The sequence below is a fragment of the Oratosquilla oratoria genome, chromosome 22 (genome assembly GCF_046742065.1).
Source record: "Oratosquilla oratoria isolate Oo_2021 chromosome 22, ASM4674206v1, whole genome shotgun sequence".
Taxonomy (NCBI): Eukaryota; Metazoa; Arthropoda; class Malacostraca; order Stomatopoda; family Squillidae; genus Oratosquilla; species Oratosquilla oratoria.
Genome location: NC_134798.1, coordinates 40,980,061 through 41,047,894, shown reverse-complemented (window position 1 = coordinate 41,047,894; position 67,834 = coordinate 40,980,061). Strand labels below are relative to the sequence as shown.

The 67,834-nt window shown below is 41.8% G+C and overlaps 2 protein-coding genes across 4 annotated transcripts in view; both read left to right on the top strand.

Moving 5' to 3' along the window:
• Positions 1 to 2,358, top strand: part of LOC143037479 (endochitinase-like) — a 32,413-nt gene extending 30,055 nt beyond the window's left edge. For all 3 annotated transcript variants that reach the window (XM_076205759.1, XM_076205760.1, XM_076205761.1), the window contains exon 13: positions 1,614 to 2,358. In XM_076205759.1, the coding sequence (XP_076061874.1) occupies positions 1,614 to 1,916 (303 nt within the window). In that variant the 3' untranslated portion in view covers positions 1,917 to 2,358. The remainder of the gene's footprint in view (positions 1 to 1,613) is intronic.
• Positions 2,359 to 7,323: 4,965 nt separating this feature from the next.
• Positions 7,324 to 33,902, top strand: Arp1 (Actin-related protein 1). The gene is made up of 9 exons (XM_076205757.1): positions 7,324 to 7,461; positions 12,113 to 12,177; positions 12,281 to 12,382; positions 17,360 to 17,459; positions 17,632 to 17,756; positions 18,031 to 18,165; positions 19,116 to 19,290; positions 22,331 to 22,567; positions 30,019 to 33,902. The coding sequence occupies exons 1-9, from the start codon at positions 7,414 to 7,416 to the stop codon at positions 30,163 to 30,165; spliced, it is 1,134 nt and encodes a 377-aa protein (XP_076061872.1). The 5' UTR covers positions 7,324 to 7,413; the 3' UTR covers positions 30,166 to 33,902.
• Positions 33,903 to 67,834: the final 33,932 nt, after the last annotated feature.

Below are 67,834 nucleotides of genomic sequence, written 5' to 3'. Positions count from 1 at the left end.
ATACTATCACCATATGTTCCATTAATTCCAATCACGTTTCACTAAACCACTGGAACTTAACTGCCGATATGGGTCTTCGGATCAGAACGCTTAACCCCACCCGTTATACCCATCGGTGCCCGCGATCGTGTTCACATCCATTGGCGAAGATCCCGACTACCACTACATAATTCAAGTCAAGACTAAGTTATCTCGTTTCGTGATGGAACATTTACGTGTTAAAAAACCCTAAGAATATTCCTGTAATGGAATCCTGAAGTGGAGGGTGGGAATTTTTCTCCTCCTAAATCTAAGGTTTCTAATAGGTTCTTACATACGAATACGTCCTCATAACGTGATGGAGGGGTGGAGTGAGAGCTGTAATGTCCACCATGCTCACTCGCGATTTTGTCACGTAACTTCGAAAAAAAGGGAAAAACGATACTCAATTAAATCCCTAATTTTACAGGTGTTTCTCCCCAGCTTCTTTTATACATGTTTAGCATATAAGAATAAAGAACTGGGAAGTAGCCTCTTGATGACAGTAGGGCACGTCGTCAAAAAAGAGGTGGATGCCACCTTTTGAGCCACCTTGTCGATTCATTTGTTGCCAGGTATGTTAACATGAGATGGTATTCTGAAGAAAAATATAAATTTCAAACAAGTGGAGAATTGGACGATTCCTGAATGGATTTTGTGGATCAGTGGGCGGCAAAAGTTGAGGGTTGGAAGTGCTTGTAGTGTGTTTCAGCACTCTTATATGAGTAAAATTGATTACCCATGCGTAAAAGAATGGTGTATTAATTTGATCTGAAGGGCTGCTATCAAAGTTTCTGAATTACTGATTGCATATAGCATATGCAACCATTGTCACATAATTGAAAAAATATAGATATATGTATTACAGAGTATATATCAATCACCTGTTCACGGTTGACTCAGAATATATATTTTTTCTTATTGCAGCCCACACACCACTTTTTTTCATTTCATCACTTATAACCAACACTTTTATCCTTTGGAACAATATCATACTGAAGAGGTGGTAAAAGAAACATTTAAAATGACTAGCAAAAAGCGAGAGAGAGTAGACATTAAAATGATCACTGTTTTTCCTCAAGGGGAGGGGGTGTCTCCATTCATAAAAGAATGTTGTGTGCCTCTGGTCCAAAAGGGTGTCATGAAAGTCCCTAAAATAGTGTCTACATGAAACTTAGGCAGCTAATACCTCACACGGGGTTTTAACATATAATCCCTGTAATATCTAATACTACACATAGTTGATGGCTAAATTATTAACCATTTGCTGAGTCAATTTCCTTGAGATAACCTTCTTGATTTGTTTTCCTTATGTCTACAAGTGAAGTGGCTTTGCTGTGGATGTACTGTCTTGCTGCACTGCTTCTGACCCAGGGCAGTGGGTGGGATACAGGGATGACCCGTCATCCACAAGGAGCTAAAATGAGAGGAAGGAAAGGGCGTGGATGGGAGTGGATGGGTGGGAGTGGGTACATGTCTTTTGACTTGGCTACCCCCCTTGTATGGGGGAAAAAGCCCTTGGTGTGTAGATAGATTGATAGTCTACATAGTTTTCATTGCATTCTTTTGGGACATTAATCTATCTTTATTTCCAGTACTATTGGTGTCTTAATGGTAATCCTCATGAAGAACAATGCCCTCCCGGTCTTGTTTGGAACCAAGGCATTTTCTCTTGTGACTGGTCTTACAACGTTGACACCTCTGGTTGCACAATGCCCTCCCGTGCAAAACATCCACATCCAAAACCTGCCGTAATGAATGTGCCACACAAAATCAGAAAGGTAGGAAAGGCCCCGCATAAGTCTCTTGTGGAAAGCATGAGGCATCCCTCTGAGAAAACCAAAGCTGCAGTGAAGAGAGCTATTCCCCACAGAATGAAAGTCCATCACACGAATTAAATAAAGAGTAAAGTTGAGGCTGTGGCCAAAAACAGCCACTGATGAGAAAAATAATGTTAAGGACCTAAAGAAAATAGAAACATTGTAGTTAACTGAAACAATATGAAAACAAAATCTGAATTCAAAGATCAATTTTAATTTGATTAATTAATATGTGTAAAATTGTATTGCATTGCCTGAGAAAAAATATTAACTATTCTTAATTAAAGTATCTATGAAAGTTCCATGCACAAAGCTAGGTGTTAATACAAGTGCCAAAAATAGCTATTAATGCATTTCATTTCCATTTTAAAATTGATCTTGATCTTCTTTCTTTTATTAGCTCAGACTTATGATTGTGAGAATTTGAGCAACCATTTTAATCCAAGACTTACTGTTATGATTCAAGAACAAAATGTCAAATGTTAAAGGTAAATAAAATTGCATTGTTCACATTACACAATGTTTCATTGACCAATTAAAAGCAAAGGACATCTAGAGTTGAAAAAAAGAGCTGAAGAATAAAGAAATAAAATTATTTACATTATCCTACAATGGGTTTGATTAAGATATTTTCTAACAATTTGACTTTTTTCCTGTCACAGCTTAAATACTATATGATGATTATCATTCGGTTTAATGTCGCGAACTCCCCCTATTGAGCAGGGTTCAAACTGTCGTCATTCTCGACCTCCACCTCAAGTATCGGTGTTATAAACAAGTCATATGAAATAAAGCAATATAATTTCTTGATCAACCAACACCGAAGCATTTAACACACAATACCTATATTTTTACAGATTCCATCTCTCCATATCCTCAGATTTTGTAACACCAAGATTATCAATTTCAATTATCCCATTCTTAGGTACAATTTATTTCATCAACGTCCACGCCGTTTTAAGTCGGGAAACTTGCATCCTTGGGAAACTGGACAGATAAATAATTAGCTCAATCACAGAAAATTGATGCCACGACACTTAGAACACTATATCAAAATACCATCACATCATACAAAATATTATTTTGATTTGCTATACATTAATTTATTGCTTCGTGGCACAATTTCTCGCAATATAATTGATTGACAATATAATATGCTGGTAAAAGCTTGATAAATAGGTTTTACAGATGTTCATACTTTACAAGAGAACTGATTTTATGAACTTAGATTTGAATTTGAATTTAGAAATTTTAATTCAAAAATAGATTTCAGATCAAACAAGGATACCTTACCTTGCGAAGACTTCAGTGAATATAACTCAGGTGCAGGAACTGCTGCTGCCTCCACCCTGGCCATGTTGCCACCAGTGAAGTGGTATACGATATACCAGCGTGTAATCAGTAACCTTAGTGGGGCTCATGTGATAGTATGGTTATAGTTTTGGACTACCTAGAAAAAACACCCACTCGCGCGTGATCGGTAGTTGTAGGAGAGGAAGAGATGGCTGTATGAACATGAAAAGATAGTCGTGTATGAAAGAGGGTTCTTGCCACCAGGCGATTCTTGAAGGAAGTTTATTGCGTGATTTCGTGGCTCAGGATGGATGGGCAGGAGACTTGGATTTGGAGTCTGAAATCATTATCTGTAACTGTGGGATTGCTTTTGGGATATTTATTCAACAACAATCTCAACCAACAAAGTTAGAAAAGGAGTGGGTGGTTTGGTCGTAGGGACAGGCAGAAGAATTGGAAAGACTTTTAGTGGTTGGTAAACTGAAATGAGGAGATGCAGTAGGAGAGAAAGTGAGAAATTAAATAAATTTTAGTAGGAGAAAAAGCTTACGTAGATGTTTGTGCGTGTAGTCGTGTTTTGTTTGCGACATGCTCGTGTGTGTATGCTACGCATAGAGGGTTGTTTCCTCTACGTGGGTATACATTCAACTGGATATGTAAAGGCGAGTCGTATCCTGGTTCCGACAGACTAAACAGACTCTCTGAAATAGTGGAGCCATTTTGCCAGAGAACAGGTAAGAGTACTTGTATATATATATATATATATATATATATATATATATATATATATATATATATATATATATATATATATATATTCGGTTGAGATGTGAATATATATTAGAAATGCATACGAACATGTATACTATACAAATAAATAAAAGTAAAGATATAACCAGCGAGGACTGAACCGACCAGCCATAGCACGTCTACTGAGAATCTGCTACCTTTCCTCACGCTTGCCGCTGAATACAGATGGACGCATGCCCATGGTACTCAGACAGAACCCAGCACATCGCAGCATGTCTGGTCACGATCAAAGCTGATAAAAGGATACATTGTAAATACGCACGGGTATACACGATTTTTCGTGTACACCACCCGAGGGAGAGACGCAGCTGACAAGTAGTCTGTACGGTGTGGTCTTGGTGTGCTGTGTCGTATCGGGTGTTTGTGTTTGGCGTGCAGTCTTTCTAGGTGTCTCATGTGTTAGTATAAGATGATGTGGAAGGTGTGTCTTTAATTTTACGTAGGAAAGCATCCATTCGTCTTTTTTTCTACAACTAGTCAAATAAAATACGCTGAAAATGTAGAAATATTTAAGAAACATCTCAAAACCCATCTTTTTGGAAAATGCTAAGACCTTCACTAAGGGCCCATTACTGCTGATTATATCATCTAAGTCTTCAAACTGTACAAATAGATCTTTACAAACGAAATGTTACTCGCCTGAGGAACCTTATCGGCTCGATTGGAGGGTCTAAACACCTGAAGTAAGAAGTAAGTATACTTCGACTGTAAAGGACGTGGTGTTCTTTAGGTAGTTGGGGGAGAGTTTTAGGAAACAGTAGGATTTAATAATATGCATGCAACCGTTTATAATAGAGCTGGATAGTAACAACATTAGTAGTGACGGTTTTCGTCAGTTTGCAAAGGTCCATCCGTTTCTGTCTTTGGTGTTCATCTTTTGGAAACAGATTTGAAAATACACCAGGTTTCCTAGCAGCACAATTTCTAACTGCGTACCGAAAAGATCACTGTCCATTAAGAGACGAAAACAAACAAACAAACAACTAATGCCAATAACCAATCACAGTACGAAAGCAACCGAAAAAATCGAATTATATTGCAATACATGATGCGCAGTAGGGTTTTATTTAATTTGTTATTTGTTGTCTTCGCAATACTTTTAGTTTATTTACCAAGAGATCCAAACATATAATAATAGAGGGCAGGATAGATAAGATGGGGGAGAGGGAGGGAGGGGGGATTGGGAGTTTAGTGGAAGGAAAGAATGAAATGGAAGAAAGTAAGAGTTGTGATAGATGTGGGGCAGACCCACTTTCTCGGTTAGTTTATAGTCTTTGAGACTGATCCAAACACGGCAACAGTCCTACATATTTATACGTTCTTTATCATTTCATAAAGTATTACTATATTGGCTGCGCAAAAGCAAACGACAGCTATAATTAATATCCAAGTAAAAATGCAATATTAGAAAAAAGTGATTTAAGTAAATTCTGATTTTGTAATATATAACAGGAGTACGTTCTGCGAAAGTTTGATATGTGCCACGACAATGTACACAGATTCTTTCAAGATTTCGACAAGCTATTTCACAAATTTAGTTTAGGAGATTGTATGAAGGGGTGATTGTGCCAACAACAGTGTATGGGGTAGAGATATGGAGCATAAGAGAGGAAGAGTTTAAATGTGTGTGATATAAAATGTCTGAGAAGTATGGTAGGGGTTAGAAGCAGTAACGTGCACAGACATTGTAAGAGGCAGGTGCTTTGGGCGGGAAATTGGGCACTTCACTCTTTTGTATTATTCGTATTTGGCAACTATTCGGTAGGGTGCAACACCATTTTCCACATCATTTCTAGAAGAATGGTAAGAAAATGGAAAAAGCCTGTGAGGAATAATTTTTCATTCATTTTTATATATTTTTGTGAAGGGCATTTTTGGGGCATAGGGCAAAGGGTCGGGCACCCCCAGCACCCCCCCCCCCTCTGCACGGACCTGGTTAGAAGGTTGGATTGAGTGAGAAAAGAGGAGGTGAGGAGGAGAGAAGGGGGCGGAAAAGGAGATGACAAATAGGGTTGATAATAGAGTAATGGGATGGTTTGGACACATGGAAAGAATGAGTGAAGAAATATTAGCAAAAGAGGTATGGAAGGCAGATGTGGAGTGAACATGAAGGGGCGACCGAGGATGAGATGGATGGATGAAGTGAAAGGGGGCGTTGGGCAAAAGGATGTCTGTCGAGGAAGGAAGGGAGAAGACAGAAGATAGGGGTGAGTGGAGAATGGTTGTGTATAGATGATACTGTGATGCATGGGAGTGGTTGGGGGATAGGGGTGGTTAGGGAGTGGTTATGTGTCATCACTAAGAAAGAAAACACGGCACTAAATTCACGAGAAGGCAAGAATAAATAAATAAATAAACACATTAATAAATAAATAAATAAATAAATAAAGAAACAAAAAAAAAATATTAATTCTCCTCAAGATTCAAACTGATCTTTAAGGTTTTAATTCTGTTGCTGATGTAAATATTTTAACCAATATACTAGAACACTTCCATCTCCCCCTCCCTCCCGTCCTCATGCTGGAGACTTCATCGTTCTTTTGTAACAGAACTCGTGACTCAGAGAACTGAAGAACATCTTTTACCTACTGTAGGTGTTGTCATACACGAGGTGCTTAGATATGTAGGGTGATGGATTTTGCATAGATGTAGCCTGAAAGATGAGTGTATGTTTTGACTTGGCCACCACCCCCCTTCTACGGGGGAAAATGCCTTTTAGTATGTATGTATGTATGTATGTATGTATGTATGTATGTATGCATGCATCGTTATCACCACGGCGAGGACAAAGCTGGCAGTTCTGTCGACTCGGATTAACGTCAACGCTCGAGTAACATGCCTAAGTTCTTCAATCATGACAATGAAAAAAATATATATGCATAATTATCATAATAGAATAGAAGAGAGACAGTAAATTGTTGATCAAATTAATGAATATTTGCAAATATCAAATCAAGTAGAATTAATAGAAAATATTGTGGCTCATCGTGACCAAGTGTAAAAGTAATTGTCATGTAATTTGAACATTTATGCAGCGAATGATATATTTTTGAGTCACCAATGAAGAGCCTAAGATTTTACACATCTGTAATATAATTCATTTGACGGTGAAGAAGGACATCTGACGGCAATTAATCGAAACTACCAGAAAACAGTGTGATATTAAAGGCAGTCGAAATATTTGTCATGATTGGTATAATTAAAACATTGTTATGGAGGGAAATGCAGTATGTTTTAGAGCACATTGATATGAAAGGTTATATACTATTTAAACTATAACAAAATGTTATTATGAATATTCTAAGTAATGTCAAACTGATAACAGTTCCTCTGACCATTATACAAAAATGCGAGGACGTCACAGTTGTGACGTGTACTCAACCAATCAGCGTTTAGCTTTGTTCTGGACAGTTTGCAAGCTCGTAGGTGTTGGAGCAGACGGTGTAGGTTTCTTTCATGTGAAATCCTTAATATGGAGCCATACGAAGTCTTAGTTAATCAGCCAGTTGTGATTGACAACGTGAGTAGACATGAAGCTGTTCTGAAACATGAGTTTCTTGTAGAATAATCACTCACTGAGCCCCTAAATATGTAATATGTGGGTGGGCCGGGCGCGCCTGTCAACTGGAGTGTAAGGTATGAGTCATCCTGTGGGAAGTGTTTAGCTATACTGTGGCTGTTTACTCCTCGTATGAGCCCAAAAGCCCTTATAAATTGATGACACAAGTATTTTGCAACATAGTAATAATATACATCCAGGGTAGAGGGAATATGGGGAAAGGACATGCAACAGTAAGGGTGTGGTATGTCTAGACCTAAACAGCCGTTCACACCTGTCATTCTTCGTACCGTTTCATTCGTCATTAATCTTCCTGCTTGATTTTTTAAAGCCTTAGAATGGAGTTACCAGGAATAAACAGGAAAAGATCAGTATTTAACTTACAGTCAAGCTGAATGTATGTGGTTGTATTTGAGAGAGAGAGAGTAGTACTTTCAGAATCGTGGTGACTAGTCCATTTTGGAGAGGGTCAACAGATGCTGATAATTGTTTACAAATTGTATCATAAATTTTCATCTAATTTAGAGTTGTAGTGAAGGTTTTTATTCTTCCTAGTACGAAGTTAGAAGGGGCAAGGTCTTGATGATTAATGTTGTAGACAAGGAAGTTGCAATATGATATAAATGTATGGGCAAATAATAAGAGGCAAAACAGAGGGAGGAAGCAAGAAATCGTAGCGAATTACTTGAACATAACCATTGAATTAGGTATTCATTTGTAATAGAATGCAATGTTTAGTTTTCACTTGTAATTATTTTGTGAAAAGAGGCGACAGTAATGCAAAATAAATAGAAGTATTAATAGTGACAACTTCGTGAAAATGGTGGTCCCGTGAAAGAGATATCAGAGAGAATTATCTCCTTACCACTCATCTTCAAAACCTGTGACCTTTTTTGCTTCCATTTGGAGGTGTGACCTTGAGGGTTGTACACTGCCGCTATAGGCTCGAGAACAAGTTTGACTGTACTTAGTGTACTATTTCACACAAGGAGAGTTGGTAGCCAATAATTGCTCACCTCTTCTTACAGTTCCATGGTAATAAAGCATAAACAACAATTCAAAGTTTCTTCATAGAGAGATTTGCGAGATGGTCCAAGGAATGTTGCCATCCAGTCCAGGGCTGTGGGTTTCTTGTTAGTGAAACTTGAACTTTTTTTTTATTATACCTTCCTATTGGATCTTCCTACACAATTGACCTAAGCTATTTCATATTTTTGGTATTTTTTAGAAATGCACATGTATGTGATATAGCTTTAGAAAATTAATATTGATTTTGTAAATTATAATACATCAACATAATGTATGTTTTTTTTTGGCGGAAATCAACAACAGAAAATGTTGCTAAAAGCAATACACAAACAGAGTTGTGGTGACTCCTGAGACGACATCTTTATTTTAATAGATTCAGAAGTCAAAGACTATGACAATGACCCTCATGTCTTCTAGAATTACAGGTACCACATTACTAAATGCAGGTTAGGTAGGTTAGGTCAGAATAGACGAATTTATCATACTTTCATTTTTTTGACCTTGCATCTATCAAAACAAAGATGGTGTCTCAAGCAGTTGCAGTGGCTATGTTCATTTGAGTATTGCATTTAAAAAAAAATTCTGTTTTGATTTCTGTGAAGAAAAACATATGTTACATTGATGTATTATAACTTACTAGATAATTAATTTTCTATTGCTATATCGTTTTTCTGTTAGATTAAGTTTCTTGGCATCACTTTACCCTTTGAGGTATCAATAAACAAGACATTACCAGAATAAAGTGGTGCTTATAATACTGAGTAGTGCAGGATTCTCAGCAAGATAGGATCAATATATTAACCCATTGCACCTAGTCCCTCTTACAGAAGAGCCCAGAGGTTGCTAGTTAGCTGTTAAAAGGGTCATTCTAAAGATATATTCTACAGAGTTAACTATAGGTAGATAAGTCTTTAAGATGCAGGATTTTATCCCATTTGTTTGGTTTTAGGATGGGAATTGTATGTGCTCCTCTTCCAAATTGTTCGGATGCCGTTGTGTTGCCAGGAATGATTGAAGACATTTAAAGAGTTTTATTGCTTGAGGCCCAGATGGTATAGGTGATAGTTTGATGCATTGTCTAGACATTCTTTGTTTGGATTCTTCTGCCTTTTTTCTATGTCAGATGGAGAATAGTGGGCTAGCTTGTGTCTTTATCTTGTATACTTGTTTATGAGGAGGCAGTGAGGGGAAGATGGGGAGAGTATTTTAGAGAGCTATTGAATGCAGAGGAGAATAGGGAGGAATGGTGGTAGCAGTGGGAGGTGCTAAGAAAATGATGGTGATGGGAGAGAAGAATGGAGGAGAAATAAGAAGAGATGAGTTGCAAGTATCTTTAAAAATGGTGAAAGCAAGTAAGGCATGGGTTGGATGGATATCATGCAGAATGTCTAAAGAAGGGAGGTACAGTAATAATGGACTGGCTAGTGAGGTTGCTTAATGTGTATCTAAGAGAGGATAGAGTGCTGGAGGAGTGCCTTTATAGTTCTGCTTTACAAGGGAAAATGGGACAAATGTGAGTGTAGTTGGGAAGTTTTATGGGAGGGTCTGAATTGAGAGGATTAGGAGAGGAAAAGAGGAAGTAATTGGTGAGGAACAAAGGTTTAGGAAGGGTATGGGTTGTGTGGATCAGATTTTTGTGGTAAGGTAAATATGTAAGAAAGCTTTAGGAAAAGCTGAGGATGTTTTTTGGGCCTTTATGGATTTAGAAAAGGCTTATGACGGTAGACAGGAATGAGGTTTTGTAGATTATGGGTTTGGGGGAAAGCTGTTGAGGGCAGTCAATTTTTTACAAGAGAAGCAGAGCCTGTGTTAGCATTGGAAATGGAAAGAGCAAATGGTTTGAAGTAAAGCTGGGGCTGCATCAAGGATGTATCATGTTGCCATGACTGTTCAATGTGTACATGGATGGAGTGGTACGGGAGGTGAATGTGAGGGTAATGGGGAGGTGACTGGAGATGGTTAAAGAAAATGGAGAAAAGTGGGAGGTGAGCCAGTTGTTTGCTGATGACCCTGTGCTTGTGGCAGGATCAGAGGGGGTAAGTGATGGAGTTTGGGAAGGTATACAAAAGGAGAAAGTTAAATGTAAATGTGGGTAGAATTAAGGTGAGATGTATAAGGGGAGAGAATAGCAGTGAATTGAAAGTAAGTCTTAAAGGAGAGAGAGGCTGGAGGAAGTGGATAGCTTTAGGTATTTGGGGTCACATGTGGCAGGGAAGGGAGGAGTGGAGGTAGAGATAAATTGTGGACTGAGAGAATTAAGTAAATGGCTTGGGGGATTAAAAACTGTCATGAGAAATTGGCACATGGGAATGGATGCATATAGGAGATTATATGAAGGGGCGATTTTGCCGGTGGTACTGTATGGAGCAAAAAATTTGAACTCAAGAGAGGAAAAGTTTAAATGTGTTTTAGATGAAATGTTTGAGAAGTATGATATGGGTTACAAGGTTGGATGGAATGAGAAACGAGGTGAGGAGGAGTATTGGTATGGATAGGACAGATGGAAACAATGAGTGAAGAAAGATTAGTAAAAGATGTGGAAGGTAAAGGTGGGGGGGGGATGAACTTGCGGGGGTGAATGAGGATGAGATGGATGGATGGGGTGAAAGGGGCATTGAGCAGGAGGGGAATGTCTGTTGAGCAAGAAAGGGAGAAAGCAGGAGATAGGGGTGAGTGGAGAATGGCTGTATGTAGATGATACTGTGATGTAAGGAAGGGTTGGGGAATGGGAGGGTAGGGAGTGATTGTGTGTGAATGATATTTTGATGCAGCTCGAAGGGATTTTTCCCTGTCTTCTCTTTTTCTGCAAGTTAAATGAAGTGGCCTTGTTGTGGATGTACAGTTTTCCTACATTGGTTCTGACCCAAGGCAATGGGTGGGATACAAGGATGACTCTCATCCATGAGGAGCTAAGATGAGGAGGAAGTGGTGGTGAAGGGGAGGGGAATGGGTGGGAGTTGGTATGTTTTGACTTGGCCACCTTCCTTGTAATGGGAGAAAAACCCTTGGTATATAGATAGATATTACATTGTATTTTTATGTTGTTCCAACTGCTTCATGAGTGGGTGGAGGATGTTATAATACATGATGATACATGTTTACTATAAGATGATTTTTTATTAAGTAATACATTTTATGTATTTAAGGCATCCCTTAACCAAGTGCAGAAACAATTACTGTAGATTTGTTCTGGACATGGCAACAATCTGCTATCATGTGGAGTCCTGTAACTGCATCTTTTAGTGATTTTATAAGATTGTATGCAAGATTGTATGCAAGTTTACCTATCAAGTTACTGTTTAAGGACAGGGTTTTAGAAGCTGCATGGTAGAATTTGGTAGAATGTTTGCAGTCTTGTGTAGCAAAGGATGAATATATATTTTTTATAATCCAAGTGAACTAAATGTAATACATTCATGAAATGAACTGTAAAACCTACTGTAAGAGAAAAGAAACCCTGTTAAATGGTGATCTGTATATTATGACCCAGTCTGTGACTAGACTTGTTGTAACAGTAAGTTTTACAGTTTGCACTATATAATGTTCTTTACTGTGAATGATGTCCTTTTGTATTGATTTTCAGGGTTCTGGTGTAATTAAGGCTGGGTTTGCAGGTGACCAAGTCCCAAAATGCCATTTCCCAAATTAGTAAGTATTTAAGAAAAAGATTTATAATTTTGTCATTGTTTTGTTGTTGAAACTATTGTTATATAAAAAAAAAAAACGTACTGTAAATGGTCATTTATTGCAGCATCGGAAGACCAAAACATGTTCGTGTCATGGCGGGTGCATTGGAAGGGGATCTCTTTGTTGGACCCAAGGCAGAAGAGCACAGAGGCCTTCTTTCTCTCAGGTTTGCATTAAGATTTTTTAGACACATACACACACACATTGGGATGAAGGGAACAAAGTGTGACCCCCCCCCCCCACGAGGGAAATCAAAATAACACAAAAATAATGGATCAGTTAACAAACCTTAATGTCAGGAAATCAAATGGCCCATATGGAATAGCAAATTGGATACTAAAAGAATGTAAAGAAGAATTAATAGACAAAATATATAACATGACAAGTTGCTCACTCAAAGAAGGAAAAATACCAAATGACTGGAAAAATGCCAATATTGTTCCAATATATAAAGGAGGAAACAAAGAAGATACAATAAATTACAGACACGTTTCCCTTACAAGCACTGTAGCCAAAATTTGTGAAAAGGTTATTAAGAATAGATGGATAAAACATCTGGAAGAAAACAATGTAATAAATCCAAGACAATTTGGATTAAGACCGGGAAAATCATGTGCCACAAATTTAAAGTGTTTCTACTCAAGCCTAATAGATATAATACAAGAAAGGGATGGATGGGCTGATTGTGCTTTCCTAGATTTACAAAAAGCTTTCTACAAAGTGCTACATAATTTTTTTTAACTGGAAAACATAGGAGGGATGCAAGGATAAACTAAACTGGATGGAAGGTTTTTTTGCATGGAAGAAAAATGAGGGTAGTGCTCAGAGAAAAGAGTTCAGCTTGGGAGGAGGTGATTAGTAGAGTTCCACAGGGATCACTATTGGCTCCAATAATGTTTGCTATTTACAAAGGATTACAAAGGCGGAGCATGCCGACAGGAGACCTTTTGGTCCATGGATGAAGATGTGGAATCTTACAGGAATTTCTTTGCAGATGATGCTAAATTGTTGAGGAAAGTGAATACTGAAACAGATTGTGAATCAATGCAGAGAGACCTGAACATGGTTTGGAAATGGAGTCAGAAGTGGGAAGTAGACTTTAACATCAAGAAGTGTTGCATAATGGAATTCAGAAAAAGTAAAAAAATATATATATATATATCAGGACGATATAAAATTGGAACGAAGGAAGTAAAGAAAGTGGGACCTGGGAGTAATCATCACAAATGACATGTCCCCTGATAAACAGTTAAACAAAGTTGTTGGAGAATCCTACAACTTGCCAAGATCAATAAAGTTGGCCTTTACCTATTTAGATGAAGAAATGGTAAAAGAAAAAATACAAGTCACATTAATAAGGCCTAGATTGGAATATGCTGCAACACTATGGTCACCCAGTACCAAAAAGAATATACAGAAAATTGAAAGAATCCAAAGAGCAACAACGAAGATGACCCCAACACTTTCAGACCTGTCACATGAGGAGAGATTGTCAAAACAGAATTTACCGACTCTGGAACAAAAATGAGAAAGAGGTGATCTGCTGACCATCTACAGAATCATGAAAGGCATGGAAGTTCTTGATAGAGAGGACTTATGAAATTGGCTAAGAGAAATACAAGGGAACATGAAAAGAAACTCGAAAATTAAAAAAACAGCTATAGAAGAGACCTGAAAAAACAGTTTTCCACACAGTGGTGAATGTCTGCAACAAACTGGTGGAAACAATAGTGTGTGCAAAAACTACACACTAATTTAAGAGCAAACTAGACACTGCAAGATTCAGACACCACGAGCATAGCTCCCCTTCCCGTAAAATACAACTAGATAAATACATACACAAAGGCTATTAGATGTTATACAGGAAAGGGACAGATAGGCTGATTGTACTTTCCTAGATCTTCAAAAAGCTTTTGATAAAGTGTCACATAGAAAACTATAAGGAAAACTGAGAACCATGGGTGTACAAGGTAAACTACTGGAATGGATGATGGGTTTCCTGCATGGAAGAAAAATGAGAGTAGTGCTCAGAGGTAAGGGTTCTACTTGGGAAGAGATGATTAGTGGAGTTCCACAGGGATTGGTACTGGCCCCAATAATATTTGCTCTTTATGTGACTGGCATGGATGAGGGTGTGGACAGTTACATGAACTTCTTTGCTGATGATGCAAAATTGTTGAGAAAAGTGAGCACCGACTGAGTCACTGCAGAGAGATCTGAAAAAAATTTGGGAATTGAGTTAGAAGTGAGAAGTGGACTTCAGCATCAAGAAATGTAGTATATTGGAATTTGGAAAAAGTAAAAACAGGTTATCAGGACAGTATAAAATCAGTGAAAGGGATGCAAAGAAAGTGGAATTCGAAAAAGACCTGGGAGTAATTATCATTAAGGACATGTCCCATGATAAACAAAATTGTCAGAGAAACCTACAACTTGCTGAGGTCAATAAAAGTGGCACTTACTTGGATGAAGAAATGGTGAAGAAATTACTAGTCATACTGGTAAGACCAAGACTGGAGTACACAGTGACACTATGGTCACCCAGTACCAAAAAGAATATAAGGAAAATTGAAAGAATCCAAAGAGCAACAATGAAGATGGCCACCACACTATCAGAACTGTCATAAGAAGAGAGACTGTCAAAACTAGAGTTACTGACCCTGAAACAAAGAAGAGAAAGAGGAGTCTTTTTGACCATCTATAGAATCATGAGAGGTACAGAAGTTCTTGATAGAGAAGACTTACTAAAATGGGATACAAGAAATACAAGAGGACATGGAAAGAAACCCAAAAAAGGACAATTATAGAAGAGACCTGAAAAAGAACAGCTTTCCCCACAGAGTATGGAAAAAATTGGACAAAATGATAGTGTGTGCAAAAACCATACACGAATTTAAGAACAATTTAGATACTGTGAGATACAGAGGTGGGACACCATGAACATAGCTTCCTTTCCTGTAAGATACAACTAGGTAAATACACACACACATGCTTAAATATATATATATATATGTGTATATGTATATATATATATATGTGTATATGTATATATATATATATATATATATATATATATATATTAGGAATGTCCCCTTTTGGGGCTACAGGTACAGGTATGGGGTGGTACTGCAGATATATGGGATAGGAGGAAAGCTGTTAAGAGCAGTCAAGAGTTTTTATGAGAGTAGTAGAGCTTGCGTTAGGATTAGAAATGGAGAGAGTGAATGGGTTGAGGTAAAGGTGGGACTTCGTCAGGGGTGTTTTATGTCGTCCTGGCTGTTCAATCTTTTCATGGATGGGGTGGTGCGAGAGGTGAATGCAAGGGTGGTGGGTCAGAGGTTGGAGATGATTGGAGAAAATGGAGAAAAGTGGGAGGTGAGCCAGCTGTTGTTTGCTGACGACACTGCGCATGTAGCAGGATCAGAGGAGGGATTGAGGAAATTAGTGACAGAGTTTGAGAAGGTGTGTGAAAGAAGGAAGCTGAAGATAAATGTGGGCAAAAGTAAGGTGATGAGATGTACAAGGGGAAAGAGTGACAGTAGGCTGGAAGTGAGCATTAAGGGTGAGAAACTGGAGGAAGTGGATAGTTTCAGATACTTGGGTGCGAATGTGACAGGAAAGGGAGGAGTGAGGGTGGAGGTAGAATGTAGATTGAGAGAAGTGAGTAAATGCCTTGGTGTATTAAAAAGTGTAATGAGAAAGACATCTGAGAATGGATGCTAAGAGGAGGTTATATGAAGGAGTGATTGTGCCAACAGCAATGTACGGGGCAGAAACATGGAACATGAGAGAGGAAGAGAGGAGGAGTTTGAATGTGTTTGAGATGAAATGTCTGAGAAGTATGATAGGGGTTACTAGGCTAGATAGTGAGAAATGAGGAGGTGATGAGGAGAACAGGGGTGGAAAGGGAGCTGGGAGATAGGGTTGATGAAAGAGTATTAGGATGGTTTGGACACATGGAAAGAATGAGTGAAGAAAGATTAGTAAAAGAAGTGTGGAAGGAGTGAATATAAGGGGGTGTCCTAGGATGAGATCGATGGATGGGGTGAAAAGGGCTTTACAAAAGAGAGGAATGTCTGTAGAGGAAGGATGGGAGATGACAGAAGATAGGGGTGAATGGAGAAGGATTGTGTATAGATGAGGCTGTGATGCATGAGGGGGAGTGGGTGGGGGATGGGGGGTGAGGAAGTATATATGAGAAAAAATTTGACTCAGCCCGAAGGGATTTCTCTCCATCTTCTCCTTTTCTGCATGAGGGGATGGAGAGGAGGGGTTGCCGAATTTATGAAGCGGCCTTGCTGTGGATGTGCTGTGTCTTACGACACTGCTTCTGACCCAGGGCAGTGGACAGGATGCAGGGATGACCCGTCATCCAGGAGATGCCAAGATAGGAAGGAGGGAGGGGAGTGGAATATATGGGAAATGAAATAGGTGGGAGTGATTTCTATGCCTTTTTCTTTTTGGCTACCCCCGTGTAAGGGGAAAAAAGCCTTTGGTATATGTATGTATATATATATAAACACACACACACACTTTTTTTATTGCATTATTTTTTTCTAAGCTCTACAGACTTTCCTTTCATAAACACTGCTCTTCCCCAGTTACGCTCTGTTCCTCTCCCAATCCTCACTCTTTTGCATCTTATACAGCTTACCAAAGCTACTACATTTATATTTATCCTCTTTTTCCATTGTATAATGGAACTGCACATGCACTTCTCAAATCCAATGGAACACTTCCCTCCCTTAGGCACTTTCAATCTCACCAACTATTCCACTGTACACCTTCCTTTGTCAGACACTCCATGTGGCAATCATCCAACCCAAGTGTATTACTAGCTTTCATTTGTTTTCAGTGCTCTTTGTATTTCATTTCAACTAAGAAATGTAAAATTGAATTTTCAATCTACAGTTGGAATAACTATTGTAAGGTCACTATGATTTAAGAATTTGGAGGTATATTTTACAAGAGTCTAGAGGTGTCTACATTGGAATTTGCTGTGTGGCACAAGTATTTTCATAACATGTTGATGTCTATCTGACATCAAGGTGAATATTGAATATATTTTGTTCCTCTTTCATGTTGTGAATCTATATTCTTTGTTTTCTGTTGAAGTCATTTTAATGTATTTCTTATACTGCAGATATCCAATGGAGCATGGAATTGTCACTGATTGGAATGACATGGAGAGAATTTGGCAGTATATTTATAGCAAAGATCAACTTCAAACCTTCGCTGAAGAGGTAAATAGATATTTCAACTAGGCAAAGATTCATTAATGATAAGAAATTTGTATTTAATGTTGCAGTAACAATCTTGTTGAAAGATGTGCATTACCATGAAGAGAGGTTAAAAGATTGAGTATAGCATTCATTGACATCTTCATGTATTTCATTTTGCTCGTTTAATTTCCAGCATCCGGTCCTATTGACGGAAGCTCCATTAAATCCACGAAAGAATAGAGAAAAAGCAGCTGAAATATTTTTTGAAACTTTCAATGTACCAGCTCTCTTTGTATCTATGCAAGCAGTTCTTAGCTTGTAAGTAAAATTCATTGTACAAGGGGGGATGTGAACGAGGTTGGCAAGGCAGACTTTGCATTCAAGTTATATTTAATGGTGTTTGAAAATTACATACTGAAGCTAATTTTTCATAGGTTCCATTAACATCATTATGGCTTGCTTGAATAATGTAATAATATTTAGCCAAAGACAGAACAAAATCAGAATGTCACATTAATTGAAAATGCTAAAAATTTACATGGTTATGATGGAGGAGAGGAAAGCTAAGGAGACTTGGACATTTGTTTGGCAGGTACGCAACTGGGCGCACAACAGGTGTAGTATTGGATTCAGGTGATGGAGTAACACATGCAGTGCCCATCTATGAGGGATTTGCCACGCCGCACTCAATCATGAGAGTCGACATTGCTGGCAGGGATGTTACCAGGTAAGGGATTGAATATTATTATTGTAGACGTTGTTACGTAGTCAATATTTGAAGTATCTGGGTCTTTTTTATGCAGTAGTAAGTTCTTCAAGATGCAGGGATGACCCATCATCCAGGAGGAGCCAAGATAAGAGGGAGGGAGGGGGTGAATGGGAGTGGAGTATGTTGGGGATAGAATGGGTGGGAGTGATATTTATGGCTTTGTTTTTTGGCTACCTCCCTTGGAAGGGGGAAAGAGCCTTTGGTATATGTATGTACCAAGATCTTCAAGATGCAGGGATGACCTGTCATCCAGGAGGAGCCAAGATAAGAGGGAGGGAGGGGGTGAATGGGAGTGGATTATGTGGGGATTGAATGTGTGGGAGTGGATTTTATGCCTTTGATTTTTGGCTACCTCCCTTGTAAGGGGGAAAAGCCTTTGGTACATTGTATGTATGTACCAAGATCTTTGCTACATACATAATGTAGATATTCTTCATGTAACTGCCTGTTTAGTGTGGCTTTTAGAATATAGAGGATGGTGGAGATTTTTTAATGCAAAAGTAAACATACATATTGAACAGGATTCATTTGAATGTTCTTATTGGTATAGTAAATATTCTTAGAAGATATTGGTATAAATTTAATATTAACCAGAATCAAATTTATTAGGTGGAAATGTTTTAAGAAAAATCTTTAAAACCTTTTCACTTAATAAATTCGGACACTCTCAGGCCGAGTGGGCTAGAGCGTCGCTACTTGTGACAAAAGTTGAGGTGATGGCGGTTCAAACCCTGCTACAAGCGAATTGGACCAAAGGGTTCATTGAATTACACGCTACAGAGTTCTCTGTAATGGGCACTGGCCTAGCCTCCTGATAGGGGGAGTTGATGTTAGATCAAATAAAAATGTTTTAAATGGTGATGTTCACGAAAACAAAGCAAAATTTAGAAGTAATGTTACTGTTGCAGATATTTAAAATTGTTGCTTCGCAAGGAGGGTCTAAGTCTGCACACCACAGCAGAATTTGAAATTGTCAAGACTATGAAGGAAAGAGCTTGCTATCTTGCAACGAATCCACAACGAGAAGAAGTAATCGATAATGAAAAGCTGGCATACACCCTACCAGATGGCTCATCAATAGAGGTAGGACATTCCATATATGCTTTTGTGTTTAGGAAAACATCTTCCTCACTTCTTGCTTCTCCAAATTTGTACTTTGTCCACAAAAAGACTTTCAAGATATACATAGTAATCTTGACCAAGGGAAGTCAGAGTAAGTTTGAAGATGATCAATCAATCAGTTCATTATCCAGGTCCCTCGTGTAAGAAACTCACAGGTCCCAAGTGGCAAGAGCCACTGGATTGGCTTGCATATCATTCAAGGAAGAGATATTGTGTTGTTGTCTGTGGACACAACCCAAAGGGATTTCTCCCATTTTCTCTCTTTTCTGCTTGTGGGATGGAGAGGGTGGGTCACTGATTAAGTAAATTGGCCTCGCTGTGGATATACTGGGTCATGCTGCATTGCTTCTGACCCAGGCAGTGGGTGGGAGACAGGGATGTTCCTCCATCCACAAAGTGCTAAGGTGAGAAGGTAACAAGGGTGGTGGATGGGAGCAGGTGTGGGCCTTTGACTTGTCTACCTTCTTTATAAGGTGGAAGAAACCTTTAGTATATAGATAGTCAGGGTAAGGCAGTGTAGAATGGAGTGTTTGGTATTCTCTATGTGATGGTTGTATTTTGGATAGTTTGCCTCAGTGGCCAGGCTTAGTCTTGTGTTGGTACAGTTTTAAAGCTGGATTCTGGCTTTAATCCAGTTATTAGTTATACCAGAGTGGTCCCTGCTTGTTGCTGGAAGGACCCCTTAGTAGGGCTGATATCTGGAGGAACCCAGCAGAGCATTGTGCTTGATGGTTAGTCTTGGGATGCTTGTACCATGATCTAAGTGTGCATGTATTTACCTAATTGTAGTATACAGGAAAGGAGCAAGACTCGTTGGGTCCTGTCTTCTATTCTCTTATTTACTAACATATCTAGTCTCAAATTCATGTATGGTTCCAACTTAATCTCTATCTTTGATTTCCAGTTATCATGTTTAGATTTGAAATCGTGTATTATTTGAGCTTTGGCTATATCACTTTCTAAGCTATTCCACCTATTTATACATCTATATGGAAAATTGTATTTCTTCATATCCTTTTGACATGTGGTCTTTTATAATTTATGTCCATAACTTCTCAAAGCCCTCCCATCTTTAATCAGGAGATATCTTCTATCAATGCAATATATACCCTATAGTGACCTGAACTCTGATCATGTCACCTTTCTCTTCAGTCTTTCAAAGTTGGTAGACCCAGTACTTTTAGTCTTTCCTTGTATGGTTTATGAGAGTAGTAGAGCATGTGTTAGGATTAGAAATGGAGAGAGTGAGTGGTTTGAAGTAAAGGTGGGACTTCGTCAAGGATGCGTTATGTCGCCCTGGCTGTTCAACTTATACATGGATGGGGTGGTGCGAGAGGTGAATGCTAGGGTAGTGAGTCAGGGATTGGAGATGGTTAAAGAAAATGGAGAAAAGTGGGACGTGAGCCAGCTGTTGTTTGCGGACGACACTGCGCTTGTGGCAGGGTCAGAGGAGGGATTGAGGAAGCTGGTGGCAGAGTTTGGGAGAGTATGTGATAGAAGAAAGCTAAAGATAAATGTGGGTAAAAGTAAGGTGATGAGATGTACAAGGGGTGAAAGTGGCAGTAGACTGGAAGTGAACATTAAGGGAGAGCGACTGGAGGAAGTGGATAGTTTTAGATACTTGGGTGCAAGTGTAGCAGGAAAAGGTGGAGTGAAGGTGGAGGTAGAATGTAGATTGAGAGAAGCGAGTAAATGCCTTGGTGGTTTAAAGAGTGTAATGAGGAATAGACATTTGGGAATGGATGCGAAGAGGAGACTGTATGAAGGAGTGATTGTGCCAACAGCACTGTATGGGGCAGAAACGTGGAACATAAGAGAAGAAGAGAGGAGGAGTTTGAATGTGTTTGAGATGAGGTGTCTGAGAAGTATGGTGGGGGTTACTAGGCTAGATAGAGTGAGAAATGAGGAGGTGAGGAGGAGAACAGGGGTGAAAAAGGATTTGGGAGATAGGGTTGATGAAAGAATATTAGGATGGTTTGGACACATGGAAAGAATGAGTGAAGAAAGACTAGTAAAAGAGGCATGGAAGGCAGATGTGGAGGGAGTGAACATGAGGGGACGTCCTAGGATGAGGTGGATGGATGGGGTGAAGGGGGCTTTGGGGAAGAGGGGAATGTCTGTTGAGGAAGGAAGGGAGAGGACGGAAGACAGAGGTGAGTGGAGAATGGTTGTATATGGATGATGTTGTGACTGCATGAGGAGGAATGGGCGGGGAAGTGGGGGGTGGGGTAGTATGTGTGAGTAAATTTTGACGCAGCCCGAAGGGATTTCTCCCCGTCCTCGCCTTATATGCAAAGGGGGACGGAGAGGGGGGGTCGCCGATTAAATGAAGCGGCCTCGCTGTGGATGTACTGTGTCTTGCGACACTGCTTCTGACCCAGGGCGGTGGGCAGGGTGCAGGGATGACCCGTCATCCAGGAGGTGCTCAGATGAGAGGAAGGGTGGGAGGGGTGTGGAGTGTATTTAGAGATGAAATGGGTGGGAGTGTTTTTATGCCTTTCCCTTTTTGGCTACCTCCCTTGGAAGGGGGAAAATGCCTTGGTATATGTATGTATGTATTGTATGGTTTATCTGCTTTATCTGCCAGCCCAGGGACTAGTTTGGTTGCTGCTCTGTGTGTTCTCTCAAGTTTGCTTATATCCTTCATTCTGTGAAGGGACCATACTACTGACGCATATTCCAGTCTTGGACATATCAGGGCTTTGAGTTTTTTCATCATCTCTTCAGCTATATAATGGAACACAACTTTAATCTTCTGCATTAGTCCATATGTCTCCCCCACAATCCTGCTGATATGTCTGTCAGATGACAGGTTGTGTTCCAGCATGGATGTTTTTTGAGGCATAGGTAATAGGTTATTGTAAATGCCTCATTTGAACTAGTGTGTTGAATTTTGGGGGCAATGTAAATGTAGCAGTGGTAGGTGATGTTAATGCTAGAGTAGATGTGGTGATAGATGAATAAGGATTGTGTAATTATGGAAATTTTTCTTCCATTCCAGGTGGGTCAAGCAAGATTCAGGGCTCCTGAGGTGCTATTTCGTCCAGATCTCATTGGGGACGAAAGCGAAGGGATTCACGAGGTGCTCCTGTACGCCATCCACAAGTCCGACATGGACTTGAGGAAACTTTTATTCCAGAATATCGTCATATCAGGTGGCTCAACTCTCTTTAAGGGCTTCGGAGATAGACTCCTCTCCGAAGTGAAGAAACTTGCACCAAAAGACATCAAGATTAGGGTAAGTTAGTGTGTGCATGTCTTTTCTTTCTTCTTGACATTTTAATGATTTAAACAGGGATTTACTTGAAAGATGTTTGTGGCAAATATCAAGTGATAATGTTCATGTGGGGAGTGGACATTTGGTCGTAGGAAATGGTTTTGATTAAGCAAGATTCTAACTGTTCAGGGTCTTCCCCTCATTAGATATTAACTAGAACAAAAAATTTCAAATGGTATATTTAACATTAAGGTGGAGTCAGTGGGCCAGTGTTGGCTCTTGAGGCCATACTATAGAAATATGGTCATGCTTCGTTGCTTCTGGCCCAGACAGTGGGCTGATGTCTGGGGAGTTTGGTGGTCAGTTTTGGACTGTGTGTGGAAAATAGAATGAGAAATGTGTATATGGGGAGGAATGCAAAAAAGATTATAATAAGGAATGACTGGACCCATGGTGGTGTATGGAGCAAAGACTTGGAAATTGAGGGGAAGAGACAGCATGAAAGATGGAGGTGGATGGAGCAAACTTGAGGAATAAAAGGGTTATTGGATGCAAAAGGAATGTCTTGATCAGGGAAAGGAGTGGGGAAGAGATGCATGTGAACGGATTAGGAATATGTGCTGCCTAATATGAACAGGGATGACTCTATCCACAAGGAACTAAGGTGGAAGGGACATGAGTTTTTGAATGAGTATGGTATAGGGATGACCCGTCATCCAGGAGGTGCCGACATGGGAGGGAAGGTGGAGGGGAGTGGAATGGGTGGTAGTGGTTTCTATGCCTTTTTCTTTTTGGCTACCCCCGATGTAGGGGGAAAAAGCCCTTGGTATATGTATGCATGTATGTATGGTATAGGTGACAAGTGATTGTCAGCTTGTCTTGTGTGAAAAGGTTGAGGAAATACAAAGTTGTTAGATATTAGGCCCAGTCTGGAGACAGTGTTGGGTCACCTCCAGATGATGGGTTTTGATAACAGACATCAGGAAGATTATTTATTCTGATATCTGTCGTGCAGGACCACTACTTTAGATAACTGTCATTGGTCCTATTTTGTAGGTAATTGCTAGCTAATTTTTTATTTATTTATTTATTTTTTTTATACTATGTACATGCATATGGAGTAATTGGTCAGGAAAAGTGTGGGTTTAGGACAGGTAGGGGTTGCATGGATCAGATTTTTGTGGTAAGACAGGTATGTGAGAAAGATTTAGGAAAAGGTAAGGATGAGTTTCGGGTTTTTATGGATTTGGAAATGGCTTATGACAGGTAGAGAGGAAAGTACTGAAAGGTGTTGCAGATATATGGGACTGGAGGAAGCTTTTAAGAGTAGTCAAGAGTTTTTACGAGAGTAGTAGAGCTTGTGTTAGAATCAGAAATGGAGAGAGTGGTTTGAGGTAAAGGTGGGACTTTGTCAGGGATATGTTATGACTTTGTTCAATTTATACATGGATGGTGTAGTGCAAGAGGTAAATGCAAGGGTAGTGGGTTGTGGATTAGAGATAGTTAAAGAAAATGGAGAATAATGGGAGATAAGCCAGTTGTTGTTTGCTGATGACACTGTGCTTGTAGCAAGATCAGAGGAGGGATTGAGGAAGTTAGTGACAGAGTTTGGTAAGGTGTGCAGAAAAAGGAAGTTGAAGATAAATGTGATGAGATGTACAAAGGGAGAAAGTGGCAGCAAACTGGAAGCGAGTATTAAAGGAGAGAGACTGGAGGAAGTGGATGGTTTTAGATACTTGGGTGCAAATGTGGCGGGAAAGGGAGGAGTGAAGGTGGAGGTAGAATGTAGATTGGGAGAAGCAAGTAAATACCTTGGTGGATTAAAAAGTGTAATGAGAAATAAACATTTGGGAATGGATGCTAAAAGGAGATTGTATGAAGGAGTGATTGTGCCGAATGCACTGTATGGGGCAGAAACCTGGAACATGAAAGATGAGAAGTTTGAATGTGTTTGAGATGAGGTGCCTGAGAAGTGTGAGGAAGAGGACAGGGGTGGAAAGGGAGTTGGGAGATAGGGTTGATGAAAGAGTATTGGAATGGTTTGGACACATGGAAAGAAGAGTGAAGAAAGATTAGCATAAGAGGTGTGGAAGGCAGATGTGGAAGGAGTGAACATGAGGGGGTGACCAAGGATGAGATGGATGAATTGGGAAAGAGGGGAATGTTTATTGAGGAAGGATGGGAGAGGACAGAAGATAGGGGTGAATGGAGAATGGTTGTGTATGGATGATGCTGATGCATGAGTGGGAGTGGGTAGGGGATGGGGGTAAGGGAGTATGTGTGAAAAATAAATTGATGCAGCCCAAAGGGATTTCTCCCCATCTCCATTTCTGCATGATGGGACAGAGAGGAGCAGTTGCCAATTTAATGAAGTGGACCTGTTGTGGATGTGCTGTGTCTTGCAACTCTGCTGACCCAGGGCAGTGGATGAGATGCAGGGATGATCCACCATCCAGGAGGAGCCAAGATAAGGGGGTGAATGGGAGTGGAGTATGTTGGGGATGGAATGGGTGGAAGTGTTTTTATGCCTGTTTTTTTGGCTACCTCCCTTGTAAGGGGGGAAAAGGCCTTTGGTATATGTATGTACATGTATACATCCATATACCAAGGGCTTTTTCCCCCTTACAAGGGAGGTAGCCCAAATCAGAGGCATAAATCTACTCCCACCCATTTTATCCCCACATACTTCACTCCCATTCGTCACCCCTCCCTCCCCCCTTTTCTTGGCTCCTCCTGGATGATGGGTCATCCCTGCATCTCACTCACTGTCCTGGGTCAGAAGCAATGTAGCAAGACACAGCACATCCACAGCAAGGCTGCTTCATTTAATTGTTGACCTCCCCCACTGTCTGTCCCCTCATGCAGAAAGAGAGAAGACGAGGAGAAATCTCTTCAGGCTGCATCAATATATCATTCACAGATATTCTCAACTACCCATCCCCATCCCCCACCCACTCCCTTCCATACATTACATTACATCATCCATACACAAGCATTTTCCACTCACCCCTATCTTCTGTTCTCTCCCTTCCTTCCTCAACAGTCATTTCCCTCTTTCCCAATGCCCCTTTTACCTCATCCATCCATCTCATCCTTGGTTGGCCCCTCGTGTTCACTCCACCTCTGCGTTCCACACCTCTTACTAATCTCATTTTTTCCATGTGTCCAAACTATCCCAGTACTCTTTCACTAACCCTATCTCCCAACTCCCTTTCCACCCCTGTTCTCCTCCTCACCTCCTTGTTTCTCACTCTATTCAGCCTAGTAACCCCTACCAGACTTCTCAAGCATTTCATCTCAAATGCATTTAAACTCTTCCTCTCAAATGTTCCATGTATCTGACCCATACAGTGCTGTCGGCACAATCCCTTCACAAAATCTCCTCTTAGCATCCATTCCCAAATTTCTATTTCTCGTTACACTTTTTAATCCCCCCAGGGCATTTACTTGCTTCTCTCAATTTACATTCTATCTCCACCTCCAGTATCTCTCCTTTAATTCTCATTTCCAATTTACTCCCATCCTCTCCCCTTGTACATCTCGTTAACTTACTTTTACCCACATTTATCTTCAATTTCCTTCTTTCGCACACCTTCCCAAACTTCGTCACCAACTTCCTTAATCCCTCCTCTGATCGTGCTACAAGTGCAGTGTCATCAGCAAACATCAACTGGCTTATCTCCCATTTTTCTCCATTTTTAACCATCTCTATTTGTCCCATTACCCATGCATTTACCTCTCACACTACCCCATCCATGTATAAATTAAACAGCCATGGCGACATAACACATCTGGTGAAGTCCCACCTTTCAAAGAATTCACTCTTTCTAACACAGGCTTTACTACTGTTGTAAAAACTCTTGACTGCTCATAACAGCTCTCCTTCTATTCCATATATCTGCAGTACTTCCCACAGTTCCTTCCTGTCTACCCTGTCATAAGCCTTTTCCAAATTCATTAAGTCCCAAAAAAACATCCTTAAGTTTTACTAAAGTTTTCTCACATATCTGCCGTACCACAAAAATCTGATCCATGCCACCCTACCTTTCCTAAATCCACACTATTTTTCACTAATTAAGGAGATGTGGGTCTTTGTAAGTGCATATGGGCCTGGCAGTGAGAAGAGCATGGAAGAAAGGGAGGCCTTTTGGATAGATTTAAATGAGTGCATAGAGGGTTTAGGAAGAAATGTCAATGTAATAGTACTGGGAGACCTTAATGCTAGGGTGGGAAATGGTCCAATCGATGGAGTGGTTGGGAAGTGTGGAGTTCCAGGAAAGAATCGTAGTGGAGAGTTGATGGTGGAAATGTGTCTAGAAAGAGAGTTGATGATAGCAAATACAGTGTTTCGGAAGAAAGTCAAGCATAAGTACACATGGGAGAGGGTGGTGGAGGGAAGGGTGGTAGATAAAGCGCTAATGGATTATGTAGTGGTAAATAGGATTATGATAGGAAGAGTTAAGGATGTACATGTGCTAAGGGGAGAGGGTGGGGGAATATCAGATCATTTTTTGGTGGAAGGTAAGCTGAGAGTGGAGGATAGATGGAGAAGGAGGAAAGGGACAAAAGGTAGGGAGGTTCTTAGAGTGAACTCCTTGAATGAAAAGGAAAAGGAGAAGGAGTACGAAAAGAAGCTGAAGGAGGAGTGGGAGGGAGTAAAGGATAGAGCAGAGATGGGTGTGGAGGAGGAATGGGGATGGTTCAAGGAGGGAGTCTTAAAGTGTGCAAGGATGGTGTGTGGAACAAGAAGGACAGGGGGAAATAGAAGAAAGGGTAGTGAATGGTGGGATGAGGAAACAAAGAAGGTTGTAGAAGAGAAGAAGCGAGCTTTCACAGATTGGTTACAAAAGAGGACAGGGGAGTCATATGAGACGTACAAAGAAAAGAAAAGAGAAGTAAAGCAAAAGGTAAAGGAGGCAAAGAGGAGAGCAGATGTGAAATGGGGTAGGAGTATGACAGAAAATTTTGAAAGTAATAAAAAGATGTTTTGGAAAGAAATTAAGAGAGGAAGAGGAGGCGAATCAAGTAGGGAAGAAAAGGTAAAAGGTACAGATGGAGAGATGATAATGGAAGAGATGGCAGTGAGGGGAAGATGGGCAGAATATTTTAGGGAGTTGCTGAATGTGAAGGAGGATAGGGAAGGAAAGATAGCTGCAGTGGGAAATGCGAAGAAAATGAGAGTGATGAGTGAGGAGAATGGAGGAGAAATAAGGAAGGATGAGGTGAAGGCAGTTGTAAAGATGATGAAAGCAGGTAAGGCACCTGGTCTGGATGGATGTCATGCAGAATGTCTGAAAAAGGGAGGTTCAGTGATGGTGGACTGGTTGGTGAGGTTATTTAATGTTTGCTGGAGAGAGGGTAGAGTACCGGAGGACTGGAGTAGTGCCTGTATAGTTCCTCTTTACAAGGGAAAAGGGGACAAGTGTGAATGTAGTAATTTCAGAGGGATTAGCCTGTTGAGTGTAGTAGGGAAGGCTTATGGGAGGATCTTAATTGAGAGGATTAGGAGAGGAACAGAAGGAGTAATTGGTGAGGAACAGTGTGGATTTAGGACGGGTAGAGGTTGTGTAGATCAGATCTTTGTGGTAAGACAGATATGTGAGAAAGCTATAGGAAAGGGGAAGGATGTTTTTTGGGCTTTTATGGATCTGGAAAAAGCTTATGATAGGGTAGACAGAAAGGCACTGTGGGAGGTTATGCAGATTTATGAGATAGGAGGAAAGCTTTTGGGAGCTGTCAAGAGTTTTTATGAGAGTAGTAGAGCATGTGTTAGGATTAGAAATGGAGAGAGTGAGTGGTTTGAAGTAAAGGTGGGACTTCGTCAAGGATGCGTTATGTCGCCCTGGCTGTTCAACTTATACATGGATGGGGTGGTGCGAGAGGTGAATGCTAGGGTAGTGAGTCAGGGATTGGAGATGGTTAAAGAAAATGGAGAAAAGTGGGAGGTGAGCCAGCTGTTGTTTGCGGACGACACTACGCTTGTGGCAGGGTCAGAGGAGGGATTGAGGAAGCTGGTGGCAGAGTTTGGGAGAGTATGTGATAGAAGAAAGCTAAAGATAAATGTGGGTAAAAGTAAGGTGATGAGATGTACAAGGGGTGAAAGTGGCAGTAGACTGGAAGTGAACATTAAGGGAGAGCGACTGGAGGAAGTGGATAGTTTTAGATACTTGGGTGCAAGTGTAGCAGGAAAAGGTGGAGTGAAGGTGGAGGTAGAATGTAGATTGAGAGAAGCGAGTAAATGCCTTGGTGGTTTAAAGAGTGTAATGAGGAATAGACATTTGGGAATGGATGCGAAGAGGAGACTGTATGAAGGAGTGATTGTGCCAACAGCACTGTATGGGGCAGAAACGTGGAACATAAGAGAAGAAGAGAGAAGAAGTTTGAATGTGTTTGAGATGGTGTCTGAGAAGTATGGTGGGGGTTACTAGGCTGGATAGAGTGAGAAATGAGGAGGTGAGGAGGAGAACAGGGGTGAAAAAGGATTTGGGAGATAGGGTTGATGAAAGAATATTAGGATGGTTTGGACACATGGAAAGAATGAGTGAAGAAAGACTAGTAAAAGAGGTATGGAAGGCAGATGTGGAGGGAGTGAACATGAGGGGACGTCCTAGGATGAGGTGGATGGATGGGGTGAAGGGGGCTTTGGGGAAGAGGGGAATGTCTGTTGAGGAAGGAAGGGAGAGGACGGAAGACAGAGGTGAGTGGAGAATGGTTGTATATGGATGATGTTGTGACTGCATGAGGAGGAATGGGCGGGGGGGTGGGGGGTGGGGTAGTATGTGTGAGTAAATTTTGACTCAGCCCGAAGGGATTTCTCCCCGTCCTCGCCTTATATGCAAAGGGGGACGGAGAGGGGGGGTCGCCGATTAAATGAAGCGGCCTTGCTGTGGATGTGCTGTGTCTTGCGACACTGCTTCTGACCCAGGGCGGTGGGCAGGGTGCAGGGATGACCTGTCATCCAGGAGGTGCTCAGATGAGAGGAAGGGTGGGAGGGGTGTGGAGGGTATTTAGGGATGAAATGGGTGGGAGTGTTTTTATGCCTTTCCCTTTTTGGCTACCTCCCTTGAAAGGGGGAAAAAGCCTTGGTATATGTATGTATGTATGTACTCCCTCAGTTCCTCTCCTAATCCTCTCATTCAAAACCCTCCCATAAACCTTCCCAACTGCACTTAGCAAGCTGATCCCTCTGAAACTACTACACTCACATATTCCTGGCATCTTTCCCTATCTATGTACATACATACGTATACCAAAGGCATTTTCCCCCTTCCAAGGGGGGGTAGCCTATGTACTTTCCTTTATTTTTTTTTAAGTTGGGAGATGCAGGGAGCTGAGATGGGAGGGGTGGGAGTGAAATGGGTGGGAATAGGTATGTACCTGACTTGGGTACCTCCCTTATAAGGGGAAAAAGGTCTTGGTATATAGCGAGATAGATAGATAGAGAGAATCTATGTAATTTCTACTGCTTTCAGATTTCCGCACCAGCAGAACGTTTGTATTCTACCTGGATTGGTGGCTCCATCTTGGCATCGCTTGACACATTCAAACGTATGTGGGTGAGCAAACGTGAGTATGAAGAGGAAGGAGGTGCCCGTGCAATACACAGGAAGACCTTCTAATTGACCGTTCAATTATGCATTTGAAGTGATGGGAACCTGTAGCAAAACACTTGCTCGTATCTGTACTCGCATCAGTGAAGGTGCAGTTTATGGTCGGCCCTCAGTTTCCTCATGGCAACTTCTTGGTTAACACTGTTCTTGTGCAGACTTATGGTCAGTTATACATGGCTATCAACTAACTACTGCAGCTAGTCTTGTAGTGATGTGAAGGGTTCAGCTATGGAAGAACATCTCTGGGGTTGTATCGATGCTGATGAAATGGTAACTTGTGAATGGAAGGTAGCTGTAATCCAGCGGATATTCTATTTCCTTATTTATTGTTCTTTTTATATATCACAGAAGCATTATAGAAAGAATTTGAATCTTCTCAGGTGAAGACTCGCTTAAGCAAATACACTTCTCCTCTACTGCTGTTTCTGTCGACACAAACGTGTCCTTCACCTCTCACATTGAGGAGACAAGTGAGGTTGTGGCTAGAAGCATCTTGCAGCACAGAAAAGGCAGGAACTGTCACTGCCGAAATAGTTTAATTTTGCTTTTTTCAGAATGTCGTTCTGTTTACTATATTGCCTGATACAGAATTACTTGTGTAATTAAGGGTGGAAATAATAGACAGCCTATAATCAAGCTCTTTATTAATTGAAAGTTGCAAAGTCAAAAGCTTGGGTCATTATGACGAGTTTCTTGGGTATAGTGGAAGGGTTGGCATTTTCCCCTTCCGTGGTCTCGTAAGTTGACATACCAGGGAAAGGGTTTTTTTTTCCTGTTCTCTTGTTATGGTAATCCCCAACATGTGTTATTTATCATATGGATGCAGTGTTTCATTATAAAAGGAAAAAAAAAGGTTGTTGAAAGGAACAAATTAGGAAGTAAGATTTATCCCTAGATTACTGAATACAGAATTTAGAAGTCTTACAGTTTATTTTGATGCTAAGATGAAGTGATAGGTTTATGCATTGGAAAATCATATTATTTAATAAAAGGTCTTTATGAAGTCTTTTGAGGTTTTAAACAAAGAAAAGTTATTTAAAGGATATGGCATTCCAGGACTTGAAAAGATGGTAGAGAATCCAAATGTACCACATTGTCCATCAATAAAAAGTAGCGTGCTCCAGTAGTGTAACTAGTAATATTGCAGCATCATCATTTCTGATCACGAACTGGTTCATTATAATTATGATTGACATATTTTCCTGAGCAGGGCTTTGTCTATGTTAATGCAGTTCTGCGTGTCATTGAGAGTTTTCTTTCTGAAAGCTGATTAAGGGGTTACTGTATAAAAAGGCTTCTTGATAGTCTGAATGAATGATGAAATCACTTTCCAGAATTACAGTTACATAACTTTTGGCTTGATTCTTTAATTGGGAAATATATGTATTCATATAACCTACTGCTTTTGAAAGTTGGCGTGCTGAGCTTTTCAGTCGTATTTTGAGGGAGATAAAGGTAGTCACAGTATGAGTGGAGAAGGTGGAGAGATGTTGCTACCAGTTGACCCGCAGAGGCTGTGTATGTTACATAAACTCGAACAATCCAGGTCAGGTTAGGTCAACCACAAGATTACCTTTGCATTCACAAAAAAAAAAAAAAATCTTGAGACTAGAAACCTAATGTAGTTTAGGCTCTGTGAGAATCTATTTCCTTGTTTATTTTATTGCCAGTAGGTAATGATACAAGCTGTAATTTTTCATTTATTTATATTCATTTTTTTTTTTTTTTTTTTACAAATTTCTCCTTGGGTATTTTGCAAACTAATGTTAAATGATTGTTTGACCTGTTTTATGAAGAAAGGGTAGAGATAAATTGAAGAATTATACTCATAAGCCACTTTGCTTAATTTTACATTTTTGGCTAGTGAACTTGTCCAGTTTAGTGTTGAGTCAAAGCCTTAATGTAGCTTTGTTCATCAATGAGAGATCTGCTACCCATCTTTTTTTATTATTGATATTGTTGTACATTTTTTTCCCTTACCAAGTAGTTCCCCAAAGCAGAGAGAAGGAAAGTCATGGGCTGTTGTCGGTAGAAATCACTTGACTAAAGTAATGCTGCTGAGCATTGTAGATTGATAGGAATATCGAACTTTGTTGTATGTGGTATCTTGTTAAATCAAAGGGAACTTGTAATTCAATATACCAAAGCCTTCTTTTTAATACAGATGATGAATTGTCTGAATTTGTTTATATTAGCTATGTAAGATCCTGAACTACAGAAATGATACCTTGACATTTCTGATTCCCCTGAAAATTTAGTGTGCCTGATTGATTGTAGGCAGTACTGTTTATATATATAGATATATATACATATATATATATTAGACCAATCTTTTGCATACTGTGAAGTTATTTTGTAGCACGTGCATGTACTTATTTGAACTGGCATCATACAAGTGCTTATGTTGTCAATTCATTGGAGATTTTGTTTAAGTTTTAACTTGAGAATTGGATTCCCTCCCATGATTGGTTAAGATTATCTCTCCATCAGCTAATTGGGTCTTGTTATTTAAACGCAGGTTAGGGTAGCAGTTCTTATGGGTGAATCTCGTAGCTGAATTCTAAATCATTTGTCCATGTGATTCCTAAGGCAAGAATGGTGTATGTTATTTAAGTAGTGTCCGTTTTTACTGAGAAAATATTGTCATATCAGTGTGTAATTTTCTCGTGAAGAGAGTTGGGTTATGGAGAGTGTACAGTGTTGTACTTGATCATCAGGGGCTCTGTTCTTAAGTATTTTTAAGAGTAGAGGACTTTCCTGAAAGGAAAGAGTGACCACTGTTATTATAGTTAATCAGTAATCAGTACAATGACAAAAGAAATGTTCCCTGCAACTTGCCTCAAATTTCTTGCCAAAGTATTTTTTACTGTATTTTCATTAAGAATAGACACTGGAAATTAGATATAAGGAACTTTAATCAGGGTATTGAACTAAAGAGAAATTTGGAAAACTTGAGTTAATATATTTTTAAGACAAATATTACATTTAAAAAAGTATTGAAATCTGATTCAAGGTTCAAAGATGGACTGCAAGGCACATGTAATGAATGATTTAGAATGAGAATTGTTTCCCCTCAACTTGTTAGTTCATTCATTCCCTACATCTATTTGGCAACACCATTAATGCCCCTGACTTTGTGGTTTTGACATATTAGAGTTTGCAGAGAAAGAAAGGTGTTGGATGAAAACTTTTAATTGGTGGATGTTAGTCTTGTTGAAAGGCTGCTGCTTCTTCATGACCCATTGGTTGTGTCCATGATGGAAGTGTGTAGATACAAAAGATTAGTGATAATAATTAGAAATTGTAGTGGTCCATGGAATGAGAGAGGTTTTTGTGAACGGCAAATGTCGGTACAGTATTTGTATCTTTTCCGCTAAAGTGTTTAACCTCCCCCACTCCCTCCCCTTCCCTTCAGTGATTCAACAGAGAATAATCTTAAGCTCAAAAAAAGTGTCCTGCCACAACAGCTGGATATAGTGCGGGAATGCAAATGTGTACTTTTGGTTCTGGCTATCCATGGTGATAAAATTACCTCCCGTCACAACAAGACCTCGTTCTAGGGATGCAGCATTTCTGGCAGTTTGCCTGCAGATACCCCAAAAACCGAGCACAACTTTTTCTAGTGTAAACTCTGCCCCGTCACTTTAAAACTTGTACTTTATTTTTGGGTATTCCATTAAAATTTCTTTTGTATGTATACAGAAATTAATAAAATGAACTTGAAAGGGTTCTGTTGTTTTTGAACAGCTCTTTAGTTAACTGTCTGAATTACTCGTGATCCTCTTTTGGTAAGCATTTCCTTCCGTGGGGAGGTAGAAATCCATATAATACCTCTTAGATCAGTGTTTCCCAATTTTTTATTTATTTATTTATTTTTATTTATTTATTTTCATTTAATTTATTTTTTTTTCTTCTTCTCAGGCGACCCCAATATGATCCTTGTGATACGACTGCAACCCCACTAATCTATTTGTATGTGTTAATATATATGGTTATTGTATTGAATTCATATAATTTTGAAAAAAAAAAAAGCATACAAGATGTTTTGGCGACCCTAGGAAAAACGATTGGCGACCCCACTTGGGGTCGCAACCCCAGGGTTGGGAAACGGTGTCTTAGATGGACTCCTGCCATGAAACTCTATACTAAATGCAAACTGGCAACTGACTAATTGTATATTCAGTCACCATCATAATTTCCAACTGTATAACAATAGCTTTATTTGTTCCATTACAAACACATTGATGGTGATGTGTATGAGAGTTGGGGAAGGAAGTGATTTCTGTCATGGCCCACACAGTAGGTGATGCAGGTTAAATGGTTGCTGTGTACTGAGACAGATGGCAGTAGTGCTTAGCAGCAGCCTACACATCTGAGCAACCTGTTCCAGGATATATTCAGGTCATTTGACATGGGTAAGGGGATAGAGCATGTGCCCTATCCAAAGCCCATCCTAAGGGGCTGGGTAACTTGCAGCATATTCAGTCACTACCAATACTTAGGTTGCATTTACACTGAACGAGTCCGAGCCAATTCCCCTGAACTGTAACGAGTTCATTTGAGTAGAAATGACTTTGGTTACAATCTTTCGTTCTTCCAGTGTTCAGATGTCAAATTACCCTTGTGTTGTATATTGAAAAGGTAAATTGTGAACTGAAAGGAGTTGAACATTTATGAATGTTAGATGCATTGTTGAAGTATTCTTTGGTAGATTTAGAAAGATTCAAGCAAAACCTTCCTCATGGCATTTGACGAGAATCGGCCCAGACTTGGTGTAAACGCAGCTTAAGCCTCAACTAGGTGACAACTTGCTTCCTGTCTCACCTTAATGCCAAACAGCGTATAGCCACCTTCAGACTCTTGTACCTCCATTGACGTATTGATAAAGACTCGACGTTACAGAACTAGTGTACTATGCTTCTTTGCTAGTGTAAAGCAGCAACCTCAGACCCAAATGGTATATTCTAAATGAATACTGGATCAAATCCAACAGCACCACTCATCATACAAAATCCTTTCAATGAAATACAAGTGGAGGGCACCCTCCTCACCATGAGCAAAGAAAATCCTGATATGCACACGAGGGTGTTGAGGGGCAAATTTGACTACTGATGTTGAGCTTATTCTGCTACACCAACAATCCTCTACCACAGTGTTTCTCAACCCCGGGGTAAATTACCACAGTGTTTCCCAACCCCGGGGTAAATTACCCCAGTGGGGTAATGGACCCATATTTTGTGAGTAATGGATGTTCTGTGTGAGAAGAGGTAGCCTGACCAAGTCAATCAGTTTAACTCTCTCCAATTACATATATATCACTACACTCATTTGTGTTGGATCCTTAAATATATACAGCCAATAGCGGGCTATATAGCCCATGCAGTTCATTAGGTGACAGCTTAAAAAAACATCCGATATTACTGGGTGTATGTTCAATGGGGTAATTGATAACTGCGAAATTGAAATTTGGAGTAATCATTTTGAAAAGGTTGGGAAACTGCTTCACCAGAACCAGAAACCTGAAGATGGTGGATCTAACATTATGATCTTCCTCAAAGGTGAAAAATAACTTGATGCAACACTTGACAGTATGAAATCACTTGGTGGCAGCTTGATGGTTTGTCCTGCTCAACTGTTGGTGATTGATTGAACCAATCAATATCCTGATGTCAATCATAGGTGAGTGAAACTGCTTGATATAAACAAAAGTATATTGGAAAATGGTCATTGGGCTTTTACAAATTTGAAGAAAGTGTCAAGGTCTTTCGGCATGGGATTAAAACTCGTACATTATATGGATTGTTTTGACAATTTCAATGTCGGTTTTGAAAATGCACAGATCTGACTGAATAAAATAGTCTGGTGTCAACTTGAATGAAGCACCAAATCTGATACTCTGACATGAGGGCAGTAGTAACCTGTTCAAATCCTGAATTCTTCCTTAGATGAATAAAATTGCCTGGTGCCAGATATAATAAAATATCAAAAGTACAAAATTGGTCCAAATGGTTCAGTTTGTGTCATGAATCTACTTTGTCACCATTTGAAGGGAAGAACTATCCTTAGTCAAATGAAATAGTCTGTAGTTCGTTATGACACTATTTGTTCATTGAACATTATATAGAAACTAGTATTATATACCAGGACAAGAAGAAATTGGTATGAAGTCAAACCGTAGGTTTAATCCCATGTTAGGTAGAAAAAAATAAATATTATTATTATAGGTTTATTCAACAATATTAAATACAATTAGACATACATATATACATTTTTTTTTTATAAAATTGGTAGTTGAAAAGGGAGAGCGAGAAGCAAAGCTTATGGGGAGTTGCTCTCCCTTAAGGAAAAAATTATTTTCATTTATTTATTTTTGTTACATGGTAGTATGGTACATACACATCTACACATATATACACGATATAATCGTGTATATATGTGTGTAGATGTGTATGTACCATACTACCATGTAACAAAAATAAATATAACGACGATAAGGTCGCATGTAGCAGTGCCGTGCCAGAACCAAATCAATTTGATTGTTTGTTGTAATAGCAGACAATTGTATTAACTGATGGGTAGTTTGTACTTTGTACGAGCATTTACCAAATTGGCATACTATATATCGTTCTTTTTGTTTATTCATTTGTACATTCGTAAATTATATTTATACACATAGTAACAGTTATGGTGCACGCTTACATATGTATGGATTTCCATAATTATCTATTTTTTATTTGGTGTCTTTTTACCTGTACAGGTTTCCTTTTGCTCACTAAGATTATTTAACGGTAGCCAAATTGGGCAACAACCAGTATTTATTTGTAAAGACATTAGTCTTCCATTACTTTTTTGTTTTCTATTATAGAGAAGAATGTAAAATGTAGGGGTAACCATAAATGTTGGCAAAGTTTGTTTAGCTAATTTGATGCATCATTTGTTAAACTCTACGTTCATATAAAGTGATACTAATTAATGATATAGACTAAGTACCTACTATTACCACACAGACGCAATTATTTTGTTTTGTGTTGCATCTTTAGTCATTAATTGTAGTTGCCAAGAGTCGATTTTACTCACCCGTAGGTAGTGAGCGCGGAAATTATTGGTTGTTTCAAGAAAAGATTAAGTAACTTTATGGACAGGAATGATAGGTGGTAATGACATAGAACTGCCTAGTGTAGGCCTTAAGGTATCTTACAGACTCCTTCGTTATTATGTTTTTAGGTTCTTATGGACATAATATATTTGATTTAGGCGAAGGCCGGACGGGTTTATGGTTAGCCTAGGGGCTTCTGTCACACAGAATAATGTAACACCAACACCACACCACACACCAACACACACACACACACACCAACACACACACACACACACCAACACATACATCGAAGCATCGAAGCAACACCGCTCGTCGTCGCTGTCGTCGCGCGACCAAGAAGAAGAGGATTTACGACGAAAAAGGAAAACCTGGTTTGTACTGTAGGGGTGGGGAGTGAACGTGAGTGCCCGAAATGGTATCTATGCAGTGCTAGTTAATTGTGTTAACTCGAAATTAGCAAAAATGAATGAAAACGACTCGAAAGCCAGTTGCGAATCAGAGCCATCTGGCGGCAATCCACTGAACCGCGATGTAAACAATCAACAAAACACGTGTTATGACAATGATTTCTTAGGGTTTGGTAAGTACGAAAGAAAGAACTTAAGTAGATTATTAGAGATAGAGAGAGAGATGAGCAAAAATAGGACTCGGTGGGAAAATGAAATCATGGACTTAAGAAAAGAGGTCATTGGTTTAATTGATTGTTTATCTAAGACTAACCATGAAATTTCTGACCTGAAAAAAGCTAACTTGGATCTTACAAACGAAATTAAAGAAATGAAAAGAGACATAAATGAACTGAAGAATGATAATGAAAAGAAGAAAACTAATGATAATAATAGCGAAAATCTAAAGCAGGAAGTGAACAACAAATTACAAGAATTGACACAAAAGATCGAAGAAAACTTAGGTGGGGACAGTATCCAGGAAATTAAGAAGTGGAAAGAAAATATTGAAAATAAAGAAATTGCTTTCAAAGAAATAGTCAAGCAGCAAATGCAAGATAATGCAAAAGACACAATCATTCAAGTGATTAACGAAAAAGCAAATTGGGTCAGGGACACAGTAGATAGGAAGAAATGTATTGTGGTTTATGGGCTTAAAGAAAAACAAGGATTGGCGAGGTACATGAGAGAAAAAGAAGAAAAAGAGACAGCAGTAGAAATCCTTAATGAAATTCAGGGGGGAGATAGTGATTCAGGCACAGACTTAGAAGAGACTTACAGAATTGGTCGCTATACTAAGGATAGGAATCGACCTCTAAAGATAAAACTAAGGTCACAAGTGGTAGTAGAAGACATATTTGAAAAAGTAGGTAACTTGGCAAAGAGTGAAAAATACAATAAGATATGGATAAAAAGAGAAATGAGTACTGAGGAATTAGAAGCAAAGGAAAAAAACTTGAAAAGATCGGAGACAGAATGCAAAGAATTCCAGTGGAGAGTAATAGACTTGAGATTAAGACAATGGCGCTTCAAAACGAACAAAACAAGGGAAGAAGAAACCAGGGAGAAGGAAGAAAATTAAAAGTGGCCTATACCAACATTGACGGACTAATTTCGGGACTGAACGAACTCAATGATTATCTGTTAGAAGCAAAACCAGACATAATGGGAATTGTAGAGACTAAACTAAGAGGTGAAATACCATCCACTGTTATCGGACAAGGTTTATACAACTACTGGATAAAAAACGGACAAGAAACAGGGAGGGGGAATCATGTTCTTGGCCAAGAAAGACCTAAAGGTGACAAAAATTGCAGAGGGCAAAGGTAATGCTGAATTGATCATGATAAAAGTCGAAGGCAAGAATATGAAAAGTAGAAAGTTTGTGGTGACTTATGTGCCTCCAAAAACAAGCGCTTGGAAAGAAATTGAACATACAAAAATGCTAGATGACACAAGAAAATCACTCAATGAGATACTAATGGGTAAGGGTAATCTGGTAGTTATGGGGGACTTCAATTGCAAAGAAATTTGTTGGGACAGCATGACAGTGCAAGGAGATGATGACTCGTGGGGCAATGTACTGCTAGATATGACCATGGAGTACACAATGACCCAATGGGTCCGTGAAAACACAAGGTACAGAAATAATGAAGAGCCATCGAAACTAGATCTAATATTTACAACAGAGCCTGAAATAGTGCATAAAGTCCAGTATGAGACACCAATTGGAAAGAGTGACCATGTACTCATCGAAACTATACTAAAGGAAGAAATAGACATAGAGAGGAACGAAAAGCATAGGAAAGGAAGACTGAGGTACAACAAAACAGACTTTACAAAACTAAAGACATTCTTCCGGAATGCAAACTGGGAAATATTTTACAGGGAAGAAACAGCAGTGGAAGAGAAATGGAATATATTGATGGAAAACTACAATGAAGGGGTAAACAGGCATGTACCAAGACAAAAGCGAGAGAGAGAGTACATTAAATGTTGGTTCAACAAAAGATGCAGTGAGGCAAAAGACAGAAGGGACAAAGCTTGGAAAAAGTGGAGAAAAGACAAAAAACAAAGCAAATGGCAAATTTATGTTAACTATAGAAATGAGTATGTTAATGTGAGAAGAGAGGAGAAAAGGAACCATGAGAAGGATATTATAGACAAATGCAAAGAGCAACCCAAACTATTCTATCGGTATGTGAATGGTAAACTTAAAAACAAACAGGAATTGGTGAAACTATGCCAAGGAAACATAGAATACACAGAAGATTTAGAGATGGCCGAAGTCATGAACAATCACTTTAAATCTGTTTTCACCAGAGAGAAAATACCGAATTGTGACATAGACAAAAACAAGAAATCTCCCCTCATGAATGAGTTTACAGCATTACTAAAGGAAATATCAGAACATTTATCAAGGCTGGATGTCAGAAAATCACATGGCCCGGACGGTATTGCAAATTGGATTCTAAAGGAGTGCAAAGAAGAACTAACAGACAAAATACACATCTTAATAAACAGCTCACTCAAAGAAGGAAAGATACCCGAGGACTGGAGAAACGCTAACATTGTACCAATACACAAAGGAGGAAACAAAGAAGAACCCACCAACTATAGGCCAGTATCACTAACAAGCACCATTGCCAAAATTTGTGAGAAAATAATCAAGAATAGATGGGTAAAACATCTGGAAGACAATGACATATTAAACCCAAGACAATTCGGATTCAGACAAGGAAGATCATGCTCCACAAACTTAATATGCTTTTACTCAAGACTAATAGACATAGTGCAAGAAAGAAATGGATGGGCTGATTGTGCATTCCTAGACTTGCAAAAAGCCTTTGACAAAGTACCACACAGAAAACTACTAAAAAAACTGGAACACATAGGAGGAATACAGGGAAACCTACTAAAATGGATAGAGGACTTTCTGACTGGTAGAAAGATGAGAGTAGTGCTCAGAGAAAAATATTCAGACTGGAAAGAGGTGATCAGTGGAGTACCGCAAGGATCTGTGCTGGCACCAATAATGTTTGCTATCTATATGAATGACATGGATGAGGACGTGAACTGCTACATGAGCTTCTTTGCCGATGACGCCAAACTGCTAAGGAAAATAGAAACTGATGAGGACTGTGAAACACTGCAAGAAGACCTAAATAGGGTATGGAACTGGAGTCAGAAATGGGAAGTGGACTTTAATACTAAGAAGTGTAGCATAATGGAGTTTGGAAAAAGCAAAAACAGAATATCAGGAAAATATACAATTGGAACCAAAGAAGTAAAGAAAGTAGGATCCGAAAAAGATTTGGGAGTAATTATCACGAACGACTTGTACTATGATATACAGATTAACAAAATTGTCGGGGAGACTTACAACTTGCTAAGATCAATAAAAGTGGCGTTTACATACTTGGACGAAGACATGATGAAAAAAATATTGGTTACATTGATAAGGCCTAGATTAGAGTATGCAGCGACATTGTGGTCCCCCAGTACCAAAAAGAATATAAAGAAAATAGAAAGAATCCAAAGAGCAGCTACAAAAATGGCACCTGCACTTGCAAACCTATCATACGAAGAGAGATTGGCTAAACTGGAGTTACCGACACTGGAGCAAAGAAGAGAGAGAGGTGACCTATTGACCATCTACAGAATCATGAAAGGCACAGAGGTACTCGATAGTGAGAACTTACTTAACTGGGACAAAAGAAACACAAGAGGACATGGAAAGAAAATAAAAAAACATAGCTATAGAAGAGAACTGAAGAAAAACAGTTTTCCTCATAGAGTTTTGGACACTTGGAACAAACTGGACAATGAAATAGTATGCGCAAAAACCATTCATGAGTTTAAAAACAAACTAGACACTGCAAGATACAAAGGCGGGACAACACGAGCATAGCTCCCCTTCCCGCAAAATACAACTAGGTAAATACAACTAGGTAAATACACACACACACCAACACACACACACACACACACCAACACACACACACACACACACACCAACACACACCAACACACACCAACACACACACACACACACACACACACACACACACACACACACCAACACACACACACACACACCAACACACACACACACACCAACACACACACACACACCAACACACACACACACACACACCAACACACACACACACACCAACACACACACACACACCAACACACACACACACACACCAACACACACACACACACACACCAACACACACACACACACACCAACACACACACACACACACCAACACACACACACACACACCAACACACACACACACACACACACACACACACACACCAACACACACACCAACACACACACACACCAACACACACACACACCAACACACACACACACCAACACACACACACACACCAACACACACACACAGACAGACAGACAGACAGACCTTGCTGTCCCGGTGTGTGGTGTGCGAGTGGTCTCAGACCTACCCAGAGATCGGCAAATAATGAGCTCTGAGCTCACTGCCGTAGGGTGGTGTCTGGCTGTCTCGACAGAGACTGCAGCAGATCCGAGGTGAACACACGCACACACACGAGCATCTGCGTGCAATTGCAAGAGCAACATGCCATCTCAATTCTGCTTCGTGAAGTGAATAGCCAGTGTTTCTCCTCACCATCAAATATAAACACGTAGGGCAAAGGTTGTAGCTAGGCGTCTTCTCGCTTAGCCCGGTAGACACCTTTATCTATTAATCAATCGGTTAATTAACTTGCCTATTTGTTTATGTATCGATTTTATAAACTTTTCTTTTATATTTATTTGTCTTCTCATATTTATCTGTATTTATATAGTCATTTATTCATCCCTATTTTATTTAATTATATGTATTTACATATTCATTTATTAATTTCTTGTTTTCCTTTTGTTTATTTATTCATTCTTATTTCATGTTTCTAGAAGCTCTGAATGCATACTAGCTGCTGAGGGAAAACAATATGTAGTACATATTCAAAGCTTAGGAAACTTTAATTTAATGAATACGTCATTCAACCATTGAATGAGTTATATTGGAGTATTACCAGGAATCACTGGCAACAGCCTAACATATAATTCATTTACGGCGTGCTTTCCTTCGTCCATTAACTATATGGAAGCCTTGTCAATATTTTGTATTTTTAATGGGCTTTCTTTGTTGGTAAATGGAGCCTTGCTTTTAACGATAATTAATTTGTTTTGGGAGAGGCGACGTCATCGAGGACCGTGATGTCACGTCTCCATCAAGGCTTTTTGACAATGATGTCGATTCAACAAGAAAGTTGCAGGATGATGCGACTAAGTGATGAGTTTCCAGCTGAAAGCTGGAGTGGGTGTTGTAGGATAGCGACATTAGCACATAAAGGGGGGCGAGGGTGACGTCACGTCGTTGGATGATGACGTCAAGTCGCGTCGTTCAGTGATCTTTCGAAATATTTCGCTATGTGATACTGTATTAGAATATTTGTGCACATACACAGAACCATACTGCCCACATATATCGACCCATGCATGAATGCTGAGTGTCCATACTCAGTCCATGCATTGTACATTGTAGCAATAAGATTATGCAATGTAGAAATAGGAGAATATAAATTGTTATAGTTAGCTGTAATGGCAACAGCCACCTTGTGCCTCTAAATAGAACAATTGGCAACTGGCCGAGGTCTCCGAATTATTCCGAGAATGTAGCGCAGTCTAGACGAGAAAATTAAAGCCAACAAACCATCACCTAATTTGTCTTACCAAACTCAGTGTAGATCACAAACAAATCTACATTCTGGTGGCAGCGGTAGGATACGAAACTCTAACTACAGTCTGGGAGCGAGCAACAACTCTACCATTCCTCCGAAGCAACAACTCTACATTCTGATGACAACGGCTACGGATTGGATTCCACGTGCTAAGATACACCAGAGATCTACACTCCAGTCGAACATAGCTACGTCCATCATTTACTACGAACCAACGCTCCTCGTCCATCATCTACTACGAGGCAACGCTTCAACGTTTTTCGTCCATGATCTGCTACGAGGCAACGCTCCAACGCTGTTTCTTCATTATCTACTACGAGGCAGCGTTCCAACGCTGCTAGTCCAGCAACTATTACGAGGAACTCCAACGCTTCTCGTCTAGCGCCAGCTACAAGACAATTCTCACCTGCCGATTTTCGGCAAAATCCATGAGTACCCTAAGGGGTCATATGTGTCCCTTGCTCCGATTGGGCCATTATCTCACCCACAGGTCGAGGTGCACCAGGCCTCGTGTGGATTTCATTCGGACACTACTCAGGCCAAAGGTTCGGGCGTCAGAGGCGCAAATGTGAAAAATAGAAGAAAAAAAAAAAGTTAAACTTTGGCTGATCGCCACGCACACGTCCTTGGCTCCTCATCTCTACCTCACAGTATTGTGTGCCCGACTTTCTCCCTCTGGGGTAAGCTGGGGGGTGAATCGGTGACCTAACGATTTTTTGCAAAATTCATGGGTCGTTTTTATTACACATATATTTCTAGGTAGATAAACTTAACAGAGACTTTCAGGAAAAACAACAACATTGGGCACTTGTCTGGCTGGAGACGTCATTATAATGTTTTTTTTTTTATTATTATTAATTTCTATTTATTAATGGGTCGTGCGGTAGCCCAATGGATATAGTGTCAAACTTGTTGGCAGGTTGTCGTGAGTTCGATTCCCTAGACTCGCTGCGTGTTTCTTGTGTTGGTTCTTGATTGCCTTGGCTAGACGGGGAGGCGACCCAAACGTCGGTAAAAAATAATCAAATAAATAAATGAATAAAACCGTGGATCGCCGCAACTGACAGGGCTTGTCCTACTAGGGGTTTCTCACTTCCCACTTCGTGGGGATGGGATGATGGGAAAATTTATTTATATATTGATATTATCATTACTATGATTTTTTCAGCGATATTTTGATATGCCTGCCTATACATTCCACGTGACATAGTAGTTGTTAGTGGTATGACAAAGGTTAGGTTAGTTTAAGTTTAAATTAGGTTAAGTTTAGATTTACGTTAACCTGGGTTAGGTTAGGCTAGATCAGGGTAGGTTAGGTTACATTAATTTAGGTTTAAGTTCAGGTTTAGGTTAGATTTAGTATAGATTTAGGTTAGGTTGGGTTAGGTTAAGCTATATCAGGCTAGGTTTAAGTTAAGTTTAGATTTAGGTTAGATTAAGTGTAGATTTAGGTTAGGTTGGGTTAGGTTAAGCTAGGTTTAGGTTGGGTTAGATCAAGCTAAGTCAGGCAAGGCTCAGGTGAGGGAGGGAGGGAGGACCCGTTGGGAAAGATTTCTATGTTTGCGGTTGACAGTTATTCTTCGAGGTTTCGAAGACTTCGTGTATCCTACAAGAGGGCCTTTCCGGTGGAAATGGGCTCCTCTCTCCTCTCTCTCCTCTCTTTTCTTCTCTTTACTCCTCTTTCCTTCTCCTTACCCCTCTCTTTCCTTCTATTTCCTTCTCTTTCCACTTCTATTTCCTTCTCTTTTATCTTCTCTTTCCTTCTCTTTTATCTTCTCTTTCCTTCTCTTTTATCTTCTCTTTCCTTCTCTTTTATCTTCTCTTTCCTTCTCTTTTATCTTCTCTTTCCTTCTCTTTTATCTTCTCTTTCCTTCTCTTTTATCTTCTCTTTTATCTTTTCCTTCTCTTTTATCTTCTCTTTCCTTCTATTTCCTTCTCTTTCCACCTCTTTTATCTTCTCTTTCCACCTCTTTTATCTTCTCTTTCCACCTCTTTTATCTTCTCTTTCCACCTCTTTTATCTTCTCTTTCCACCTCTTTTATCTTCTCTTTCCACCTCTTTTATCTTCTCTTTCCTTCTCTCTCGTCTTTCCTTTGCTTTCCTCCTCTTTCCTCCTCTTTCCTCCTCTTTCCTCCTCTTTCCTCCTCTTTCCTCCTCTTTTCTCCTCTTTTCTCCTCTTTCCTCCTCTTTCCTCCTCTTTTCTCTCCTCCTCCCCTTTTCTCCTCTCTCTTCTTTTCTATCCTCCTCTTTCCTTCTTCCTCCTTCTCTTTCCTCCTTCTCCCTCCTCGTTCCTCCTCCTCCTACTCCTCCTCCCACTCCTCCTCCCTTCTTCTCTCCTCGTCCCTCCTATTCCCTCCTCCTCCCTCCTATCCCTACCTCCTCTCTCCTTGTTTTTCCTCCTTTCCCCTTCTCCCTCCTCCTCCCCTTCCTTCCTTCTATCCCCTCCTCCTCCTTCCTCCCTTTTATCTCCTCCCTCCTTTTTCCCTCTCTTTCCTACTAACTCATCCTCTCGTCACATTCCTCCTCTTGACTTACTCTACCTCTTTCTCTCCTCCTCCTCCTCCTCCCTACTCCTCCTCCCTCCTCTTCTCTCTTTCTCCCTCCTATCCTCCCCTCCTCTTTCCTTCTTTTTCATTCTCTTTCCTCCTCCTTCTCCCTTCTCATCCCTCTTCTTTCCTCCTCCTCTCTCCTTCTCCCTCCCCCCTTTTTTCTCTCTCCTCCCTCCTCCCCTCCTCTTCCCTTCTCATCCCTCCTCTTTCCTCCTCATCCCTCCTCTTTCCTCCTCCCTCCTTCTCTTTCATTCTCCTTCCTTCTCCATCCTCTTCCCTCCTCCTCTCTCCTCCTCCTCCCTCCTCCTCCTTCCTCTCCCTTTTCATTAAGAAGGTAACCTCTTTTCGTTAAGTGGTTGGATTGACCTCCCGCCTAACCTCTAATCATTTTTTTTCGCGACGATTTTATTAAGCAGAAGAAAGGACAGGGACGAAATGCAGGGTAAGCTTAGTGAGGAGCCTACGCCAGGAGGCGCTGAGGAGTAGCTGCGGCCGAAGCCGTCACCTTTGCCCCATTATGCGCTTTAGGGAACTGTTGGGGGCAAGTAGATAGCAGTCGCTGGGAATCGGAAAGGAGTGCAGGACTCGAACCTATGACTAAGCGAATGCGAGAACAGCACGCTTCAAGTTATGCCACCAACAGGTAACAATCACTGCTGGGAATCGAAAAGGAGTGCGGGACTCGAACCCACAATTAAGCAAATGCGAAACCAGAACGCTTCCAATGACGCCACCAACAAGTAACAGTCACCGGTGGGAATCGGAGAGGAGTGCGGGACTCGAACCCACAACCAAGTGAACGCGAGACCAGCAAGCACGCTTCCGATGACACCACCAACAGGTAAGTCACTGTTGCGAATCGGAGAGGCGTGCGGGACTCGAACCCACAACTAAGCAAATGCGAGACCAGCACGCTTCCGATGACACCAACAGGTAACAATCACTGGTGGGAATCGGAGAGGAGTGCGGGACTCGAACCCACAACTAAGCGAATGCGAAACCAGCACGCTTCCGATGACGCCACCAACAGGTAACAGTCACTCGTGGGAATCGGAGAAGAGTGCGGGACTCGAACCCACAACTAAGCGAATGTGAGACCAGCAAGCACGCTTCCGATGACGCCATCAATAGGTAGTCACTGCTGTGAATTGGAGAGGAATGCGGGACTCGAACCTGTGACTAAGCGAATGCGAAACCAACACGTTTCCGATGACGCCACCAACAGATAACAGGCGCTAGTGGGAATCGGAGTGGAGTGAGGGACTCGAACCCACAACCAAGTGAACGCGAGACCAGCAAGCACGCTTCCGATGACGCCACCAACAAGTAACAGTCACTGCTGGGAATCGAAGTGCGGGACTCGAACCCACAACCAAGCGAATGCGAGACCAGCAAGCACGCTTCCGATGACGCCACCAACAAGTAACAGTCACTACTGGGCATCGAAGTGCGGGACTCGAACCCACAACCAAGCGAATGTGAGACCAGTAAGCACGCTTCCGATGATGCCACCAACAAGTAACAGTCACTGCTGGGAATCGAAGTGCGGGACTCGAACCCACAACCAAGCGAATGCGAGACCAGCAAGCACGCTCCCGATGGCGCCCCTCCATATGAAGGGTCGAACTGGAATTTGATAAGAGAGACACGGATGGACCTGGAGGGTCCTTCAGACGTGACTGGAATGTCTGGGTCTTGGCTGAAGGGCTAGTTAAGGGCTACGTCAGACCAGTTTATGGTCTGATTGGTCGGCCTGATTGTCCAGGGAATGAGCCATTGGATTGGTCTTATGAGGCACTTGAACCATGAGTCACTCAGGTCATTAATAGAACTGATATAACTTAATCATTCATCGTATATATATATATATATATATATATATATATATATATATATATATATATATATATATATATATATATAATATATAAAGGATTAAGGATTACAAAGGCGGAGAATGCCGACAGAAGACCTTTTGGTCCATAACTAAATCGGATGCGAAAAAAAATATATATAAATGATAAAAAAATAGATAGAATAAAATAAAAATTATAATAGTATAAATAATAATGAATAAAATGAATAATACATAGGTATAGTTAAATGATAATCAAACAGGTAAATACTAAATAATAATTAACTTACAAATAAATAATAATAAATGGAAATCAAGCAAATAATAAATAAACAGACAATAACAAATAATCAAATAATATAAAATAAATGGCAGTCATTACAGCATCTTGCTTAAATGTTTATCTAAACGAATCTTAACCCCTTCCATACGGTGCCGCATACGTAGGCGGCATGAGGAGCAAGTGGATACGCGAGGCTGCCATATCGGCGTCTTGATTATATTTATTGTAGTTGCCCCTGCGTAATGACATACTCTCTAAACCAGTGGTTCCCAGACTTTTTTCTGTCATTTCCCCCTGCACCCGGGTCAACTATCCAGATTTCCCCCTTCATGTGTAATAGGGAAAGAGTAGTTGAAATACACTGACTATTTACTAATTTATTTTTCAAATGTACAAATATACTGATAAACAGGCATTTTCTCTCTCTCTCTCTCTCTCTCTCTCTCTCTCTCTCTCTCTCTCTCTCTCTCTCTCTCTCTCTCTCTCTCTCTCTCTCTCTCTCTCTCAGACATGAGAAAATCCATCAGACATTTATGCCTCTGGCAGGGGTACCGTGTGCCTGACTGCTGTGCCATTGCACTGCAGGGCATCCCAGGCCGCCCCGGACCTGTGGGTGTCATAGCGGCTAAATCGCTGGAGGTGACCAAAATGACCCAAAACAAAAAAAATCTCAAAGGGGGTACCCCATGGAATTTGGGGGGAAATCCGAAGGTCAGCGATTTCCTCCAAACTTGCGCCACAAGTAGAGTGTGGGATAGGGTGCACATCACCGTAGACAGCATAATCCTGTAGAATGAAGATTCACATATAGAAGGCACACAATGGAAATAAGCATTGAGGAAAACAATGGAAAGAACACATATGAAAAGAACACATAGTTCGAAATAACAATTACAATTGCCGAGGATAACACACAAAAGTACTGTATGTACAGTTGCCGAGGATAACACAAAAGCATGTAAGCTTATTTCCATTGTTTTCCTCAATGCTTATTTCCATTGTGTGCCTTCTATATGTGAATCTTCATTCTATCTGGGCATTTAAGTAAGCATCTGGAAATTTGCACAAATACTAAACCTTATAATGGTACTCTATGCCAACAGACACTAAGTGCTCAGGATGCAATCACCACACAGAAGACAGGTGGTGAGGAGCCTATACCAGTAGGCATATAGTTGCAGCCAAAGCTATCCCCTTTGCCTTGTGTGTTTGGATAGTTGGAGCAAGTAACAGTCGCTTCTGGGAATCAGAGAGAAGTGCAGGACTTAAACCCACAACTAAGTGAATGCAAGAACAGCACATTTCCAATTATGTCACGAAATGAACATGACTTTTCCTATTCAACTTAAGCTAATCTACAGTCATGGTGGTCGAGAATTTTACCATGTTAAAATTTATTTCGACGCTCACTGTGTCTCAGGACAAAATGAACATGACTTTTCCTATTCAACTTAAGCTAATCTACAGTCATGGTGGTCGACAATTTTACAATGTTAAAATTATTTTCGACGCTCACTGTGACTCACGACGAAATAAACATGACTTTTCCTATTCAACATAAGCTAATCAACAGTCATGGTGGTCGAGAATTTTACCATGTTAAAATTGTCTCAACAGCTCACTGTGACTCAGGACGAAATGAACATGACTTTACCTATTCAACTGAAGCTAATCTACAGTCATGGTGGTCGAGAATTTTACCATGCTAAAATTATTTTCGACGCTCACTGTGACTCAGGACGAAATGAACATAACTTTTCCTCTTCAACTTACGCTAATCTACAGTCATGGTGGTCGAGAATTTTACCATGTTAAAATTGTCTCAACTGAGGACGAAATGAACATGATTTTTTCTGTTCAACTGAAGCTAATCTAGAGTCATGGTGGTCGAGAATTTTACCATGTTAAAATTATTTTCGACGCTCACTGTGACTCAGGACGAAATGAACATGACTTTTCCTATTCAACTTAAGCTAATCTACAGTCATGGTGACTGTGACTCAGGACGAAATGAACATGACTTTTCCTATTCAACTTAAGCTAATCTACAGTCATGGTGACTGTGACTCAGGACGAAATGAAGATGACTTTTCCTATTCAACTTAAGCTAATCTACAGTCATGGTGGTCGACAATTTTATCATGTTAAAATTATTTTCGACGCTCACTGACTCAGTACGAAATGAACATGACTCATCCTATTCAACTTAAGCTAATCTACAGTCATGGTGGTCGAGAATTTTACGTTAAAATTGTCTCAACAGCTCACTGTTACTCAGGACAAAATGAACATGACGTTTCCTATTCAACTTAAGCTAATCTACAGTCGAGAATTTTACCATGTTAAAATTATTTTCGACGCTCACTGTGACTCACGACGAAATGAACATGACTTTTCCTATTCAACTTAAGCTAATCTACAGTCATGGTGGTCGAGAATTTTACCATGTTAAAATAATTTTCGACGCTCACTGTGACTCAGGACGAAATGAACATGAGATTTTTTGGATTTTGGGTCATTTTGGTCACTTGCTCCGATTTACCCGCCATCTCACCCACAGGTCGAGGGCGGCTACGGCTGCCGTGGAGTCATATCTGACACCACTCAGGCCAACGGTATGGGTGCCAGAGGCCAAAAGGTGATTACTGGGTGAAAAGGCCCAAATTTGGAGGGGTGCCACTGCCACGCTCTTGGACTCAGGCCGCTCATATTTACCTTGCTGTACACTTCGATCGACTCTCTCCCTGTGGGGCTGGTTTGGACCAAATCGGTGACCTTCGAATTTTCGGCTAAAATCATGGGATTTGAGATTTTTTGGATTTTGGGTCATTCTGGTCACTTGCTCCGATCTACCTGCCATCTCACCCACAGGTCGAGGGCAGCTAGGGCTGCCGTGGAGTCCAATTTGACAACACTCAGGCCAACGGTATGGGTGCCAGAGGCCAAAACTTGATTACTGGGTGAAAAGACCCAAATTTGGAGGGGTGCCACTGCCACGCCCTTGAACTCAGGCTGCTCATATTAACCTGCTGTGCACTTTGACCGACTGTCTCCCTGTGCGGCAAGTTTGAACCAAATCGGTGACCTTCGAATTTTCGGCTAAATTCATGGGGTCCTTTGAGATATTTTGGATTTTTTGTAATTGTGGTCACTTGCTCCGATTTACCCGCCATCTCACCCACAGGTCGAGGGCAGCTAGGGCTGCCGTGGAGTCCAATTTGACACCACTCAGGCCAACGGTATGGGTGCCAGAGGCCAAAAGGTGATTACTGGGTGAAAAGTCCCAAATTTGGAGGGGTGCCACTGCCACGCCCTTGGACTCAGGCTGCTGATGTTTACCTTGCTGTGCACTTTGACCGATTCTCTCCCTGTGGGGCAAGTTTGGACCAAATCGGTGACCTTCGAATTTTCGGCTAAATTCATGGGGTCTTTTGAGATATTTTGGATTTTGGGTCCTTGTGGTCACTTGCTTCGATTTACCCGCCATCTCACCCACAGGTCGAGGCCGGCTACGGCTGCCGTGGAGTCTAATTTGACACCACTCAGGCCAACGGTATGGGTGCCAGAGGCCAAAAGGTGATTACTGGTTGAAAGGGACCAAATTTGGAGGGGTGCCACTGCCACGCCCATGGACTTAGGCTGCTCAAGCTTACCTTTCTGTGCACTTTGACCGATTCTCTCCCTGTGGGGCATGTTTGAACCAAATCGGTGACCTTTGAGATTTTTTGGATTTTGAGTCATTGTGGTCACTTGCTCCGATTTACCACCCATCTCACCCACAGGTCGAGGGCGGCTAGGGCTGCCGTAGAGTGCAATTTGACAACACTCAGGCCAACGGTATGGGTGCCAGAGGCCAACAGGTGATTAATGGTTGAAAAGGCCCAAATTTGGAGGGGTGCCACTGCCACTACCTTGGACTCAGGCTGCTCATGTTTACCTTCCTGTGCACTTTGACCGACTCTATCCCTGTGGGGCAAGTTTGGACTAAATCGGTCACCTTCGAATTTTCGGCTAAATTCATGGGGATCCTTTGAGATTTTTTTGATTTTGGGTCCTTGTGGTCACTTGCTCCGATTTACCCGCCATCTCAGCCACAGGTCGAGGGCAGCTAGGGCTGCCGTGGAGTCCAATTTGACACCACTCAGGCCAACGGTATGGGTGCCAGAGGCCAAAAGGTGATTACTGGGTGAAAAGTCCCAAATTTGGAGGGGTGCCACTGCCACGCCCTTGGACTCAGGCTGCTCATGTTTACCTTGCTGTGCACTTTGACCGATTCTCTCCCTGTGGGGCAAGTTTGGACCAAATCGATGACCTTCGAATTTTCGGCTAAATTCATGGGGTCCTTTGAGATTTTTTGGATTTTGGGTCATTTTGGTCACTTGCTTCGATTTACCCGCCATCTGACACACAGGTCGAGGGCGGCTAGGTCTGCCGTGTGGTCCAATTTGACACCACTCAGGCTAACGGTATGGGTGCCAGAGGCCAACAGGTGATTACTGGTTGAAAGGGACAAAATTTGGAGGGGTGCCACTGCCACGCCCATGGACTTAGGCTGCTCATGCTTACCTTGCTGAGCACTTTGACCGATTCTCTCCCTGTGGGGCATGTTTGAACCAAATCGGTGACCTTCGAATTTTCGGCTAAATTCATGGGGTCCTTTGATATTTTTTGGATTTTGGGTTATTTTGGTCACTTGCTCCGATTTACCCGCCATCTCACTCACAGGTCGAGGGCGGCTAGGGCTGCCGTGGAGTCCAATTTGACTACACTCAGGCCGACGGTATGGGTGCCAGAGACCAACAGGTGATTAATGGTTGAAAAGGCCCAAATTTGGAGGGGTGCCACTGCCACTCCCTTTGACTCAGGCTGCTCATGTTTACCTAGCTGTGCACTTTGACCGACTCTCTCCCTGTGGAGCGAGTTTGGATCAAATCGGTCACCTTCGAATTTTCGGCTAAATTTATGGGGTTAATCCTTTGAGATATTTTGGATTTTGGGTCATTGTGGTCACTTGCTCCGATTTACCCGCCATCTCAGCCACAGGTTGAGGGCAGCTAGGGCTGCCGTGGAGTCCAATTTCACAACACTCAGGCCAACGGTATGGGTGCCAGAGGCCAAAACTTGATTACTGGGTGAAAAGACCCAAATTTGGAGGGGTGTCACTGCCACGCTCTTGGACTCAGGCTGCTCATGCTTACCTTGGTGTGCACTTTGACCGACTGTCTCCCTGTGGGGCAAGTTTGGACCAAATGGGTGACCTTCGAATTTTCGGCTAAATTCATCCTTTGAGATTTTTTTGATTTTGGGTCCTTGCTCCGATTTACCCGCCATCTCACCCACAGGTCGAGGGCAGCTAGGGCTGCCGTGGAGTCCAATTTGACACCACTCAGGCCAATGGTATGGGTGCCAGAGGCCATAGGGTGATTACTGGGTGAAAAGGCCCAAATTTGGAGGGGTGCCACTGCCACGCCCTTGAACTCAGGCTGCTGATGTTTACCTTGCTGTGCACTTTGACCTGATCTCTCCCTGTGGGGCAAGTTTGGACTAAATCGGTCACCTTCGAGATTTTTTGGATTTTGGGTCATTCTGGTCACTTGCTCCGATTTACCCGCCATCTCACCCACAGGTCGAGGGCGGCTAGGGCTGCCGTGGAGTGCAATTTGACACCACTCAGGCCCAAATTTGGAGGGGTGCCACTGCCACGCCCTTGGACTCAGGCTGCTCATGTTTACCTTGCTGTGCAAGAAGGAAGTTGAAGATGTGGGTAAAAGTAAGGTGATGAGATGTACAAGGGGTGAAAGTAGCAGTAGACTAGAAGTGAGGATTAAGGGAGAGACTGGAGGAAGTGGAAAGTTTTAGATACTTGTATGTAAACATGACAGGAAAGGGATGGGTGGAAGTGGAGGTAGAATGTAGATTGAGAGAAGCGAGTAAGTGCCTTGGTGGATCAAAAAGTGTGATGAGAAACAGACATTTGGGAATGGATGATGATAAGAGGAGATTATATGAGGGAGTGATTGTGCTGACAACACTGTATGGGGCAGAAACATAGAACCTAAGAGAGGAAGAGAGAAGGAGTTTGAATGTGTTTGAGATGAGGTGTCTGAGAAGTACGATAGGGGTTACTAGGCTGGATAGAGTGAGAAATGAGGAGATGAGGAGGAGAATGGGGGTGGAATGGGAGATAGGGTGGATGAAAGAGAATTGGGATGGTTTGGACACATGGAGAGAGTGAGTAAAGAAAGACTAGTAAGATGTGAAAGGAGTGAACAGGAGGGGGCAAGCTTGGATGAGATGGATGGATGGGGTAAAGGGGGCTTTGGGGAAGAGGGGAATGTCTGTTGAGGAAGGACGGGAGAGACCAGAAGACAGGTGAATGGATCCATGAGGTGGAATGGGGGGGGGGGGAAGGGAGTATGTGTGAGAATGTGATCCATGAGGTGGAATGGGTGGAGGGGTTGGGGGGAGAGGGAGTATGTGTGAGAAAAATTTGACCTAATCCGAAGGGATTTCTCCCCGTATGCATGAGGGAATGGAGAGGGGGGGTCGCTGATTTAATGAAGCGGCCTTGCTGTGGATGTGCTGTGTCTTACGATACTGCTGCTGACCCCGGGCAGTGGACAAGATACAGGGATGACCCGTCATCCAGGAGGTGCCAAGATAAGAGGGAGGGAAGCGGGTGGATTAATGGTTGAAAAGGCCCAAATTTGGAGGGGTGCCACTGCCACTCCCTTTGACTCAGGCTGCTCATGTTTACCTAGCTGTGCACTTTGACCGACTCTCTCCCTGTGGAGCGAGTTTGGACCAAATCGGTCACTTTCGAATTTTCGGCTAAATTTATGGGGTTAATTCTTTGAGATATTTTGGATTTTGGGTCATTGTGGTCACATGCTCCGATTTACCCGCCATCTCACCCACAGGTCGAGGGCAGCTAGGGCTGCCGTGGAGTCCAATTTCACAACACTCAGGCCAATGGTATGGGTGCCAGAGGCCAAAACTTGATTACTGGGTGAAAAGACCCAAATTTGGAGGGGTGTCACTGCCACGCTCTTGGACTCAGGCTGCTCATGCTTACCTTGGTGTGCACTTTGACCTACTGTCTCCCTGTGGGGCAAGTTTGGACCAAATCGGGAGTGTGATAGGGATGGAATGGGTGGGAATGGTTTCTATGCCTTTGTTATTTTTGGCTACCTCCCTTGGTATATGTATGTACTGTTGTTGTTATTATTATTATTGTCATTATTTTGTGGAGGTATGGTCTTTTCTGCATTTTCTGACCTAGACAGTGGATGGGAGACCGGGATAGTCCTTCATCCACAAGGATTTAAAAGAATTTTTAAAAGTGGGTACATGCCTTGATTATTAATAGCACTTATTACACTGTACATATATTAGTAATCTTACCAAAGGATCATTCTCCCCTTGACTCTCAGGTTTAAATTTGTCCTGGCTGCTGGAATTGGGGATAGAAGGAGCCAAAGTATCATATCCAACATCTTCTGGCCTGAGTGTGATGAGGGCCAAGGGTAGGTCTCCACAATCCAACTACTTGGGTCCTGGAACACAAATGAAGGAAGTTAATAGACAATACTTTAGCTGAACTGAACTTTTTTCATTATATTCCTAGGCTGGATAGAATGAGAAATGAGGTGAGGAGGAGAACGGGGGTGGAAAGGGAGTTGGGAGATAGGGTTGATGAAAGAGTATTGGGATGGTTTAGACACGTGGAAAGAATGAGTGAAGAAGGTGAGGAAGGCAGAGGTGGGATTGCTCACATGATTTCACATAGAGGTGTGAGAGCTGAACAGGTAGGACATATGTTCAAAATGAACCCTGAATTGAGTGTGTAGGATGCAACATTGAAAATATTACAATTAATTAAAATTGTGCAATTTGTTTGCTAAGATGCGATTTGCCCCAACCGCATTTCAAACAGTGTGGGAGATGTGTAGTTCCACTGCCTGCTGACAGGTGGCCGCTCCTGCTCCCAGTTCAATGTTTACAGCCCTCTTGTTTTTAGTTACAGCCTGTCCAGCCACTTTACTTGTTCGTCAAGATGGCCCCAAAACGTCCTTCATATTCTTGGAACCAGCAGCAGCCCTCCCACTAGGAAAATACAGTGCAAATCACTTACTCTGGCTAAGAAGATGGAAATTTTGAGCTGGACAAAAAAGGACAAAAAACTTTGGTCATATCCCATGTCCTGGGATTGAGGGAGAGCGCACAGAGGTGCATCGGAGGCAATGCTGCAAAAATACGAGCAACTGTGGAAGCAGGTTCATCTAGGTCCTAGGATATTACACCAGATCGTTGACAATGGAGAGGATGGGAAAAATTCTAGTGACTTAGATTCAACACCAGAACAAGACCAGCGTTAATGTTAGTTGGCAAAGATTCAGGAAAAAGCTAAAAGCCTCATTAACAACATTGAAGGAAATGACTTTTTTGGTGTGTGTGATGCCTGTAGGAACCCATATCTCACACAAAAGTAGAAATACCTGGACTGTATATTGCCTTGTAGCCAATCATGGTAGACTCCCCTCTCAAAATATAAATTGTGATTTTTCTTATATCGGCTCCTATCCAACTGTCTTCTATACCCAAACAGGATATTCCCCAAATGTGATGTAGTAATAATAATAATAATTAACTATAGTGAAGTGAGAGGGTGTGAGAGGAAGAAGGGGCGGGGGTGAGAGGTGAAGGTAAAGTTTAGAAAGTGAAGGAAGAAGGAGAGTGTTAGTGTGGGGCGGACCCACTTGCATGGTGTTTTTTGTGTTAGTTGTGGTCATCCTATTTACTCTAAATCATTGTTCCCTAGCTAGCTAATCATATTTATATATTTGAGGGAAGGACTCGTATTTTAGTTATTCATAGTTGATATTGGTTTGGGTTTGAGAATATTTAGTTTGTTGTCTAGTTAATAATTTGCTTTAATTTGTTTATTACGAGTACTTCCCTCGTTATGCACATAATATAATAAATATTCACATTATGTGGGAGCAGGTGTGACAGTGGAGTGGCTTTGTGCCTTGAGTATTAGTTTGAATATTTAATTTGAGTTCTTATATTTATTTACATCAAGGTAAGTAATGGAGTATGTCACACCTGCTTCCAGTTAATTTACACACACACACACATGTATGTATATATATATATATATATATATATATATATATATATATATATATATATATATTTATCGGCTGAAAGAAACCTGCACAGCGAAGCTATAGCGATAATCCCATACCACACTCCTGGTCATATGGCCATTTCCCGAAGGTTGAGTGTGGTTTGAATTTTCCGCCAAAATCATCGGAAATTTAAAATTCCCGGCTCTGTGCAGGCATGCGCATTGTCGACCCCACCTCCCCCTCCCTATTCCCTCCCTTCTTACCCGGCTAGCTCGAGCCGGACGTCGCGTCACTTAGCATCGCGGAACCAGACGAGTCGGTCACTCCACAACCCACCTTCTTTTCATGCCGGTAAGTCTGGTTCCTGCTCGTGCTCGTGTGTTCTCGTAGGGAGCCCTACCTGTTCTCCTGCAGTTTTTCCCCTTCGGTGTTGTGTCCAGACACCTTTGGGACACCCCTTCTATGATTATCATTATTCTATTTTCAGACCAAACGCTTGTGTGTGGAATCCGGCTGCACAGCCAGGATCTCGTCAGACGGCCACCACGACCTCTGCTCCCGCCATGCCCCTTGTTTCTCACAAGCTGGCTTTAACCCCCTAGCCTGCGTTGTGTGCAAAGCGCGGGTTGAGGAGATTCGTGCTGCTCCTCCCAAAACCCGTTCCAAGCTAGCCGCCCTCGAACTTCTTCGGGAGGCATGGCGCAGAGCTCGGAAATTGAAATCCGCTGACGACCCCCCCCCCTGGTGTGGGCGGATCCGGCGTTAGGCGTGGAATTGGGCCTCGTTCGCCCTCGCCATCCGTCTCCCTATGTCTCCGAGACTTCCGTTGGTGGACAACCTGGGCCTCTCGGAGTACAAGGGGACGAGTCTGATGTTACGGAGTATGGTGTCCCCGAGCGTCCTCAGGCCTCTCGGCAGCCCCATACATCCGACCATCAAGGGTCCTTAAAACCCTTACGGCTTGCTTTGTCAAGCACCCCCACGAACTCGTCTTCCTCCCTAGTTCACTCACGTGAACCCGGCAGGAAATCTCGCTCGAAAAAGAGGTCTGCCTCACCGAGGTCCAGGACGCTCAGCTTGTCCCCACCCTCCACAGCCTCTCCCCCCAACTCACCCTCCCTTCCTCGCTCTCCTTTTCCTCGCCGTAAATCCCACAAGGGCAGGGAGCCGGGGGACGAAACGAGGGGAGAGGGAACTCTGGCTGCCCAAGTGGCTGCCCTCCTTCCGTCCCTGATAGGCCCGTCCTTGAATCGGCCCTATCACATTATCCGGCCTTTCAGACCGCGCAAATCATAACGCACCCCTCTCCAGAGCAACCTCCTATTGAACCTACGGCTCTAGCCCCCCCTCCCACTCTCCCTCCTGGTCCTTCCCTCCGCCCCTCCGTGCCGGCGACAGGTATAGGACTAGAAGGCCCCTCTCAGGAGGAACCCCCCAATCAGACGTCCGTCGGGTTGGACGGGGTGGAGGACCACTACAGTTCTTCTTTACCTTATCCTCCTACCATGACGGACTCTTGAGTTCACCCCTTCTCATGGTGTGACCTTCCCCGGTCCTGGGAGTACTCGTTTGGAGAAGATCACAAGCTAGTGGCCTGGTCTCCCGACTACTCGCTACTGGAGGGCTGGAGGAGGAGAGATGACGTTATCCTAAAGTGGGCCAACGACGCGGAGGGGGCTAAGGTTCTATATAAGATTCGACCCCTCTCCGCCCCGGCCTCCACGCCCTCCAGGATTTCCACCTCTAACACTCTGGACGCATTAGGTGCTCTCCTGGAGAACCCTCGTTTAAACCCTGATGGGCATATGTTTGTCGACAGGTCGGGGGACTCACCGGCGGTAGCACTCTCCCCAAACGCCTGGTTCCCGCAGGAGAAAGGGGAGAAAGCCTTAGACATCCCTGCTCTCGAGCGGGCCCAAGACCAACCCAAGACGGTTCCTCCTCGACGGCATATCCCTTCATCATTCCCCGTCGTCCTGCCACCACCCTTCGCGCCGGAGGGCCTGCGCGATTGCTTGTGGCACTCGGGCAGGGACCCCGCCCTCCCCCAGCAACTTAGTGAACCGGAGGCTAAGTTGCTGACGACGGAGGCCTCGACCAGACAAGACCTTGCCTCTACCATCTCGACCGTCACGGCAATGGCGATGATGAGGAACTGGCTGACGACGCTCGCCACGAGCTTTGAGGACTTCCCGCGGGAAGAATTGAGGTGAGTGGGATATTTCAATCTATAGAGGGTCCAGACCTGTCCTGGCGAGAGACGCTCGGGTAGCGTCTTCACCCAGGACGGAGCCTCTTGACTAGCGCCCGAGGACGAGGTCGTTCGGAAACGACCTCGGCTTCGCATATGTTATACGTTCTACAATTGAGCGATGTGACTTTATTACACCCTCCGGGGATCGGGATCCTTCTCGCCCTACTAATTTGATTCGCGTGTTTTCTGTATGCAGAGACACCCTGGCGGCACTCTCTACCGTGGCAGAGGGTACAGCCAACATGGCGTCATCAGCCCTACCCCCAGCAGCGAGGGCCTTCACCGCGGCTCGTCTGGCAGCTCGTCAGTCTGCAGCGCGGTCGGCCCCGGAGATAGCTCGCCGGGGCGTGGTGAGAGCAGCTCCCCTTTCCCGTGGTCTGTTCGACCAGGAAGCGACAGACCGCGTCTTCGCTACGGTCCCGACCGTCATCCAGATCCAACAACCCTCCCAACCGGAGATTCCAGGACTTCCTTCGGAGACACGCGATAGTGACCATCTCCGCTAGCACAGTTCTGGACTTCCTGTCTTGGCTAGCTGACACCACCAACAGGGCACCGGAAGGCCGACCCGGGCCATGCCCCCCACGCCCACAACATCAGAGGCCTCGCGGCATCGCTGGCGTTTCTCCGCACCCACTCTGTGGAACGGGTGCAGGACCTCGGGGGCTGGGCATCAGCAACTTCCTTCAGGACACGGTATCTCTACCACTCGATCACCCCTGTCCCATGTGTCGCCATGGGAACGGCTCCACCCCTCTTCGCAAAAGAAGGGGGGGCAAAGGGCGACCGAGGGGTAGGGGAAGGCCCAGGAACCGCTGAGCAAGATACAATATTCTACATAGAATTTATGCACTATGTGAATTGTACAATATTATTTTTATAAAAAATAAATAAATAAATGAATATATATATATATATTGATATTGATATCGATATAAGTAAAAAAAAAAAAAAAAAAAAAACAGGTCGAAATGGACATGACTTCTCCTATTCAACTTAAGCTAATCTATAGTCATGATGGTCAAGAACTTTACCATGTTGAAATTAATTTCAACGCTCACTGTGACTCAGGTCGAAATGACCATGACTTTTCCTATTCAACTTGAGCTAATCTACAGTCATGATGGTCGAGAATTTTACCATGTTAAAATTGATTTCGACGCTCACTGTGACTTAGGTCGAAATGACCATGACTTTTCCTATTCAACTTAAGCTAATCTGTAGTCATGATGGTCAAGAATTTTACCATGTTAAACTAATTCAACGCCCACTGTGACTCAGGTCGACATGAACATGACTTTTCCTATTCAACTTAATTTAATCTACAGTCATGATGGTCGAGAATTTTACCATGTTAAAATTAATTTCGACGCTCACTGTGACTTAGGTCGAAATGACCATGACTTTTCCTATTCAACTTAAGCTAATCTGTAGTCATGATGGTCAAGAATTTTACCATGTTAAACTAATTCAACGCCCACTGTGACTCAGGTCGACATGAACATGACTTTTCCTATTCAACTTAATTTAATCTACAGTCATGATGGTCGAGAATTTTACCATGTTAAAATTAATTTCGACGCTCACTGTGACTTAGGTCGAAATGACCATGACTTTTCCTATTCAACTTAAGCTAATCTGTAGTCATGATGGTCAAGAATTTTACCATGTTAAACTAATTCAACGCCCACTGTGACTCAGGTCAACATGAACATGACTTTTCCTATTCAACTTAATTTAATCTACAGTCATGATGGTCGAGAATTTTACCATGTTAAAATTAATTTCGACGCTCACTGTGACTTAGGTCGAAATGAACATGACTTTTCCTATTCAACTTAATTTAATCTACAGTCATGATGGTCCAGAATTTTACCATGTCAAAATTTATTTCAACGCTCACTGTGACTCAGTGATGTCACGGTATGATGACGTCATTGTGATAAATTGACGTCACCATGTAGTCCTATGACGTCAATTTGTGTCCCTGTGACGTCACGAGACGATCCTATGGCGCCATGATCAATCCGGTGACGTCACAGTACAATCACATGATGTCACTAGGTATTAAACATATAGAAGTCCGCTTGTGGGTGACGAGACGTCACAAATTGCCATAGCACACTATTGGATGAAGACGCTCGCCACGGGCTTCGAGAACTTCCCGCGGGAAGACTTGGGGTGAGTTGGATACATACCGAGGGTCCAGGCCCGTCTTCGTGGGAGACGCTCAGGGAACGTCTTCACCCAGGACGAAGCCTCTTGACTAACGCCCACGGACGAGGTCGCTCGGAAACGAACTTGGCCTCGCATACTCCCTTTCGGTTTCTCGCTTACCCCGAGGATCTTCACGAAACTAGTGAGAGTGGTAGGCGTACGTTGGACGGAAGCAAGCGTCTCCACACTCATGTTCCTAGACGGCTAGTGGATGCATTTGCCCACCGGGGAGGGTGCATCGGCCGACATCTCAATGGCTCTGAGTGTGTTGGCGGACGTGGAGTTCGGGGTGGACTGGGACGGGTCTGCCCTTGCTCCCACACAGACTTTATTGGCTCGGGATTGAGTGGGACACAGTCAGCGTCCTTCGGGTGCTCCCCTGCGCCAAAAGAGCGTGCTTCTCTCACACGTCCTCCCTCCTTCGGTGGCGGGGGGGGGGGGGGGGGCCACAACTTCGCGACCCCGGCCCTTCCACTGAGCCGCTTGGGGCGCCGACGGCTGGTACGGGAGGTCGACAGGAGCATACTGCTTCTCCCGCGTGACCTGCCCGGGCCGATACCCTCAGCACTCCACAGGTTGTTGCGTCCCTGGCTTCGGTCGGGGGCCCTACGCCGGTCGCTGGAGTTTCTCCGCACCCACTCTGTGGAGCGGGTGCGGGACCTAGGGACTGGACATCGACGACTCCCTTGGGGACACGGTGTCTCTACCACTCAGTCGCCCCTGTCCCATGTGTCGCCATGGAAACGGCTCCACCCCTCTCATCTCAAAAAAGTGGAGGGGGCAAAGGGCGACCGAGGAGTGGGGAGGGGCCAGGAACCGTTGAACAGGATACAAATTTCGTATAATTTACGCATTGTGTGAACAGTGCAATGTTGTGCATGTCACATTCTTCGGCGTGGGTACTTGACGTTTCTGTCTCCCCTCTACTGAGTGATAAAATGAATAAGTCTCCCATAGGAAAGACACACGTAATAACGGTTTGATTCAGGCTTCACCTCTCCTCCCACCTGTCCTCGTCTCATGCATAGCTTCGCTGTGCAGGTTTCTTTCAGCCGATAATATTTCTTTGTCGCGGCTCGTGCCGCTTAAATTCTTCTTATCGGCTTAAGAAACCTGCACAGATTTAGGGTCCCTCCCTCCTCCCACAGGCGAAGCCTTCATTTCTCATTGAAGTGACGCGACGTCCGGCTCGAGCTAGCCGGGTAAGAAGGGAGGGAATAGGGAGGGGGAGGTGGGGTCGACAATGCGCATGCCTGCACAGAGCCGGGAATTTTAAATTTCCGATGATTTTGGCGGAAAATTCAAACCACACTCAACCTTCGGGAAATGGCCATATGACCAGGAGTGTGGTATGGGATTATCGCTATAGCTTCGCTGTGCAGGTTTCTTAAGCCGATAAGAAGAATTTAAGCGGCACGAGCCGCGACAAAGAAATAATATAGTTTTTTTTCGTGGGAGGTTACGTATGTTAGTCTTGGCTAGTGTGCCATGTGAATTATATAACTATTATGATGTCTTAATTATTGCACACATATCCTGTGGATATGTGTGTTTTTGTGGGGCAATGTGCCTTATATGATGTTTTTAATTTTTATTCTACGTTAAATCTATATACGTAACATTCTTTTTTTTTTTTTTTTTTTTTATTAGCTAGTGGCCGCGGTTTTGGCGGGAGGATTGGTTTTTATCCTAAAATGGTTTTAATTCTGGGCCAGTTTTTGTGATCTTGTGTTCGTTTTGATGATTGTGGAGGTGGTGGTATTATATTGTTTGTTAGTATGTTATTCCAAGCTTTACTACTCAGTCTTATTAGTCTTGAGTGTATTGTTTCTATGTTTGCTGTTTCATGAAGTTGTTCTTGTGTATGGTATGGTGGTTTATGTTTGAATATTTTTCTTAATGTTTTGTTTTGTAATGTTTACTTTTGTTTGATGTGTGTGTGTGTGACTGATTATTGGGGGGTATTCTAGTTGTGGTCGTGCTAGTGTTTTGTAGAGTTTTATTTGTGTTTTTGTTGTGAGTCCTCTGAAGCGTCTAAGTCTATTGAGTGTGTTGTTTGTGATTTGTATTCTGTTTTTGATGTGATGTTTTATTCCCTGTGTGTTGATGGTGAGGCCTAGGATGTGTGCTTGTTTATTGTATGGTATTATGTTGTTGTTTATTTTTATTGGTGGTGGTTGGCGTGTTGAGATGGCTAGTAATTGGAATTTGTTTGTGTTTGTAGATAGTTTCCATTGTTTTTCGTATGTGTTAATTTTGTTGATTTCGTGTTCTGTCTTCCTGGCAAGCATGTGTTTTCCTGTTGTGTTAGGGTATGTGATTATCTGTGTGACGTCGTCTGCGTATTGTATAGTGTAGCTTCCGTGTGAAGGTGGTGGTATGTCTGATGTGTATAAGTTGAATAGTGTTGGGGAGAGAACGCTTCCTTGTGGAACTCCGCTGTGGAGAGGGAAGGATGGTCCTATGTAGTGGTTTATTTTGATTTTTGCTGTTCTGTTGTCTAGGAAGCTACACAGTGTTTTCGTGATGGTGTCTGGAAGGTGTGTTTGAAGTATTTTGTATTTAAGGCCTTCGTGCCATACTTTGTCAAAGGCCTTGGATATGTCGCGTGATATTATGTTGCATGCATGTTTATGTCTTTGTGTGTCTGCGATTGTTTCATATATGATGGCGAGTGCTGTGTGTGTTCCTTTGCCAGGTGTGAATCCATGTTGGTTAGGGTTTAGCATGTCGTGTTCATGTAAGTGTGCCATGAGTCTGTTTGTGATTAGTCTTTCATATATTTTTCCCGGTGTTTCTAGTAGTGATATAGGTCTGTAGTTTTGTATTTGTGTGGTGTCTTTGTTTTGTTTTGGTATGAATGTGATAATTGAGTTTTTGAATTTTTGTGGAAAGTATCCTAGGCTTAGTGTTTCGTTGTATATGTCTGTGAGTAGTTGTATTGTTATGTTTGGTAGGTGTGCGAGTATTTGTTTCGTTATGCCTGATTGTCCTGGAGCTTTGTTTTTGGTGTGTTTGATTATGTTTTTAACGTCTTCTAGTTGTATGGGTTGTCCGGTGTAGTTGTCAGTGTCTAGTCTGTCTAAGTCTATGTTTGCGTAAGGTTGTGTTTGGTGGTAGTGTTGTGTTATGTGTGTGAGAATTTTGGTTTCGTGGTTTGTGTCAAATTGTGTGTTTTCTTCTGGTGTGATTTGAAAGATGTTTTGCCATACCTGTCTGAATGCGTTTTCTTTGTCTTTGGCGTCGTGTAGTTTGTCGTTGTTATGTGTTATGTATGGTGAAGTGTTAGTGTTAGATCCTTGTAGTTTCTTAATTGTGTTCCAGAAGTCTTGTGGTTTTTTGGGGTTGAATTTAATGTTTGATATTAATTTGTTCCATGTCTCTTCGTAGTTTGTTTTGTGTTCCTCTAGTATTTGTGCTTGTAATTGTTTAATTGTTTGTGTTGTGTGTGGAGTCCAGTTGCTTTCTATTAAGGCTTTGTTTTTTATGTTGTTTGCGATCCATGTTAATTGTTTTAAAGTTTTAGATGTTTTGGGGGTGGGTAGTTGTTTGTGGTGTGTTGTAGGTATACTCTGTGTGATTGCGTTGTGTATCAATTTGTACCAGTTTTCTATTTTGTCGTCTATGTATTTTGTGTCCTTTATTTGTGTGTTTGTGTTGATTTGTGTTTCTGTGTTGTATTCTTCTGTTGTTGTTTCTAGTATTGTTTTAAATTTCTTCCAGTCTGCTTCTTTGTATAGTAGTCTAGGTGGTGTGGGAATTGTGATTGCTGTGGTGGAAAGTGTGAAATGTAGTGGTATGTGATCTGATGAGGTTATGTCGCCTGGGTGTATTCTGTATGTGAGGTGGTGGTGTCGGTTGGTGAATATCATGTCTGGGTTGCTTGTTCCGAAGTGTGAAATGCATGTTGGGAAGTCTGGGCCTAGGAAGGTGAGGTGGTTCTGTGTTATTAATTGGTGTATGTTTTTACCTACGTGATTATTGTGTGCATGTTTTAGTGTTTTATGTTTTGCATTAAAGTCTCCTATGATGTATGTTGGTTGTGGTTTCTGTGTGATTTTCAGTATGTCTTGTGTTGGTAGGTATGGTCTTCGTGGTGGGAGGTATGTTGTGGCTATGATTATGGGTCCTTTGTTTGTGTGTATTTCTATGGCTAACATGTCTTCGTCAAAGTCGTCTAATAGTTTGTATTTTATGTTTTGTTTTATGGCTATGGCTATTCCTGCGTTGTCTTCATTGTACGTGTTTAGTGTGTGTGTGTTGTAGTTGAATATTTTAACTGTGTGTCTCCCTATAGAGTTGAGTAATATAATGTCTGGTGTTTGTGTTAGGTAGTGGTTGCTTAATTGGTTTCTTCTGTGGAATGTCCAGTGTTGTACGTTGTGTTGTATTATGTGTATTGTGTCCATGTTTGCTTGGTTTATTGGCTGTTGACTGTCCAGTGAGGTGTGTCTGTTGGTTTGTATTTACGAATGTCGTAGTATCCCTGTTGTGTTGTTCTGTATTTTGTTTCTGTCAGTCTTTGTATAGGGGCTTTGGTCAGGTCAATTAGGTTTTGTGTTATCAAAGTGTCTACAGTTTCCTCAGGCATTTCCTTGGTGTAAATGTATTTGATCTTTTTGTTTTGTAGGAGTGTGTGTACGTTTTGATGTATTTCTTCGTCTGTCATTTTTGTTGTGTTGGGTGTTATTATTTGAATTGTGTCTGTGTTGTGGTCTGTTTTCTTTGTCTTTGTGGGTTGTTCTGTTACTGATGTATGTTCTGTGTTGTGTGGTCTTTTGTTTCTCTGTTCTTCAGTTTCCATTGATTCTGGTTGTGATTGTGGGTGGGTAGTGTTGTTGATCATGTTTAGTACTGCTGTGGGTTTCATGACAGAGGGTGGGATTATGATTGTTGGGAGTCCATTTGCTTTGTAATAGTCATCTATTGTCTGTTGGAATGTTCCTGGTTGTGCTGCTTCATTAATGTTGGCGTGTATGATTGCTGTGTTTATGACAGTGAGGTGTTTCAGGTTTAAAGGGTTGGGTGTTGGTGTAGGGGAAGACTGAGCAGTGTTTCCTGTGGCTACGTTAGCATATGAAGTGTTGGAGTGTGTGTGTGTTTTGTACTTTATTGTCTTGTATCTTCTTCTTTATCAAGTCTTTTCTTACTTGGCATCGAGCTGCGTACAATGTGATGTAAAGCCCTGTCACTGTTTTATATATGCCCCCTTGGTCCTTAATAAACTGCTCCAACCTAAACAGAGCCAACTGGCTCTCCTGATGTTTGCTCATTCCTGACCCTGTAGCCTAGAGTCACCCCTTACTACAGGACCGCCCTGCCTGCTGAGCCACCTCCGCCTCCCTTGGCTGCTGAGTCGCCAATGGGTCACTGTGACAGTTCAAAATGAACCTGACTTATGATTTTGAACCTAAGCTCAACTAAAGTCCTGATGGCCAAACATGCATGTTAAAAGTGAGGCGACAGGTCCACGATTTCAAAATAATCACAATACTGATGGCCAAGCAATTTAAAATATTAAATGAAATGCGATGGGTCACTGTGACGGACTTCAAAATGAACCTGACTTACGATAAGCTCCTCCACAGTCCTGATGGCCAAGCACTTTCTAGCACTTTAAAATGCTATTGTAAAATTGTCTCAACAGCTCACTGTGACTCACGACGAAATGAACATGACTTTTCCTATTCAACTTAAGCTAATCTACAGTCATGGTGGTCGAGAATTTTACCATGTTAAAATTATTTTCGACGCTCACTGTGACTCAGGACGAAATGAACATGACTTTTCCTCTTCAACTTAAGCTAATCTATAGTCATGGTGGTCGAGAATTTTACCATGTTAAAATTATTTTCGACGCTCACTGTAACTCACGTCGAAATGAAGATGACTTTTCCCATTCAACTTAAGCTAATCTACGGTCATGGTGGTCGAGAATTTTACCATGTTAAAATTGTCTCAACAGCTCACTGTGACTCAGGACGAAATGAACATGACTTTTCCTATTTAACTGAAGCTAATCTACAGTCATGGTGACTGTGACTCAGGACGAAATGA

Bases quoted from the DNA above. Each gene is read 5' to 3' on its own strand.
- Arp1 (XM_076205757.1), top strand. From the start codon at position 7,414: ATGGAGCCATACGAAGTCTTAGTTAATCAGCCAGTTGTGATTGACAAC. The intron at 19,291-22,330 runs GTAGGACATTCC...CTTCCATTCCAG, and splicing joins CAGATGGCTCATCAATAGAG to GTGGGTCAAGCAAGATTCAG. The intron at 22,568-30,018 runs GTAAGTTAGTGT...TACTGCTTTCAG, and splicing joins CAAAAGACATCAAGATTAGG to ATTTCCGCACCAGCAGAACG.